A 63,798-nucleotide genomic window follows, 5' to 3' on the forward strand; every position below is an offset into this window, starting at 1 on the left:
CGTTGCCAGTAGTCATGTCTCAGTAGGGCTACAATTGCCATCTAGGGGGATTGTAATTGCATTTTTATTTATAAAATGAAAGACAGCCGATTATCAATAATATCATATACGGTAATGTGTATGAATTTAACTTGTGGGATGCATGACATCATATTATCAAATGCAAGGAAACTTTTGAAACATTTAAATTAGCATTATTTTTGGCATAATAAATAATGCTATATTTAATAATGCTGTAAAATAATTAAAATATAAAATAATGCAAATGTATATGATTCAAAAGTTTACTTGCATTTGATAAGAAGCTGCGTGGGCGAAAATGACATGTAAACAATTTTAAGGCTATTTTGGCAATGCTCATCGCTGGTCTGGTTACTGGTATAGGGCTATAGCCAAGCCGTTCAAATTAGACCACATATTGCCTCGATTTCTCCAGGTGGGCTAAAAGCAGACTACGCCCGTCCAATTTAGAGCTAAATCGTGGCTACATATAGACCATGTCATGAAGTGACACATTTATATTTGTAGATATTATTGACATTGCGAACATGATGGGATATCAACCATCTCATGCGCTGCCTGGCCAAAAACTACAGTGAGCCAGGTTTGACTAAGTGGGCTACAGATAGCCGCTCTGACTACGAGCTAAATCATGGCTATGCACAGGCTACGTATTGAACATGTCAAATAAATTAAACCAAACACCTGGTAAACGTGGTTGAGTTTGCTTACATGATGGAATATCATACATCTCACAAGTTATTTTGCCAAAAAACGACATGAAACCAAATTCAAGGTTATTTGGGCTAGACCAATTTAGAGCTAAATCGTGGCTACATATAGACCATGTCATGAAGTGACACATTTATATTTGTAGATATTATTGACATTGCGAACATGATGGGATATCAACCATCTCATGCGCTGCCTGGCCAAAAACTACAGTGAGCCAGGTTTGACTAAGTGGGCTACAGATAGCCGCTCTGACTACGAGCTAAATCATGGCTATGCACAGGCTACGTATTGAACATGTCAAATAAATTAAACCAAACACCTGGTAAACGTGGTTGAGTTTGCTTACATGATGGAATATCATACATCTCACAAGTTATTTTGCCAAAAAACGACATGAAACCAAATTCAAGGTTATTTGGGCTAGAGGTGGGTTACACATAGCCGGACTATATCGGGTCTATACTTAACCGAGACGGTGAAATGACGGCTATTGCTTGCTGGGCATTTACTTTGTTTTGGCTTTTTAAAGCCGTCTCTGGCATGTTAGTCGGAAAATAAGTAAGGAGTGGGTGAGAGAGCAAACGCACCATGCCAAGTTCATGTATAGCACACATTAGTAACAGTTACATCACAATTTCATCACCATCTCCTTCTGAATTCATTGTTGTCTTTTTTCTTTCCCCTGCACGAGCGATCAAATCGTTTCAAGTTTGATTACTTGCGATAACTTTTTTTTTTTTTTTAATATAATATCCAACAGGAGAAATCTCAGCAAAAATTACTCTTATTTCCCACTGGAGCGCCGTGTCGTGGGAATAGTGATAACCTTTCAACAGGGTTCAAGAGGTTTGACGACCCCCTCCCCCCAAAACATACCCTATTTAGAATAACAAACTTGCAAGATAAAGATAATGTGACTAATAACCCACGTTGCATGGCGTGAACTAACCGCAGTTATTTCACTGACTGTTCCTTCGGGAGCGCGAGGCAGCGTTAAGTTGTTTGATTTTGAGAAAGTGCATTTGTCTCGCGCTTCCCGCGGGACGCCGCTGTGTCTGGGGTGCGTCTCGCATCTCAATCTAAAACACTAACCACTCAAGGACAAACTCGAGGAGTTTTTCGCGTTGGTATTTCCCCCCTCCCCTCCACCCTTCGTGTATTCTTATTTTTTCTGAATGGATATTATTGACGTTTATGTGAATTTGCATTTGTAAACACCGAAAGCTCCAGTGTGTCTGAGCTTCTGTGTGAAGATGCTCGCGGTTCTCATGGCTGGATTAGGTCGGTTGATCATGGCTTCAAAGTGGAGGGCTCTCGATTCCCGAGTGGCTCGCCGCAAATGTCTCCGAGTTGATCTTCAGCACCGGCTCAACAGTTGATCATGTCAGCTCAGTCCCTAGTGATTTTAAGGCACAAACCTTCCCCTCTTGCTTTGATATGCGAGACTTCAACTGCTCTTTGAAACTCAAAGACCTTATAGGTTTAATTAGCGTCTTTGTTGTTTGTTTACACGTTACATTTTTGAATGAAATGTGTTGTTAAAAATTAGCGTGCCGTTCTTTGCATATATTATCTTTATTAGGTTGGTTCCTTTTGCTTTTATGTTGCTTAATTTTAAAATGAGATGAATTAGCATCAAGTGATAAATTAATTGGTGAGCCTCTGCTGTTGGAGACAGATGGCATCATTATAACGCTGATGACATTTGTAGTTGCATTTAACTGTTATGGTAATGAATGGGTGCGAGGCAGAGAAGAAAACAAGCTCAGGGCCCCGGGGCCTCAGCAGAACACAGAGCGCAAGGCAGATCCAGCCGTCGCATCTGGAGCATGAAAACACGCGCTGAAGCGGTGAAACGTGACGAGAATGCGCCCTCTACCGGACATACGAGGAAAAGCAACCGCTTGACGAGCGAGCGTTCAGTTCGTTCTCCAGACAGAATTCCTCAAACAGAAATACAAAGAGTTTTAAACTGGAATGGTTTCTTTGTCAAAGTTGAAAAAAATGCAAATTTTTCCATCTTTAAACTTTGTTTATACTGTGGGACTGTCTTGGGAAATTCCCTGTCCATTCACAGATACAGTTGTAACTGCTGCCTGGTTTACAGCGAAGATGACTATTAATAACTGAGCCCCTACATTACTGACAGTACATGCATGCGGAACTGACCTCCTGGTGTCATAAATTAGATTTGCCGGTTTTGTCTGTTAGGCAAATATGGCACTGGCTATGGCATAATGGTTTGTGCAATGTGAGTGATATCAACATTTTAGGTACAAGCTATAGTGAGAGGATCTTATTTTGTGGATAATTTAAATGCATGGATCAAGGTGGTTATACCAATATGATTATATATCGTTATATTTTCTATCTGTGAACCTTACATAGCCTACACGATTCGTTAAGGGAGACCAGAGCTTGTTATATCACAGGGAAGTTGTCACAAAGGTTATATCTCAAGAACTATAACATTTTGAGTTAAAAAAATGTTGAATTATCCAAACAATTTTTTAAAATGTAAAAAAACAACAACAACATATTGCTTGGTAAACAAATGAACAAAATAAAACCACACTGAGATACATTCAGATATGAGTCAACTATGTAATAATGCAGTTATATACACGTATACAATTTAATAATTACAATATTTGTTGTCCAAAACCAATATTTTTTATTTTTTTGTATGTTACCTTTTGCATGTTCATTAATTTTGTAACTAATGGAAATAATGGTGGAAATGGCCAAACATTTTGCAGTCATGACTTTAGCATTTGTGTCTATATGCAGAAATTAACTTTTAAAAATAATCAATACCTGAGAAATATTAATTGGAGTAAAAGGTGTGACAACGTGCTCTGCTCTCCCCTATATGAGCACAAGAAAACCAAACATTTTGTTAGACTTTTTTATTTGCTTCAGAGTATATGCTACTTGTTTCTGTCAAATGAAAAAAGTTAATATTTAGAGAAATACATTGTTAGTGTTATAACAGTGAATTATCAAAAGTTCACACTGTTCTTCTCATTAACTTAGAGGATGTTCAAGAGGACATCAATAATCTGAATGGCACAATACACAAAATATCTGATTATAAATCGTAAATGCACATTTTAAAACCCTGAAATAAAAGATGTGCAAGTCAGAGTACACATATCAACATGGGTGAAGCTTTGGCAAGACAAAACCTGTCGGTACAAAAGTACCAAGATCTTGAAGACAAAAATATTTACTGCAATGGTCCCCCACCAAATAATCTTGTATGATAAAGTTACAAATCAGGAAACAGGCATACCGTTTTTAGTTACATGTCTGAGCACCTGAGCCATTTGTTTAATAATCTATGCAGCAAAAAACATTATATATACGACACAGCCAACACTGAAATGCAGTATGTGATTTAACGATCTTTTATAGCAATTCAAAATGTGAATGCTGCCTTTCCACCTAAAATGAGATTATGAATGCTATCACATGCTATTGAGTTTAATCTCATTGTAACCATGTAACTGCACCTAAATAACTAAAAGTAAAGATTATTGTTGGTAATGCATTGATACATCTGAAGACTTGGCACCATAAAACTATAGAGATATATATTTTTAAAAAAAGTACTGAGCATATGATTGATTTGAAATGCCATAAAATACTGTAAGCTCTGTAACTGTCTCCTGTCTCTGTATTACAATAATACAGAGACAAACATTCTCGCGTCCACTCTTTCCATCTATATATAATATGTGACCCTGGACCACAAAACCAGTCATAAGGGACCATTTTTTGAAATTGAGATTTATACATCAACTAAAAGCTGAATAAATAAGCTTTCCATTGATGTATGGTTTGTTAGGATTGGACAATATTTGGCCGAGATACAACTATTTGAAAATCTGGAATCTGAGGGTGCAAAAAAATAAAAATATTGAGAAAATCACACTTAAAGTTGTCCAAATGAAGTTCTTAGCAATGCATATTATTAATAAAAAATTAAGTTTTAATATATTTACAGTAGGAAATTTACAAAATATCTTTATGGAACATGATCTTTACTTAATGTCCTAATGATTTTTGGCATAAAAGAAAAATCTATAATTTTGACCCATACCATGTATTTTTTGATATTGCTACAAATATACCCCAGCGACTGGTTTTGTGCTCCAGGGTCACATATATATTTTTTTTTCAACTTCTCTTTTTAGTGACATAAAATCGGACCAACAGTTGCACAATAATACATCGTCATCAGGCCAGCCTGCATCCAGTTCTTCTCTAGTCACAATGACAAAGAAATCAGTGCTGGCTGAAGATTTTTAAACATAATTTTGCATATGTTGCACGACCTGTCTGCTCTCAGATCACAGCAGGCAGAATTGCATCCACTCTCCGTCAGGTCATAAACTGCGTGTAGCCCTCGGCACCTGTTACTATGACGTCCATCCAAATACGCATGGCCTCTGGGGATGGTGCCACCATGAAATAAAGTCGATCATGAGTCTTCACACAGAAGGTTAGCGAAGGATTCGGACTCTGTAAGAACAGGAAAAAAAAGACAAAGTGCGTTAAAGTGCAAGAAGACGGAGAACAGCAGGGCAGGGAGAAAAAAAAAAAGGAATGTTGCTGAAGTGAAAAAAAAGAAAGCATGATGAAATGTACATGAACATGAAGCCGCCTTTGATCTCTTTTGCCAACTACGGTAAGAAATTCTCTTTAGAAAAAGACGCCTGTCTGTTTAAACTTTCACTGTGTGCTCACCAAAGTTGGTGCTGTAGTGTGAGTGGTATGGAGCTTGATTTGTTGATGCTGACAGTAAACAGGAGGTGTTGAAAAAGCACGACATCAGTTCACTCATTACCTTAGTTGCGCTGCGCAGGTGATCGTAATACACCTCTTCTATGGCTTGGAAGTAGATGACACCCTTCAGTTTGGTCTCATGTTTATCTGAGGAGTAAAAACCATGAGGAAAATTAAGGAAAAGGAAAATTCTGTTAATAGAATTAAAAAAATAATAATTATTGTTCAGATCAGCTTTATTAAGAAGAGATTACATTTGCCATTTCCCATTTGGAGTTTATTTGCATTACACAATACATCTGTTGTCATTTGTTTTACATTTCAGTAATATCTTTTTTAAATATCTTTTATTCCAAGATATTGGAATAAAAAAATAAAAAAAAAAGGAAAAACCGCAGGGATTGAACAAGCACATAGTTGAAGTGAATTTAACACCGTCTGCCACCCACTGCAGCTTCTCTGACAGACTTCCCTTTTTGATACTTAGTGCAAATTAACACCTCTCTTCATGATTCTATCTCGCAGATGATTTGAAACCACTGTTTTAGGCTTGTCAGCCTCCAGTAAGCCCCCTCGCAACTGTCGACACATAAGATTTATTACTTTCCCTTTTGAACGGTTCCATTTTTTTTTGGCTCGCCTCTACTTGTTACACAAATCTGCTTAGTAATGGGATAAATTGTGTTTGTTTCATGTTTTTGAAGAGTTGTAAGTGCAGTATTGTTACTCAGAACTGAGCCAGGGGTAAATCTACACCCCCCCATCCCTCACAAACGCTGGGCTAGAGAAAGTATTGCAATTTATTTCATCATCATCATCATCATCATCATCACTACTAACATGGGGAGTGAGGGGGTGAAAAGGCTACACACATGAGCAAAGCGTATGTGTGAGAAAGAGAACATCTAAAAGAAAGACAGGATCATCGGAAATCGAGCGAACCAAGATGAAACATTTCACCAGAACTTGCCACTTGGTCAATGCCGTAGGATTGTTTAATTTGTTTAACCTTCTTATTTCTTCTCTTTTTCTTTTTTCACCTTACATATTTTGAATTATACTAAGCAAAAACCGAAAAAGTATGTGCTTTCTTTCAGACTTATATCCAATACACTATCAATTTGTCAGAAAAAAATTGTTTTAGAATTACACAGTTAAAAAAAAAGCTGCATTGAATTTAAAAAATGCATTACAAACTTAAAAAAAAACATTACTATTTGCTGACCATTTAATCAGGAATAAATACAAAATTACCTTACTTACCTACGTAATAAGAGAAGGTCCTTTTAAGTCGATCAAAGACAAACCAGCGTTTCTTCCAGGATTTGATCTTGCCGCCCATCTTCACAAGATGGCCCTTGCACATTTTCTCTGTAACAATGACATATGCACATGTGTCCACGCAGTGGCCTGATGACTCCACATGAGAACGCAGGTCAAACTCCTCTTTTCGAATAGGCAGGTAGCGCGTCATTGGCCGAGCCTGAGGAGGGCAGCGCTCAGATTAGCTACTGTCTCAAATATTTCCATAAAATTTACTTGTTCAGGTACACATAATAACAATATATTTGATGGAAATATTACATGATAATTTTGATGCTGTGATTACATTTAAGAAGAGAAAATGTGTTAGATAAATGTCAATTCATACAGCAGTGAAAAATCACAGGTTGATTCCATTGTTTTGGTTATGCCATTTATCGGTGTTTTTCAAAACATTGGTGTCCTACTGCCCTGCCCTTCCTTACACCCCTCCTCTTCCTCCCATCTTATCTTCTTTCTGCTGTCTCCCTCTCACCATCTGTCTGCGTGTCTCCTCTCATCCACCTGCTGTGCGGAGCTGCTCTCTGTGCATTCATGCCTCCCGTCTGGTCCAGTCAAGCTGAGCCAGGGACCTCATAAAGACTTTTAAAGAGCAACTCAAAACATTCGCTGACCTCGGAGCAGCACCAGCGAAGCACACTACTGTGTTCAGAGCTGTATGCAGACAGGGAGACTGTGTGTTTCAAACACTTCTATTTTTAACACTAACATGGTGTTACATTTTATATACACATTATATTATGCTAAACATTTTAGTTAATGTTTATTCAACTAGTTAGAAATGTAATAAACTAAAGGGGTCCTCTCTATTTTCTGGGTTTCTTCATGTTGTTTATACCACACTGATTTTGATTTGACAAAGTTCTTTAAATACTACTGAATCAAAATCCAAAACTGCGTCACTGCTTATTTTTAAAAATAATAATAAAATGTCACACTACTTATGCCAACATTTCTTTTCATGAAGCCTTTTAATGAATTTTTTTTATTTTACAATTGCTGGACAGTTAGACGTAGACTCATTTTTGTAAAGATTATATGAAATAATAGCATAAAAATAAATTATAAAATGTCAAAATCATTTATAAGAGGTGTATTCAAGTAATTTCTTAGTTTTAATTATATTTTTGATGTATTTTTGAATAACCTTATCACCACATCACTGACCCAAATATACATTCATTCATATGAATGTACATGAACTACTGCTCAATAAAGCATTATGATTATTAATATTTATTAATGCAAGCCTTATGTACTGTCCCTTTTATCTCACTGGAAAATGTGAGGATTTTATGTCTACCTAATAAAAGACTGGGCGACTATCTGTATTGCTGATTTGAGAGCAGTTCATTGAGGTGTTCACCAGAGGTACTGACCTGGGAACACTGTTTCTCTCTCAGCTTGACCTCTTCCTCCACAAGTCTCTGCCTGTGCTCAGTCTCATCTTGCAGCCTCCTCTCCACCTCCTCTCGCCGCCTTCTCTCAGCCTCCAGCAGCTGCTTTCGTGCCTGGACTTCCCTCTCCTGACACAAAAAATAACAGACAGACAGATTAAGACACAGAGGGGCTTCAAATCTACTGAGAGAAGATTATAGGGGGAAAAATGCATACAAATACATCAAATACACAGTGCAGATGCATGAAAAATAATTCAGGAAGAGATTGTCTGAGTATTACTGTCGGAGAGCTTGTTAAGATCCAGTCTTTCATGTCTATCACTCTTTGCAGGTAAGAAACAATCTTTAATGCAGTAATGCCAAAGGGACCAGCGGCTTGAATGGGTAATGCCATGGCATGAAAAATATCTCTTTTATATGAGAGACAGGGAGAGGGATAGATTATATTTAACAGACAATTAAAGATTAATGGTACTCACTCGACTCTCCACCAGTCTGGCTTTTTCCTGCTGGGCCTCCTTCAACATCTTTTCCATCTCCTCCAGCCTCAGTCCTGCCAGCCCGTTGCTGCTAAGGGAGAAACAGATACTGATACTGTTGCTGTGGTGCATCCATTGGCTGAAGACGACATTGGGCAGATTATTTCTGCCTTCAATTATCTAATACATACACTGAAAAATGATAATGAAATTATCATAATTTAAAAAATATATAATTGTTAAGCATTATATACACTACCATTTAGAAGTTAGGGGTTATTAAGATTTTTTATGTTTTTAAAAATTCTCTTATGCTCACCAAGATTGCTTTTATTTTATTAAATATACACTAAAACAGTACATTTGTGTAATAGTATAATAATTGAAAATAACTTTTCTATTTATATTTTATATATATTTTCAAATGTAATTTGTTCCTGTGATGACAGCTGAATTTTCAGGAGTCATTTCTCCAATATTCAGTGTCACATAATCCTCCTTTCTAATATGATGATTTAGTGTTCAAGTAAGATATCTTATTATTATCAATGTTGAAAAAAGTGCCGCTTAAAGGGGTCATATGATGCGATTTAAATTTTTCCTTTCTCTTTGGAGTGTTACAAGCTCTTGGTGCAGATCTGTAAAGAAGATCTGTAAAGTTGCAAAGACTAAAGTCTCAAATCCAAAGAGTCAGCCACGCCTACCTAAAACGGCTCGTTCTAACACGCCCCCACATATCTACGTCACTATCTGGGAAGATTTGCATAACGTCGCCCAAATGTTCACGCAAAGAAAGAAGGTGTAACTTTTATTCTCGCTGTAGTATTGTTGCCGCTGCCGCCATGTCGTGAAGGCGCTGTGTGCTTCGTTGTGAAAGGGAAACTACTGTTTGGTCTTCCAAAAGAGGACGATATCGCTTCTTCATGCCTAGAGCTGATCTGTGCTGGTCGCTGAGGACTAGAAATACCAAGGGTTCACACAAAACAAGGGGAGTTCGCTTTTAGTTATTATGCCGCCCGCAGTTGGAATCAGCTTCCAGAAGAGATCAGATGTGCTAAAACATTAGTCACATTCAAATCTAGACTGTATAACCTATATAACCTGAAGTCTGCAAGTATCCAGTTGTAATATTTTTTATCTTTTTTGTGTGTTAAAGACACTTTGCATGAAGTGTAGATAGAAATTTTTAAAAATTCTCAACCTTCTGGAGCATCTGTAGGGCCAGAGTTCGATCTTTGGCCATCTTTTCACAATCCTGAGCTGCCTGAAGTCCAAGTTGGTTAGCCTGGATCTCCAGAGCTGCCATTTTCTCCTACATAACCAAGAGAAATGTTTCAAAGGAGGCCGTGGTTGTATGTCATTCCAGTCTAATACAGGATCAGCCGCTCAACACTGACTTTGAGTACTTTAATAGACCTGACCTGAGATCAGTGTCATTACCTTCCTTTTGGCCACATTCCGGTGATACTCTGCCTTCTCTTGCAACAGCTGCCTGCTGACCGTCTCCTTCTCCTCCTCCATGCCACTCTCTCGCTCCAACTGGCGGAACTCCAAATCCTCAAAGCGCTTAGTGGCCGACTCCAGTGCCTCCACCTTCTACAGACACACACATGCACAGATGGACAGAGACGGAGAGGGAGAGGGAAAGACAGAGGCAGACGAACAGATGGGAGAAACAAACAAGCAGACAGACAAATGTTCCTCAATGACATGCCAAAGAAGATCACTCTGTCTGCCAAACAATGTTTGCTGTATGGATCACTTTTTTTTTTCAATGCATCTCCTGAAAAAATATTTTATAAACGTCCTCTATTTGGTGCTTATTGGTTAAAGTGTACAAAGATACAGAAGACAGAGGCGATTCGCTCAGTTCATTACCATATCAGTGAATTAGTGAGATTTAGTAAAAAAAAGCACTTAAGCAAGAGTGGAAAGCAAAAGACAGACATACAAGTAAATGAATTTCATGCATTTTCATTGCCTAAAAGAGCAGAGGTGCATCATAATGATCATGGTTGTTCAGTCAGCGTGTAAACCCTTTACTGACATGAGCATATTGTGGCTCAAGAGGGAGCACAGACACACAGCCAACACACGGCCATAGGATATTTGTGCAGTTTGTACAGATCCAGATTGCAATAAGCTGTCCAGCTAAGGTTGTTATATCATGTCATGTGTTTTGCCCATTAATTTCTGGTGATACTGGAAGGTGATATACACCAATGGTTATTTTTCATAGTGTGTCTTGTGTACAAATGTTATTACATACGAGTAGATACATCAATCTACTCTGCTAATCTCTGATTATTTGCCTTTTTTTTGCTATTTGTTTTGCTTTTATTTAGAGGTGCACAATAAATTGTTTTTGCATAACATCAGAGATTATTTTATACATGGATATTGTTATTCAATTTTGCATGTTCATTTCCTTTATATTTAGATTACCCTTGCTGTCATTTACCCTTGCTAAATGTCAATCATTTAATAATTTAGTACATGTAAATTTAAATATCCATTTGTCATACTGTGCATTATATTTAAATACAAGTTTAAATATATAAATACACTTAGTATTTAAACCAACTGATATCATGTTTTACTCTTTTATTTTTAATTTATTTAGAGAACTGTAATGGCAGCTTGTTGTATGAGCCAGAATTATAATATTGGTGCATCCTTATTTATTTATTAATTTGACTATCAATTAGAAATTATAACTGTTCTATGGTGTTCTGGCTTATTTTTAAATACTGGCTGCAATAAGAGAACCACTACAAGCATCTCTGTTTAATACACACACACACACACACACACACAAAACAATTCTGTAGTAGAGCTCTCATCTATGCTACTGTAAACAATGGAGAAAAGATTACTTAATAGCCAATATTTTGACAAATTACATCCACATAGGATAATTAAGAGTAAAGTAATTTGCAGTTATGTATTTAATTTAATTGCCATGCCACTGGAGGACTGTTGTGAGAGACGAACAGCAAAACAGCTTTGTTATATATTATTTTGTTTTCTCCCCCCCCTCCCTCCCTCCCAAAAAGGAATGAAGCACTGGATGAAATATATTCAAATAAATTTTTTTTTTTTTAATTAGACGCAAATTGAAAATTCAACACTAATTACGTGAACTAATAAAAAAAAATCATGAGATCAATCACTAATAATTATTTTAATCTACTAACAATCCTACTTTTTTTCTTTTCTCCTGCTTCTCTTTGAAGTGAAGTGGTTGTATATGTTCGATAATCATAGTGACTCTCTCGGGCAGTATCAAAGCACACACTGACCCTGGTCAGTTGTTCCTGTAAGTGCTCCCTCAGTGATTCGGGGCATTTATGAAGCTGGCCCTTCAGCTCACTGTACGAATCCCTCAGCCTGGCCAGGACATCCTGCTCAGCTGAGACTTTTGCTCTTTCCTACAAAAATATTACACACACGTAATATACACACTGGTAAAATACACACGCAGCGAGTCAGTGATGGCGGAGAGGGGTGAAAACAAAGAGGAAACTGCTTAGATAAAGACACCATGCTGTGTTAAAACAGAGGTTTAGGTATGGGGTTGCCATGACGATCAGAGCCCATATTGCAGCAGACTAAATCTGAGAAGAATAAATATTTATACAGCAGTCAGTTCTACTCAATACATCTATTCATATATAATATCGTATTACTATTAAATATCTCAATTTAGCCTTAGAATTGACTGTTCGGTGATATCTGTTGCCTTTATGACATTTGCAGATGTGTGAATTTACTTATATTATTTTTTTGTTTTTTAAATACAGTACATTGACTTTATATTGCAGTCTAGAACAAGGTGGCTGTAACATTATCTACCTTGTTTTGCAACCCAGATTTCTCTGCTGTTTACTGTGAATGTAAAAGATTTACAATTTATTAGCCACTGTAGGTAAATAATCAGAAGAATAACAAAGTGCAGTAAATGGTAAAACTATTTGCGCTACAAACCAGCATGTTTATGATTACGATAATACATTAAAATTATATGATAACAAATACAAGTTTGCAATATCAGCAGCATAATGGGCTGTTTTTGCACAGGTAAAATAACTGAAAGTGGATAACACTGGAAGCCTTGCACATTCAATTTACAAATGGCCGCACCATTCTTTCGTTAAAAATAAGGTGGATATTGTAGATTTCATGCCAAATAAACTTTTATCAAAAGACTGATATGAAAGTGCCCACTCAAACATGCAGTGTAATCAGTGTCATTTAGATTAATGAAGAGTTAGACATCAGGCTGTTAGAAATTAGCACGATAGTAAAGATGCATCCACAAAGTTTTTCAGGAAAAACAAACAGGAAACAGGGAAGCATGCTTCATAGAGTGTGTTTGTTGTCAGTACCTTCTCTTTCTCCCTCCGAGTCGAATTTTCCACTTCATTCAGTTTCAGCTGAAGTTGATTGATGATCTCCAACGCTGCCTCCACTTGATCAAGCTCCGCCTTCCGTTCACCCTGCAGTAATGCCCTCTCCATTTCTGCCTGCCAATAAAACGACACATTCAACAGTCTGTTCACTTCCATATGTTTCTGTTCATATGAATAGCGCAGCTCTGCTGATCAGGCAAAATCCTGTATTCACATTGATTTTAATATGCAACACCAAAGATGTTTCTATGCATGACAGATGGTGATGCACTGATGTAGATGAAGACGACCAGTGACTGAACAGATTTTACAAGTTTTGATGTAATCTACATCTCTCGCTCTCATTCATGCAGTTATGACAGAACTGAGGGAAGTTCAGTGCACTGTGTAGGCACATCACACAGGCAATGGTCTGTAGGTTTATGATTCAGTCTAACCTCTTGTCTGGACTCCTGTATCTGCTGTTCCAGGTCAGTGACACGAGTCTTCAGCTCGTCCACCCGAGCCATAACCCTGAGCCGCTCTTCCTCCAGATACGCTCTCTCCTGCTGCCCCAGCATTGAAGAATCTTCATGCTGAGAAAGCATTTGTCAATTACAGCAAATTGTGTTTGTGCATGTGTGTGTGTGTGTGTGTGAGAGAGAGAGAGTGTGTTGAGACCTCTCAGACAATGGTTGCAACAAATAAACTCTACCTGGCATTCTAACAGTGACCTAAATGAATGAATACCATTTTTCTCTAATGAAAGGGAGAGAGAAAGGCTGAGAAAGGCGTGTTTACGAGCAGAAGAAATGTGGAAAAACTAGGTGAATTCAAATGGGACTACCAACAGACCTCAAGAGGTAAATGTATGTTTACTTTTCCACATGCAGTACATACGAACCTCTACAAGTACACCGTTGAGTGTTTTAGCCAAATCTTGCATATTTTAAATTATGGATACATATGCATAATAATGTGTGAGTGCAAATATGTCAGTGTACTCATTCAAGCAGTTTTGGTTTTGCATATAATGAAGTCTAAAATTCTGAGACCACTAACTCTTCTATTTTGCATTTTGATACACACTGTAATGGTAAATTGTATTATTAGTGTTACAATTTGAGTGAAAATCTGAATTGAAGAATTAGCATTTTTTTAGTATTTGGTATGCACTATATATTTTAATTTCAGTAACAATATTTAACATTTATTTTATTTGAATGACAGATGCACTCAAGTTGCATGAACTCCACAAGTTCGAGTGAAACCTGATAATCATGTTCTCCCATGTTTTGAGATGATTCAAAGAGCATCTTGAGCTTCAATGGAAGCAGGAACATCTGGCCATCTTTATAAAGAGTCACATAATCAATGTCACAAATTTACTTATTTGACTAGTGACCTAGAAATGGTGCACAATCTTTAATATTTCTTAATAATTTTGTTTCACAGTGCTTCTTTGTTTAAAAATGATCCAAATCCAAATCCTGTGTATTTAAATTAGGTTTTGAAGCTCAATGTGATCTCAGATCTTTGGACCTTACTATATTTCTCTCTCTGTGTATGTGCATCAGTCTAATAGTGGGAGCATCTCCAATAGTTTGTGTGCATGAGTATGTGTGTGTTGTACCTCCTGGTGCTGGCTCTCAGTGCTGCTACATTCCTCTTTCAGGTTCTCCTCCTCACTCTCTCTCTGTCTGTGAGAGCTCTCGGCCAGCACACTCGCAGGGTCAGGGGCGGGTCGCCAAACAGAGACCTCCTCCATCCCTGGAAACTGACATGCCCTCCCTCTGTCCACACCAACTGGAGGGTCGCTCTTATTATACTCAGCACACAAATTCAGGATGGTCTCAAGCCTCTGCCTCTCCTAGAAACAAGCACACAAAAAAAAGGTTTCAGCTGTGCATAGAGCACAAAAACTAACACAAAAGTCTGAAATGATATTTCAGACTATTCTCTATATAACCATGTATGTGATAAATAAAAATCTTGAATCTTGATGTAAACACATGTAGTTAATACTCTCACTCGCTCTTTTGGCACATTAAACTCTGGATGTAAAAAAAGGATGTAAAAATCCCGAACATCTGCAACAGTGCTTGTGGTGTCATACAAATACACTACAGCTCAGTTACTGACCCCCAAACTTCTGAGCACACTCAAGCAACCTCTCACCTGGTTGTGATAGTCAGCTGCTGCCATCACTCTACCTAGATTGAGTATGTGTGTGTGTGTGTGTACATTATCTACTTACAGGCTGCCAGAGACCCGGTGTTCTCTCGTAGCTCTAGCCAGACTAACTAGCGCTCTAGGCATTGGGGCTCATTATATTTTACATGGACAATACCCAGCTCAGCTTGGCTAGATGACACAAGTGAAGTGGCATTACTAAAATAGCATGGCAGGGGACGGTGCTCTCACAAGCCATCCATTTCAGCCAATCAAATTCAATTTTGATGGAGTAGGGAATTATTTACAGACATAATTAACAATAAGACAGACCCGAGACTCAGACCTCTGAAAATGAACACAGTACGAGACAAATACAGTATTTGTTAAATATAAAAGACTGAAATTAGCACACTTGGTGTTCAGTGCTCTAAAAGTCTATATCACTGAGCCATTATCTCACCAGACCGGCCAATAAAACGACTTGAAACACATGCTCTTCCCTTTTAACGAGGTCTCCCCTGTCAGGAGAGTGCAGACAGAGCACTGGAACAAGTAAACGCTAGCTGATGGGTAACATAGCAACAGCATTCTTCTCCAACAAAAGGGTGTCAGCACAGCTGGTATGCATGCTGAAGATGCCACGACACAGACCAACACAAAGCACAGCGCACTAAACCTTTGTGTGCAGAAGCCACTTTATGACACGACTGATGTCTATTTGGGCCCTAACCCTAATCCTAAGAGGGAGAGAAGTTGAATTTCCTTACCTAACAAAAAAACTATATATCTGTATTTAAAGTATTCATTAATTGCAGTGGAAAACGTTAAATGTTTAATGTTAAAACTGATTTTTAGATGCTTTAAATCTGGTAAACAAATAAAAAAAGAAAATAAAAAAAAAATGTATTCAAAATTTGGTGCCATATTGCCCTCATGTGGTTTAAAGTATGAAATGCTTAAATTCTCTGTAGCTTCCACAAACACACTGATAGGAACAAAAGGCAAAATGACCTCCAAAACTAAAGTGAGCCAGAGAGACACATCTTCACAGACTTTGAAGACAAAGAGTATGTGTTTGTGTGTGGTGCAAAGCAAGTTCTCTACTCGTGTGTCATGACCCAAAAATAATAAATGCAATTAGACCTATCACTTTGCACAGTTAGGGTAATAAAATGAACAGAGTTTTAAAAGGGAGGAGAAAATACTCCCTAATACTTATTGACATCAAAGTCTATGCATCCAATTAAACTTATTTGGCACAAATAATTTTAGCAATATTATGCCAAAAATTCACCTGTCACTTAGTAATATGGTTCATAAATTATTTGCCCAAATAATTTGTTCCGTGTGTTCTGGAAATTGTTTTTGAGCAGTATTAGAGTTATTTCTGAAAGATTATGTGAACCTGAAAACTGGAATAAAGCTGAAAAGTCAGTATTGCCATCAAAGGAATAAATCACATTTTAAAATAAATTACAATAGAAAATGGTTATTGTAAATTGTTTTTTTTTTTACTATATTTTTATCAAATAAATGCAGCCTTGGTGAGCATAAGAGACTTTCAAACCCTAAACTTTTGAATGGTAGTATACATTTCAATACCTTTGCTCTGTAAACAAATTTGTTTCAGTGCTGGGCTAATACTTGATGTTAGATGTAACATCTGGTTCCTAAAGGAAAACCGCTTGTTTTCACTGTTTGTTTCAAACATTTGAGAACCACTGTTGTTAAGAATACGGCTGTCTGTCTGTGTGTGTGTGTGTGTGTGTTTGTTTGTGTGTATGTGTGTGTGAGAGAGAGAGAGAGAGAGAGAGAGAGAGAGAGAGAGAGAAAAGGTAGGCGGAGCACAGAAATACTACAGTAGAACAGAGAAGAAACCTTTTCAAGCCAATTGGGCCATGACCTAGAACTGAGTAAACACAGACTCATGAAGGGATTTAAGAGTAAATATGACATTAGCCCACAAGCAATATTATCTCATGTCAGGATTAGAAGAAAAGATGAGATTCCAAATGCTTTTTCTCTTGTTTATAATTCACTTCTTGCTTTCATTTTTTTTTCTTATCTCCCAAATACTTTTCTGGTCAAGAACCAGTTGAAATCTCAGGGTATTCTCAGCGTTTATCACTTCTGCCCCATCTTTAACCCCACACACATCTTAACACTGAAACGCTACGAGGTCACACCTCTGAAATGTCATTTTTTAAACTAGCAATCAATGTCTGTGTATTCTATGGCTTTAGGATGGAGATTAGTGCTAAATAGCCTACAGCTCAGCTGTGCTTTAATGTGGCAAAAGTCCTTTAAAAAGGTGATACCAACCTGAGAGCAGCTTTAAAAAGGGGCATTCAGCTCCTTTTGGACAAAAACTAGCACTACCTTTCAAATTGCCACACTATTGGACAGAGCTGTGCTGTAACCATGACAACAGTGCCAGACAGACCAGAGACCACAGGACAAAGTTTAACCAAAACAGAGTTAACCATCACTTAATGTTCCTGCCATTGTCTTGAAACGCTGACCGGAGACTTATTATGGAAAACAACTTCCTATTCTTTATTAATTCAGTTCTGTCTCATAGTAAATATCCTAAAATAGTTTTTCTCAAGGGAATCACAAGAATTTTCTGTGGCTGCCGCATATAATTAGGCTTGTCTGTGTATTGAATTTTTAAGAAAGGTTAGAGTATTTCATCATAAAAATGCCATTAAGGAGTTGGTTAGAGGCACAGAAGATGCATATCATTTCAGGGATAAATAAGGTGGCGACTGAGTAAGAAAGATGAATGGCAATTCCATATGGGAATTTGACATGCACCCAAGGAGCATCTGGTGTTTTTAATAGGTTTAAATGAGAGAGATGATGTCTATGTGTGGTTAATTTAGGGGCTAGGGTGGAGACGCATGTTTAGACTGCCAGAGGACAGTATATGTGTGCATATGAGGAGGAGGGTAGCTCAAAGCACTGAGATTGTGTCGGGCAAATATAGTCTTCGGGCAGCCACTCGTTCTGCACATGAGCTTTTAAAAAGGCCTCAGGAATTTACATCTGTGTGTTATTTCCAACTTCTCTATGTCTTTACCAGAAAACTCTCACCATTTAAACTCCACCCGCTCAACCTCCAGCACTTAAATCTAAGTCCACTCCAAAAGCCAGTGACGCTCAAAGCCTCATCACTCAAATACTCAGTCCTCTACAGGAATCTATAGCCTCTCTACTGCATTCACTTAGACAAACGATCACTTTATTAGTACCAGAAATCATATTAAGATTTCATTCGAAAAGTGAAAAAAAAAATAAAACCTAAGCATATCCCACAACAGCATTGGAGCATCTTGATCAATTTTTATCCCATTGAAAACATTTAAATGTGTGAGTTTTAACAGATAAAATAGGCAAAAACTTCATAATAAAATGACAAAATATTATTTTGATTTAACATTAAATAACCTGCATTTATTTTATCAAAATAAAGTAAAACAGGGTTATTGTGAAGTGTTGTTACAATATAAAATAACTTTTCTATTTTTATATAATTTTAAAATGTAATTAATTCCTATGATGGCAATTTATGTCTCGTGATCTTAAAAACTTTTGATCTAAAGCATTTTGCTTAAATGATTGAAATTAGTTTTGAAGAGAAATTATTTACAAAACTAAAATTTAAATGTGTGAGTTTTAACAGATAAAATAGGCAAAAACTTCATAATTAAATTACAAAATATTATTTTTATTTAACATTAAATAACCTGCATTTATTTTATCAAAATAAAGTAAAACAGGGTTATTGTGAAGTGTTATTACAATTTAAAATAACTTTTCTATTTTAATATAATTTTAAAATGTAATTAATTCCTATGATGGCAAAGCAGAATTTTCAGCAGCCATTACTCCAGTATAAATATATTTTTGTGTAAACCACGATACATTTTTTTCAGGATTCTTTGATGAATGGAAAGTTTTTATTTCATTTATTTGAAATAGAAATCTTTTGTTATATTATAAATGTCTTTACCGACACATTTGATCAATTTAATGCATCCTTGCTAATTAAAAGTATTAATTTAAGTATTAATTTTAAAAAAATCTTTTAACTTTTAAAACCCTTTTAAAAGGTAGGGTACCCTCCATCTTATTTCAGAGTTTGATGATAAAACTAGTACTTAATGAGTAAGTGTGTCCAAACTTTTGACAGATACTGAAAATACACAATAGCTCAAGACATACCAGCCTCTCCATTTCCTGCTCACGCATCCTTTCCTCTCTTTGCCAGCGATGGTACTCAAGTAGGTCTTCCTCTTTGTCGCTGACCTCTGAAATGCTGTTCTTGCGTTCCCGTGTGCGCGGCTGAACCTGCCGAGGCTCCCTGGGGTTCTTTCTCTGGTTACGGGGACTAGTGAGAGGAGACACACCTGTCTGAGAGCCTAGAGCTGGGGTGATACCCGTCTTCTGCTTACAGCAAGGCTGGTCCTTCAAAAGAACAGATACAGGAGATGGACTTCTGGCATGCAATTTTGTATTTCCTACTTCTTCCTCAGCTGTGGGTCGTCGTTGGAGACGAGGACTCTCTGGTACAGTCCGGCCACGAGAGGTCAAAGGAACACCGGGTAGAGCTCCAGGAAGAACTGGCACCCCAAGGACACCTCTGCGTGCTGTGGAGGGGCTGAGAGGAAGTTCACGCATGCTGGATTGTTCTACACTACGGCGGGATGACTGGGGACTGTCTGGAGGAAGGAATGCACGTGAATGGGACTGAAGACTGGAAGAAGTTTCTTGGACTGATGAGCCAACACTGGATCTGGGGCTAGAAGATGCTGGTGAGGACAAGGAGGTGAGCCTAGCATTGATCTGTCTGCCTAAATCTCCAGATGCATTTGAGACAGACCCAGAAGAGGAACCATGGGCCAGGTGTGGACTCTCGCCTCTACAGTTTGTAGAAGGGCTTGAGGGAGTTTCAGTCAAGGCTTTTTGAAGCCTGGGACTTTCTTGATCCTTTAGCCCTCCGTTTGAACTACTGGCTTTGGATGCAAAAGTGCGTGGCTGTGGCACCGGGGCCTGGACGGTGTGGGTGTAGCTGGTGGAACGGGTATTAGCGGAGTCCAAACAAGCCCCTGGACTACAAACCACAGAGGGGGTGGAGAGGTGGGAGAAAGAAGAACTGGTATTTTCATAGCTGGAGCTTACAGACAAAGTACCAGGACTGGTTGGAGGGGAGACAAGACCGTGGCCGCTCCTGTTGAGCATGGCAGACTGTGGAATGGGGTGGCGTTTTTTTTTACATTGCTCAGATGAGGAAGTCTGGCCTTCATCCATAGTCAGAGAATTCATAATGTCCTGAATATCCTTCTCAATAGAGCGCACAAGAGTGCCGTGTCCAGGACGAGGTCGCTCGTGCAAAGGAACGTGGTTGCCATTGACTTCCCCATAGGTTTCTGTGGAGAATAAACAACATTACTTGACAATCCTAAATATGAACTTACAGTGGGGCAAAAAAGTATTTAGTCAGCCACCAATTGTGCAAGTTCTCCCACTTAAAAAGATGAGAGAGGCCTGTAATTTTCATCATATGTATACCTCAACTATGAGAGACAAAATGAGAAAAAAAAATCCCATAGCAAATTCATACAAGATACGTACCAGGTTAACAAAATATGTGATTTTTTAAAAAATATATACACTAACATTTAAAAGTTTGGGGTTAGCAATAATTTTTTTTTAAGATCAATACTTTTACTCAGCAAGAATGCATTAGTTTGATCCAAAGTAACAGCAAAGACATTAAAGACCATTACATAAATGTCACAAAAGACAAAGAATACTGAAAAAAGAAATATATCACAGTTTCCATAATTAAGAAACTCAACTGTTTTCATCATTGATAATAATAAGAAATGTTACATATTAGCACCAAATCAGCATATATAAATGATATCTGAAGGACCATGTGACACTGAAGACTGGAGTAATAGCTACTAAAAAAATGCAGCTTTGCTATTTCAGTTCTTAATATATTTTGATATAATAAATTAAAACATATTAAGAATACTTTGCATTAAAACTGTTTTAACTGAATAATCAAATGAATGCAGTCTTGGTGAAAATAAGAGACTACTTTAAACCCCAAACATTTTTTAAAAATCAGACCCCAAACATACACGTGGTCTTCTTCAAATAAAAATTTACTTTACTTTACCCAGAACCATACTTTTAACATTAAACTGACAATCCATTATATAAAAAATTATTTACAACATTATTAAAGCTATTTTGATCTGATCAACAACAAAAATAAAACCTAAATCAGACATCTAACTCTCAAATCTGGCAATCACATGGATTTGAAAATGCTATATTTAAAACTGTCAGGACCATGTTTCACTCATACCACATGTGCTCTAAACCCATACAGGACAGGGCTAGGTATAATGCCTACAAACACACACCTCCCCCTCTCTTACACATACACTCTGGGTGTGTCTCTCAGCCTACAGACTGCGTGGCAGGAATCCCACCCTCTGCCCAAAGGTCAGAGCAGACAGAGGAGAATGGAGCCTGAATTATGGCATGACTCATTCTGCACACTCAAGACCAGCTGAATGCACTCAGTTCTGTTCACTCTCTGCAGCCAGGGCCACCGGTGCACTAAACACGTTATTTTAGTCAGAGCCATGGCACAGTGGGGAGAACACATGCTCACAACACATAAGCGAAGCTTTCGTATAAGCTACCCTTTTAAGCACAAATGTAATTTTATTTGGAAATATACAGTATATATATGTAACTGTCATTTTACCAATTAAACAAGTTGTTCTTAAAATTTTTGTAATATTATGCTTCTACTGTCCAGCAGTTAACCATCTAAATATGCTATTTTGCTACTTGAATCCATTGATAAAAGTGGCTAAGAATTTACAAGAATTCAAACATTTTAGAATTTAAACATTTTAGAATTTAAAGATTAAGTCAAATGAAGAATTATGCGACTGAAATGACGGGACACTGCCTGAAAGATGGATACATAGATAGATATGGTAGGACAAAAAAAATAACTTTTAATAAACAAAATGAAAAAAACATTTGGTATGCTTATTGAACAGAAAAAAAGTACCTTTCTGTAATTATAACACAAAAAACCTTTTTGTCACACTGCTTCATAAGGAACAGCTCTTTTGCTGTTTGCTCAGCTTGTAAGGTGAGAAATAATTTGATTTGTTCAACAAGTAATTGCAAATATGTTTCATATATAATGCATTTTAATTATTATCAAAATGAAGAGCAAGTTGAGGTTTATTTTCCAAGTATAGACAAGTATCTATTAAATAAGACCAAATAACCATTTCAATGTTTGTTTGTTTTTTAACTAATGACTGAAAGACCTATAGGGTCAGACAGAAAAACAATGATGCACACAACAGTTAACACCCACACTGGCATCACAACAACGTGATATTCATCACTGTCATGGTGTCATGTTTCTTTAAAATTTCCAATATGGTGTTCAAGAATTCTAAACTAACAGGGTCAAAGCCAAAGTCACCCAGCAGGGGCTTTCCAGCAGTTGACAGAGTGCCTGTGGCCATTCAAATTCCCATTCTTTTCAAAGCGATTTCTCCTCCAAAGACATCACTTCCTGGATTCTAGACTATTTGAAATGAGTCAATGCTGAATGAGTGAGAGCAGTGTTTAAAATGGGCAAAGATACAGCTGGAGTTTCCTCCAGTAACATGGATATTGAAGAGGGAGGATTAGGCAGTTATTTTAGGCAGATTTGTGTCACCTGAGCAGTGTCTGGAACTTGTTATAATGATCTAGGGTACAATGCCTCTCTGTGCCCCGTTTGCTGTAATGTTTAGTAATTAAATAGATGGAATGTGCACCATTATTCACAAATTTAGCTCTCTCTCTTGCCTTCAGCAATTTTAGCTCCCCATTGCATCCAGAGCAGTCACCTTACACTACCAGATTCCAGGCCAGTGCAATTTTGCTTCTGTATATATACCTGAGTGGTTCTTGTAGGTACTGGTAAATCCAGGGCTTCCACCAGACATCAAACTCTTCATCCTGATGGCCTCCTCTGGGTGGTTAAAGCGGAAAAAGGATGACTGACCAAAACACAGCATACACCCTGAGCAAAGAAGCATATGTAAGCAAAAACAGAATTACCATACCAATAGAAATTAACTGAAGAAGTTAAGATTAAGAAGTTCACTGTATAATAAAAAGTGCTTTATGAGGGACATTCTAAACCAAATGTTTTTATTCAAGTGAACAATATTATTTTAAAAAAGACTGAATTAAAGACTGCACCTGACTACACTGAGTTACACTAAAGACATTAAAGACAAGGAATAAAGGGCAAAAAATGAAAACTGCCATAGGATTTGTGAAATACACAGTGTTTATAAGTTAGCTGACATTTTCTGTGACCTTTTTTAATAATTTTATCGGGTGGAGTTGCCAGCCCCATACCCAACAACTCTGAATGTGGCAGAAGTTTACCTCAAGAAAGGTCATCTTATGCTTCCATCTGCTGAAAGTGTAATTATATCTTCATAAATATTACTTTATTCTTTCAAGGTAATCTAGAGCATCTGAATGAAACAAAACAGGGGTGTGGATGAAACATAATAAAGCCAAACAAAAAGCAATCAGTACAAGTGACACAGTGTTTGTCTGGCCTGAATCTGTCCTTATTTACATGCTTTATTGCAACTCATATCACAGCTTATCTTGCCATATCATAGAGTTCAAACAAAAAGATTAAACTGAGTTTGTCTATTAGCAGGAAATGCACACATATAGCTCCTATACATTCATATCACTTTGTCCCTCTGCCCTTATGAAAGTGGTGTGATTAATGGGGAAGAGGGATCAATGCAGTGTCTGTCAAAATGCCAGTGGATTATGAGCCAGACTTCCATTTCATAATGAACATGGGCACAGAAAGCACAGAGAGTATAAGATCAGTATGACTCATTGCTGACTTACAGTACAGTAGAGGACAGGATATGACATGCAACACTAACATGAGTTCCACTTAATGCCATTCCGTTATTCAACAGAAAATCCCTCTTTTCAACACTTGCTCACCACTGTACATAAATCACTGTGTCTTTGTTGCTGAATTGTCAGTCTTTTTAAAATTAAACCGCTTTCTCTATTATGACCATGTCAATGCTGAACCTCATACAGTGTCCATACTCTGTAGTTTTGCCACATATATGTACAATACAAACACAACCGAGAATGGACATAGCCACATATTTGAGATTCAAGAAGGAACAGACTGTAATATTTAAATAAATCAAACAAATTCAATTCAGTAATAATCTAAAAACTGGGGTACAATCTCAATATCTATAATGGTTACAGGCCAGTCTGAGAATTCACTCAGAAAAACAAGTGAAAGAAAATATTCCGTTTGTATACTTCCTAAAAATGTGGTACAGACAGAACAAATAAGGTCAAATCACTGATGACAGAATATAATCTCGATTTACACAACTAAAGACTAAACAATCAAACAGGCATTTGGCACAAGTGGGCATCAGAGGGCTCAGGCTGGGTCAAAAAATAAATCAGAGAAAATATACTGCAGTGCTGTTTTATTCTATTAAGCCCCATAAAACAACTGACGTAGGCTAGTTGTGTTCTGAGAGCGTTCCCAAAAAGTGCATGAGAGCGTTAAATAGCAGTCTATAATTTGTAAAGCAGAAGTGTGTGAAGACCATTAAAAGGCACAATATGTAAGATTTATTTTATTAAAATGTCCAAAAACCACTAAAACAGTGTTAGATATTTTGCTGACTTGTGTACTTACATTATCCCAAATGTTTCGAAGAATGTTTAAATCCAGAGAAATAAGCAATTTTAACTAGTGATGCAGACCGTGTCTATAGTGTCATTGTGTCGCCTGTCAATGACGTCATAACCCCTCGATTTCCAGTTTTGTTTTGTAGAAAACATGGAAACACCAAAGACAATTTAATATGTTGAGCGTTTTAATAGACCGGTGACGACCGCACAGAGTAGCATTATAATATATATATTCAAATGTATCTAGTATGATAAAACAGCGCTGCTTTTTCCCCCCACATACGCACGACCGGAAGGAGTGGAAGCGGTCGACTGTGGCATAATAAAAGCTCTGCTGCTTTCGAGCCGTGTGTCACTCTCGTTCAGCGGCCTCGTTTCGCTTCAACGGCTTTTAGCCTCACCCTGCTTCATTCTACTACGTTTTTTTTTATTCAATTTATTTGTACAGGGACAACGCACAACAACAGTGTTGTGCCAGAGTTAGCTATAAAGCTAATTTGCATCTGCAGTCCCTGGGCAGGATGTTGTTACAAAACTACAATATTAAGTCACACATAATACAGTACACACAACACATACAATATACAATACAATATCACATCATACTCCATTAAATTACAAAACCAAGTCAATGATCACATATTTGATTTTCCTTAAGCCATACTTTAAGCGTAGTTTTAAAAATACTAAATGTTGTACACTCTCTAATATTAACAGGTATTAAATTCCATCTTTCTGCTGCTCTAACTGAAAAAGCTGATTGTCCAAAAACAGTTTTCTTAAATTTAGTTGAACAATCACCTCTAACTGATGACCTAGTCTGCCTGATATTATCCTTACAGAAAGTCACACATTGTTTAAGAGGTGGTGGTGCAAGATCATGAAATAGTTTGTACATCAAGCACACATCAGCAAATAATAAAAAATTGTCAAACGTCAATAATTTATAATTCTTAATAATATTGCAGTGATGATAACTCCTTGGCTTTTTAGCTAAGATTTTCACAGTTTGTTTATAAATAGTATATAATGGTTTTAACGTGGTTATACTTGTATGAGACCAACTTGTAGCACAATAAGATAAATGAGGAAGAATCATTGAATGCATAAAGAGTTTAGCAGCAGCCACAGGTAATTGGTGCCTAATATTCCTAAAGATCATCAAGCTTGCTCTAGTACTTTTAGAGACCTTTTTAATATGTTTTTTAAAATTTAAGTTAGAATCCATAATCATACCTAAATATTTAAAATGCTCAACAATATTTATTACCTCTCCTTTAACTAAAATATCTGGACAACGCTCAACGTTAATAAATCATTAGCTCATCCATGAACATGATTTCTGCCCGAGTCCCGTCAGATTGCATCGGCTGTGGGGATGAAGACCACAACTCCCATGATTCCACACTCAGTCACAGCTACGCCTTTGTCTCTGTTTATTTTGAATACGCGCCCTCTAGCGGCGAAAATTACATACTGTGCCTTTAAATAATATTTAAGTTATTTGTATAATAAATCTATTTACTACACACATTACTGAAATAAATCTTACCATACTAACTTACAAACATTTGCAACAGAACTAACTATATTAGTTTGGCTATTCTATATTTATTATAGTCCGCTATGGTTTAGATTTTTGAGCTGAACAAAATAACTTGGTTCTAATATACATGATATTAACCATTTGTGATAGGACACATAAGTAAACGGCGTTCAATGGTTAATCAATATATGGTGTATATGGAGTACAAAAGCGCAACTCTACAGCGTAACAGGCGAATAATTGGCAAAATATTGAAGATAAGATAAAGCAGTTTCACCTACCAGGTTTGGAAAATAGAACTCTTTAAACTTATATCCAATCGATTGGAAATACTGGGAAACGCTGAGAAGGAAAGAGCGTCGCGTGGAGGAAAGAGCGCTAAGCGCGTGTCTGTCCGCTGCTTTTGTGATGTAAATGTCAAGCGCTACAACTGCGCGTCCACTCACTGACTTCTGCTACAACACAAAACAGCACAGCTGTCACCTGCCCGACTGTCATCGCCAGACCAAAGAAAACGGACAAGACCCAAAAGAAGCGGTTAAAACGACAAAGTGTCCGACATCCGGGGAATTTAAGATAGAACTATAGTTTTATCCTGAGGCGAAACTCCGGACTTCGCGGATGTTCAGACGCCAGAAGATGTTTTTATTTGAATGCAACCCCAAATTGTTAGTTATTCTGGGTTTTAAAAAGACACTCTTAACGGGCATTCAATCTGTTGAGGACTATTACGCCTCATTAAGACAAATGTAGCTATTGGGTGGCACGTTGGACAGCTGTCCTCTGCTGAGAAGGAAAGAGCGTCGCGTGGAGGAAAGAGCGCTAAGCGCGTGTCTGTCCGCTGCTTTTGTGATGTAAATGTCAAGCGCTACAACTGCGCGTCCACTCACTGACTTCTGCTACAACACAAAACAGCACAGCTGTCACCTGCCCGACTGTCATAGCCAGACCAAAGAAAACGGACAAGACCCAAAAGAAGCAGTTAAAACGACAAAGTGTCCGACATCCGGGGAATTTAAGACAGAACTATAGTTTTATCCTGAGGCGAAACTCCGGACTTCGCGGATGTTCAGACGCCAGAAGATGTTTTTATTTGAATGCAACCCCAAATTGTTAGTTATTCTGGGTTTTAAAAAGACACTCTTAACGGGCATTCAATCTGTTGAGGACTATTACGCCTCATTAAGACAAATGTAGCTATTGGGTGGCACGTTGGACAGCTGTCCTCTCGCCGGCTGTCTCATGTTATTGTCATGCACAGATTGCGAACGGGGGCAGACTGCAAATCAGCTCATCTGGATCAACATGATCACTATAGCCCTTATACTCGAATTGGTATTAAACACATTTCTCTTAGCTAAATGTCAAAAATATATGATTAGGTGCCCCATTAAAAACTTGACATTTGCTATAGCTTAACACATATTTGTTAAATAGATACAGCTGCTGTTAATGAGATAAAACACATATTCTGAGAAACCAAATAAAACATCGCATTTCTGTAGCATTACACTTTCCCAATGTATAGAACTAATAAAGAGCAATGTGATTCAAGAGTGCCTGAAATAGCCCAACAGAGCAGGGCAAGGTCAAGTTCTTCAAATGGAAGGTCAAACTAGCTCTCATCATTATCATAGTGCAATGGCCCCATGTATAACACAAACACACACTGATGCGATTCCAAACTGGACAGCCAGAAATAGCTCAAGAGTAGTATAAGTTCAAGGGATGTCCAAAAAACCCTTATCATTATTAACACTAAATGGGTAGGCTACATACAGTTATTCTAGCTTTAGAAATGCAATCTTGTGAAATGGTAAATATCTGATGCCAAGTCAGCTGCTGCATGCAGAAGATTCACAGTGTTCTGAATTTAAGCAAAGGCCTTAACTCTTATTTCCTTATATGCCGCCTTCTAACTTTAGAACTAAGCAGACCATCCAGTATGATAATAGCTGAAAAATTTGTCCACTGGATCCACTCGATAACTAAGTCTCTTGATAAGTAGAATGGTATTTGGAAATGTATTTTACTGATGTGGAGGCTGAATCCATTTACTGTCAAAAGAGTTCAAGGCAACCAGTTGAATATGAAACTGAAAATCCAAAAGAAGCACTAACATTAATAAACCATCAGCAAGACACAATGTGCTTTTATTTCACATAAATAAATAAATACAAATGTATCCTCAGATGCAGGTCTCCTTAAAAAAAACTAAGACTCCAATGTTTCCATTATAAATGCCACATTAAAAATAAAGCTCCTTTTGTAACCTATTCTACATATATGGAAGTAAAATCAGGTGAATAAGCTTCAGAGCAACCTTAACCTAGAGCAACTGTAAATGAGGCATTGCTTACCTTGTGTGAGTCTGACAGGTTTGGTAACTGCTAAGCCATCCAATGAGCACAAATTTCCACAGGGGTATAGGTTGATGGCTCCCCCCACATTTTCAATGTAGCAATGTTGAGCAGTCACACCCGGACCCTGAATATTAATGTCTGTGTTCCCATGACCGAGTGTAGTCTTCCCTGCAACATGTGACAGAGATTCAGTTGATTAAAACTACACTGCTGCATAAAACTACACTGATTAAACATAAGGATGGACAATATAAGGTTTAAAAAAGGATGTATTGAAAGATGACACTTAATTAATTACTTGTTTTAAATTGTTACAATACTTAGAAATTTTTTTAATAATAATATATGAAATACTTCAGCACAAGGCTTGCACGAGGGTTGCAGCAAAAGGACAGGTTAATGTCTGCTTCTTTAACAAAGACAAGACAGACAAACTCCCACGCCCCTCCCTCCAGTGAATGGACCCGTCTTAGTTATTTCATTCTATGAAGCAGATGTGTGTAAAAGAGCCATTACCCAAGCCTATTGTGAAAGCAGACGTGACAGAGACAGTGGTAGGAAGCAAGTGACAGGGGTGGGTATATGCTGCACTTTAGATTGAAGATGAACATAATCCATTCTTTAAAAGAAGACATTTTTAGGCAGTCATACACATTCCCTTAGACAAACGTGCTCTCACTCAAGCAAGCTCAGCCACACAGTGTGGAGCAACAGGGGGTTGTGTCAAAGTCAGGTCATAGCCTCATAATTCTGTCTCTTGTTCTAAAGCCACTGCCATTGTGAATGCAATTTACAAGAAACAGCTAAAACCTCAAGACTCAGTCCTAAATAGAAACCTCAATCAATACTAGATCCATCATATGGGTGAATCTCACCAATATATTAATATAATTTATGAATTATAATGAACTATCTATCTATCTATCTATCTATCTATCTATCTATCTATCTATCTATCTATTATCTGTCTGTCTGTCTGTCCATATCTATCTAACCATCCATCCATCCATCCGTAAACATGAGCACAGGAAATTATATATTCAATCCATTATAAAATGATTCACTGATGAATAGTGCACTAAATCCACTTCCTCTGGGATTTATACTTGCTCTCATTCTTCCTCAATGTCAGAGAAGTCCTCTATTTGTCATTCTTCATGAGATGAAGTATAGTCAAGCTACGAGGACAGTACAATGAGGTTTGTCCTCTCTCATGAACTTCCTGCACATCACTACACAAAAACAAGCAAATACTAATCTTAATTCGTAGTCCCCAGTTTTTCAGTTGGCATCCCTTCTGTTTGCACGATCATATAATTACCTTCTGGCAGGGGCAGCAGGGTTATAGCCGTACTCAGACGGCCACTTCCTAAGCTGACAAGATGGGGTCGTTCTGCCTGGACTTTGAGAGTCTTGCCTGTTTCAATCAGGTCCAGTGGTGTGCTCTGTGAACATATGAGGACAATACAACAGTAAACCTTTTAATAATGGATCATATTTTACAGCCTTTGATCACCATTAAAGTGACCTATACTTTTTTTTGGATGATTGCTCAGGGTTTCTAAAACAGGATTAGTGTAATTCAGTTAGGGCCATTGAGTACGGCAATGACAGGGTTAGGTAACTAGACTAAACGGGTTTAGCTCCATCAGGTACCACCATGCAGGCTAAGAGGCTAACAGGATTTAGCTGTTAGATGAGGGACCAGACCAATAAATGACCAAAGGAGGAAGATATTTGGCCTCAGCATGTCACAGATGGAGGTTCTCAAGGGCAGCATGGGTATTATTTGTTTGATAAATCACAATTTGATGTTTGAGAGAGTGCTGTTCTATCGAAACAAATAGTATAATTCATGTTTTTAATAAGGAAATGGCATATTTCATTTATTTTGTGTCTTTAGATGATGTTAGAATTCACACAGGTTTCGATGCACTAGAAAGCATTTTGGAAACTGAAGAGCAACCAGTGGAAATTTCACATCAGTCCTTCTGGGATGTAAAACTCTGACTTTACTAGAAATGGACAGACCATTCGGATTGTCCAGTAGGCCGGTCGAAAAAAAAACGTATATACAAAATAAACATACAAAAAATTCTAAGAAGTTTATTTTCCTTTTAGAATATTCTGACATCATTAGGATGGCCCAGGATAAGTTACAGTGGCCACAATGTGAAAACGGCTATTTCATGAAGTAAAATACAGTAAACCCCATTTAAATCAGGCAACATTTGCATTGAATGCATATGTTATACATATAGTGGGTACTCATCCATTACATGGGTTGTGATTGTGATAGACAGGTACAGGATCCTGGGCTGTTTTTAGTCCCATATCTGTGGTATGAATGGACTTTACCCCTCTAACTTTCACACCATTCACCAGTTAAATTAAGATTTCACACATCTTTAAAGTGTCTTCATATGTCATCTTTTTTTCTTTCTTTTTTTTTACGAGTCTAGCAACAGCGTCCTTAGAAATAACCTTTAAAACTGAACAGCAATAAGGCTTAGTAACAATGTATGAATTCATTCTAAAGTGATTAAATGTCACTGTAGTTTGTTTTAGCTTTCATATCTTATCCTGTCATCTCCTCATAATAGAGCTGCATATAAAGCTGCTCCACAGTTTTCATTGTCTTCTGACATTTTTTCCATATACAGCTCAGTTTGTTTCTGTGTGTATTTGCGTGGGTTTTTGTGTACTCAACTTTACTAGTGAAGTTTTAACAGGTGCATTGAACTAACGGCTTGATGTTTATGAGACCCTGCAATGTTTGATTGGATGAATACAGTGCAATGTTTGAGCAACATTAAATGCAGACAGAAAGGCTGAACTCAGCCTCTCGAATCAACGGTGATGAAGATTAAGCTTATAATTAGGAAACAGTTTGCCTCTTAATTTCCACTTCCTGTGGGGATCTGCAGACTCCACATTTAGGTGACAAAACCTAGGAATTTTGCAGAATTCTTTGTTGATGCTGATGTAGACATTTTAACACCTTATATTATATTCAGTTTTTATGATTTTAATGACGAATAAGCAGAAAACCAACAGTAAAACACACTGTATGCATCTATTATACACACTAACGTTCAAACGTAACTTTTGAATGGTATGTGTGGGTGGGTGTGGGCGGTCCTGTTGTTTCCTACGTTGTGAGGACCAAATGTCCCCACAAGTATAGTAATACAAGTAAATTCTGACCCTGTGGGAATATTTTTTGGTCCCCATGAGGAGAACAGCTCATAAATCATACAGATTGAAGTTTCTTGAAAATCTAAAAATGCAGAAAGTTTTGTGTGAGGGGTCGGGTTAGGTTAAGGGGATAGAAAATACAGTTTGTACGGTATAAAAACCATCACACCAATGGAATGTTCCCATAAAACATGGAAAGCCAACATATGTGTGTGTGTGTGTGTGTGTGTGTGAGAGAGAAAAATGTTAAAATGTGCTCACACACTCACCTGTAAGACCTGATGAGTCTGACGGCCGTGTTCTGGAACATTCTGATTCAGCCTGTCCATGTCTATGGATTTATTGGTCACTTCATGGTATTCGTTAAGATCCTGGAATTACAGAAAGATAAACAGCAAGATGTTTTTAAAAGTCCAAATATGACCAAAAATTCTTAGTCGAAGAGGTGATTAGGTTCAGTCTCATAAAATGCGAGTGAACTTTCATATAAAGAGTCATAATCACAACATATATTTGTTTTATTTATACAACATAAACAGACTATTAGAATAAACATGTAGAGCTGGCAAAGTTACAACATTTCAAGCTTGTGTCTTTGATCCTATCAGTGAACAATAAAACACATCAGATGTTTCCTATTGTAGACTAAATACAGTGATGCAATGAACTAACAAATGCATTCTGTGATTAACCAACTGTCGTCTGCATCTTAGTTGAAATACACAGCATGAGTCAGTGTGACTCATCTCACACACAAACACACACACACACACACAACCAGACTCACAGTGAACAGATGCAGCCAATTATCTATGGTACAGACACAGGCACATTAGTGTGAACAAACCAGAGTAGACCTCAGGTCAGTACACACATCACAGCAGATCAGTCATTTTGGAACATCCTTAACCTGAAATCCCCCTCTCCCTCCTTCCCTTACCCCTCCTCCGTCTCTATCACATACCACTGTCTCTCAGAAAAGCCACACTGGAAATCAAGCAGAAACAGATCCGCAAGACAAACTGAGCATCAGGGTCTATGTGTGTATGTATCTGTGTACATAACAGCCATTGTGAGTCAGTGAAGGGCAGTAACGTCACTATAAGTAGCAAAGCATTTTGTTGAACTACATTTCTCGAGGTGGTACTGTAACTTAAAATTATGTAACTTTGCAATGTGATTTTATTAATTAGCAGTTTAGCTGTTTACAATCAGAACAACTGACACAGATTCAAAAGAGCATTTTATTTTGAATCAGAATAATTCGTTCTGATTCTAAACAACCAACAGAACACACTGTAAAAATCCCAAGGGATTCAGAACTACTTCTTCGAATAGGTTCTTTTTAACCAGTCTAAGTATTCAAAATCACAAGTTGTCAGTTATACCGAAAGCTTTTAGCTTAGTTTAGCTAATTTCATCTTAGCATAGCTATAGATAGTTTGTAGCTTAGCTACACAACTCAGCTACATTCATAATTTGCAGAACATCGAAACGTTAAAAACATTTTCCATCTATATATAATGGTCATTGAGAATCAGTGAAGCAGTTTGGCTGTTTACAATCAGAACATGTGATTCTGATTCAAAAGAGTAATTTATTCCAAAATCACCCGTTCTGATCAGGGCCGTCCTTAGGGGGCTGCAACTGGTGCGGTCGCACCGGGTCCCCGTGGCGAACGGCCCAAGGAACGCGATCGCGAATGGACCGAGGGGGGCCACGCTCCCTACCTCGCACCAGGCCAGCGTCAGCTAAGGACAGCCCTGGTTCTGATTCTAAACAGCTAAAAGAAACTAATGTAAACACACCTTTACTGCTGAAATAGCCTATTGTCCAGAAAAATTTAACACTGTAGCATTTCACCACGCAACATTTTCTTGACAATTTATTATCAATAAAGACAGTATCAGCTGTCTATAATCAGAACAAGTGATTCTGATGTAAAATAAACGAATCTTCTGAATCAGAATCTCTTGTTTTAATTGTAAACACCCAAACTCAGTATTCCTAATTGATCTGATCTGTTTTGGATCACTTCTTTTCAACCAGTCTTTTCACATTTTTCTATAGCAGGGGTGTCCAATCCTGCTCCTGGAGGTACACTGTCCTGCAGAGTTTAGCTCCAAACCCAATTAAACACACCTGAACCAGTTAATCAAGGTCTTACTACCAGGCCTACTAGAAACGTCATGGCAGCAGGTGTGCTGAGGCAAACCTGTAGGACAGTGGCCTCCAGGAACGAGTCTGGACACCCCTGTTCTATAGCTTAGCTAGCTACATAGCTACATTCAACATTTAAAGTAAAGTACACCAAAACATCAAAAACAGACCCAATATTTAATATTAATTCCAATATGGAAACTAATATAACATTATATAACAGATTACCTTAGTCTGCCAGTTGTCCAAAGAATCAACTCTTTCCATAAGGAGCATCTAAAAGGACATCTGAATTTGTAGAGGAGTGTGAAAGGCAAAGCTATGTAAGATTAATTCAACTCTTTCCTCTGCTGGCATGTCCAGTCAGGGAAACGACTGGAATGAGACGCTTTGCTTCTCGAAACAAGCGAAGACAGGTTTGGTACAGTGAATGCATATTCATTAAGATGATGATGGACATTTACGGTTTTTAACTCAACAGCTGGTATAAAATTAAACTTCCTCTTCTTTTGCTCCTTCCTCTAGCTAGCCTCTCTATCCTTTCATTTCTAATGTCATGTTTGCAAGTGCAGCTGGCAAGTGCTCCAATCCGCATTTCACAATCACGTCAAGTGTATGACACAGAGGGAAGAGAGAACAGAAAGCCTCTGTCACTATACTGAATATGGTCACTGCTCTCACCATCACTCACACACACACACACACACACACACACACACACACACCTGGACAATACAGAGTCACTGACATTAAGCGTACACAGACAGATACTGACGCCTTGAGTCAAATACCTTTACAAACAAAAATACACCTAATAGCAGTTCATCTGGAGTTTTTTATGCTGGTAAGTGGCTTGCCTCTGAAACATGTCATTAAGTCTGCAGTTATGCCACTGTGTCCTGCCCTCTGCAGCAGAAAATAGACTCAACCAGCACAAACCACAAAGCTCCTCTTACAGGGGTTATAATCATACAGGGTACACGTATATAGACACATACACACACACACACACACACACACACACATAGACACATGGCAGTATGTAAGAGTTACAGGGAGAAGTGAGGAAACCACAGCAGGAACATAGCTAAGCTAATATAACAGTACAGCTATATATAGCACGGACAGTAGGTGAATCTGGGAAATAGAAACCAAAGACTGGAAACATGAAGGCCTGATGGCTTTTCTACCCATATTAATACCACAAAAATGTTAAATCAAACTGAGATTTAAAATGTCTTTTATGAAAAAAATCATAACCAAGACAGGCAGCAGTTAAATATATACAACAAACAGCACATTAAAAACGTAAATAAATAAAAATAAATCTATGCTTAAAATGGATACATAAATATATACTAATAATGACTATTTAAATATATTCTAATATTAAACTATAAAATTGTAATTTATTTATTAAAATTTATACAAAAAATAAAACTCAAAATGTATATTCTAAGTATTTTGATCCCATGGAATGTCTAATATATTTAAATTAATTTGAGTTATTTTAGCACTCATGTTCTCTGCATAAATCTGATAAATATTATGCAATATACATTGATTTAGTGCAGCATTATACATTTCTTCAGTCTCTTATATAGCTGCCCAAATCAACGAAGTACTAAAATTAACCAAAATTCTTAGAGTGTTTAGAAATACCAAATACCAAACTCTTAAAAACCCATAAGCAATACCAAGCCCACTCACCATCTTTTTTAGCCCAAGAAAGATCTGCTCTGTTGCTGCATGGCCTTGTTTACTCACAATCTCAATGCTATGTCCTGAGTTTACGCCTTTGAGCCTTTGGCTGACTGTCTACAGTCCAGCTCTCGCTGTTTGTTTGTCTCTGCTGCTCACTCATGTCTCTTACTCAATGCTCTGAAGTTCTGGAGGACAGAATTACATAGTACCACCACAGCTGGGAGGAGAGAGAGTGCGAGAGAGATAGAAAGCACTAGTAGAGGAATCCACATGAAAAAAAGTCTGTCAGAATCCAAGTGTCCGGTCCGTCTTTCCAAGCAACCATGAATAAATCATCAAGTTTATGTTTAAATTTAGAAAGCTAAATCACGGGGGACATATATCTACACCGTCACACACAACTCATCGTCTATAAACTTGACTCATCTGTTTACTACTTGTATGCTCAGCTTACGGCTCAAAAACATGCTAAACATATTATTACAATTAATTTAATTATTAAAGAGATAGTTAATCCAAAAATTTTTATTCTATTATCTTTTTCTAATCATCATGTCGTTCCAAACTTTCATCTTCTGTGGGATATAAAAAAAGATATTTTTTGAGAAATGTCTCAGTTTTTTTTTTTTTGTCCATGCAATGGAAGTCAATAATAACCAAAACTGTTTGGTCCCCAACATTCATCAAAATATCTTCTTTTCTTTTGTCCACAGAAGTCATGCAGGTTTGGAATGACATAAGGGCGAATAAATGATGACAGAATTTACATTTTTGGGTGAACTATCCCTTTAAGAAATATATTAAGATGTTACTGTCATGCCTTAGAAGATGATTGTTAAGGAATTGCTGGAATAGTATTAAAATGGTCAGATCCCCATCAGTGCAGCAGATGGACTTATTTTGAAAAACAGATTTGAGTTTACACGCTGTTGTGGAGGACGGAAAAGACCTTGATATTCCAGATGGAGTCCCCCTACTCACTTTCTGTTCTTCAAAACAAAAATGGTGTTTTCCATTTGATGTTTAACAGCTGCAAAACTGCTGATGTGAGTCACTTTAAGAGTATTTGTTACATAATTAGATTAATTTATGGAAACAAGATGCGGGGAACAAAAAATATTCAATAAAGTTCTCTTGGAACTCTTAAAGGGGTCATATGATACTATTTAAAAATCATTATTTTGTGTATTTGGTGTAACAGAATATGTTGACATGCTTTAATGTTCAAAAAACACATTATTTTTCAAATACTGTACATTATTGTAGGTCCTCTATGCCCCGCCTCTCTCAAACGTTCGTTTTCTAAAAAGCCCCCTCCTTTGACAAGCACAGTCTGCTCTGATTGGCCAGCTGACCCAGTGCATTGTGACTGGCCGAACACCACAAGCACGCGTCGAAAATGTAACGCCCCTTATCATAATCGCAGCTTCAGCTTTCAAAGTAAATATCAAGACAGTTAATAATGTTGTTAGTTTTACCATCAGTTCAAGCCCGAAAGGGCAACAGAGTCGCGTGACAGACACAGTGATGAAGCTGGTGTCGCTGATTCATAAGTGCCATATTGTCATAGCAAAGTCGGAATTTACCCTTTTGGATTTTTTTTTAGAAATAGCCTTTGTGCACAGCCAGCCTTGTACTCTTCTAGGTTCATAAAATGCATTGCACAAATTCGAACATCTGGGTTGTGCTGTTCTGTTGTAAATAAATCTTAATCAATGATTCCTAATTGCATCTACTTCCGGAAGGCCAAATAAAGTGCTTTTGCTTTTGCACTGAAACACACAGCGTCTCCCTGACATGGCTGCATCAACACTACTGCTGTTCCTGAAACCACGCCTTCTTTCTTTGCGTGCACATTTGGGCGGCATTATGCTAATATTTCCACATAGTGACGTAGATATGTGGGGGCGTGTTAGAACGAGCCGTTTTAGGTAGGCGTGGCTGACTCTTAACTTTTATAAAGAATATCTCTTTGGATTTGAGATTTTAGTCTTTACAACTTTACAGATCTTCTTTATGCACCAAGAGCTTGTAACACTCCAAAGAGAAAGGAAAACTTGAAATTGCATCATATGACACCTTTAAGCAAACATTTATGTTTTGTCTCTTAGTGAACATACACCCAAGCAATCAATCATACACCGAGCCAGACCGATTGGTAACAACCTTAAAAAACATGGGAAAGCCATGAATCAGAGTCCTAGAGAGGAAAATATCTGTCTGGCGGAGAAGGAGAAAGAAAGGCTTTTTCCACGGCCATTGCTAGTGAGTAAGACAGATGTCAAAAGAGTCCAAACACATAAAAAACTAACACAAACAAATCTGAACAGCAACTAGGCAACCACAGCTGGAAGAGGAGCAGACTCTTCTGGTGTGGGATCCTAAGTGGGGACTCTTCCTGTCGGTTGACCCTATGATCTAGCCACTCTCTGGGAATAAACATTCTCCAGCGGCCAATTAAAAAAAAAGAATTTCAATAGGCCTGATAATCTAAAGTAGTCCTATGTTTTGAGTCACCAGTGCTTTATTATAGAGCCATATTTAAGTTATTTATGTGTTTGTTGTCCTCTGGGAGTGAAAATTCCAATGACTTTATGTGAGGAAATGATTATTCCACCAAATAACTTTCAACATTTATATGTAAGGCATTTAGTTTAAAAGTCCAGAGTGACTCACATGTGAGGCTGCCATGGTCAACACATGGCAAGCACACAAGTTGGAAAGTTAGCTGCTGCATAACTTTCCATATTTACATGCTGGACTGCTATCTTGGAATAACAGATGTGATATCAAAGCTAAGCATTTTCTTCAATTCTTTTAATCTCTTGCAACATTTTGCAACAGTCTAGTCACTTATTATAGTATCAGAGTAAAGCAACAAGGCACAGATTTCACCCCAGAGAACAGTCACAGTGCTTGCGTGGCAGAAACGCTTGAGATCAGAACACTGTTTGTATGAGAGTGTGTTTGTGAGAAAACAAGAAGAACGACTGGGTTTGTTTCACTGGCACAGTAGTATGAAATTTTTTTTCTTCAGAGCTGTCCAAGAGGGAGTACAACGTTCTTGCATTATGCACTTTTTTGTTCCATTAGCGACATTAGACTTAAAATATTCACATTCTGGCATTTCCCTGCACGTCTTAGCCTGCCCATTTCTGTCAAATATTTCACACTTTCTTGCACACACACACACACGCACAAATATGTCCGAACAGAATGTGCCATCAACATTCTCCATTGCACCTGCACTCATACCACCATTAAAAAATGAAAAAGGACAAAATTTCATCACAATTTTAATAACAACAAAGGTGTAGTTCACCCAAAAATTTGAATTCTAATCATCATTTACAGTATTTCTGCTCATTTCATTCCATCTCATTCCATTCTTGAATTTTGCTAAATCCTTTAGTGTTTCACACCAAAGACAATCATTATGGTTTGGAACGACACGATACACATGACATGATAACAAATTGTTAATATTTGAATGAACACTGTTTAAGAATTTAAACCGCCAATGCAAATTGTTTGAAATTTTTTTAAATCTATTAAATTTGCAGTCCTGCATAGCATTCCGTCATGCAGTGTTTGTATTTCCTTAAAGGGGTGGTTCATTGCGATTTCACTCTTTTAAGGTTAGTTAGTGTAATGTTGCTGTTTGAGCATAAACAATATCTGCAAAGTTACGAAGCTGAAAGTTCAATGCAAACGGAGATATCGTCTTTTAAAATTCTGGCAGTTTAATGCCTACAAAAACGGCTGGTAGGGACTACAACGAGTTACTTCCCGGGTTTCGTGACATCACAAACCCAGATAAACCCCACCCCCGGGAAAAGGCAGCAAAGGGGGCGATGCCTTGCTGCGCTGCTTTAGAGAAGAGGAAGAGAAAACTAGAGGTGCACGTAAAAATCTATTCATATATGAGTGGGAAAATTATGCGTTTTTTTTAACTAAGCATTAACATGTTAGACTGCACACCATAAACACAATCAAGCCTAGAAAAAACCCAGTGAACCACCCCTTTAAAGGGATGGAGATATGAACTCATATGATGATCGAATGGACAAATTACTCCATGAAAAAAAGACTAGAATTATGGTTTAAGCAGATAGAGAGAGTTAAAAGATTGAAAAGATACGAATACTTGAACCTGAAGCTGGTTAAGTCTCACAGAGCCAGACTTAATTATCGACATAAATCGGTCAGTGAAGTGTGTGTTTGTGTGCTGTCTAGAGCTGGTGAGACCCAGACTGACTGAATGAAGGTTGTGGGCATTATAAGAAAAGCTTGAGCAATCATGGTTACTAAATCCTGTTTGGCACTGTTTCACTAAGTCTGTGCTGGTGTTCAGTTCCATCTTTTTGTTACTCCTTGATGTTCTTTTCATCCACTCCCTCTTTCTTTTTCTCCTTCCAACATTCTTGATGTTCAAGTTAACTTTTATACACTTCCTGCAATATTGACTAGATGAACATACATTATCAAACTCTCAACAACTCTCTAAGTAACTCATTTTTACTAATGTTTTTACTATCTCACTACATCTTTTACCATTGCAGCAAAGCAATGCATTAAACAAGGGGAAAGGCGGTGCACGTGTTCACGGTGTGGCCTAATCTCTCACGCTTGCATTTACTCAGACAGCTCTGCTATGCCTGGACTGTACAGAGTCATTTGGAAATTCAGACCAACAACACGACTGCAACAGTAAATGTAAGACAGTAAGAGGCCACATTTTTGCTTTCCCCTGCGCTGCTTTTCCATTGTTTTGTTTTTTTTTCTATGTAAAGATGCGATTTTTCCTCTGGCGTCTTTTGAAGCGTCTTGTGCACGACAAAGTAGTTGGTCATCTTGGTACTTTTTGCCTACTGTTTTATGAATACTGTGAATTCTGACATACTAATAATTTTTCAAGTACTGTTTTTGCCTGCTGTATAGGTAAGTATGCATATTCAGATACAGTCACTTACTCGTGGCCATCTGTTGATGTAATTATGTATCCTGAAGAAAGAGTCCATGAAAAATCCCTGCAAATTATGCACAGACTGACATGTCTGGAATGTCACAACTAACTGTTGTAGCCTATAAAGTATGTCACATATGATTCCTTAGCTGAATCATGTAAATGTTCAATCTATGACTGCAGCATTGCAGATGTCATACATAACACAGGTGTAGAAGAAGTATTGAATGTGTTTCACAATTATTCAAACCACCTGTTAGTCGGCCTCTTTTAGTGGAAGTAGCATTGCTGGTGCAAAAAATGTGTCGGGCTACTCATACACTGGTGTGCACAGTGCTATCTCCGCTGGGACAATAGTTTCATTGTCCATGCTTTAGGTCAGGGCCATTATTTCCGTGCTGGTCCAGTGCAGCCCATTTTTTATTCTCAATCATATTTAACATAGTAAGACTAGAGTTCTCCATTGCTCACACGTACTGTAACTAAAATAAAGAAATGCATTCATGTATGAGATCATTCATAACTCATAATATAACGTCATAGTGTCCATAGTGACATTTGCACTGTTACTTTTTAAAGACAGGATCCCCATTATGTTTTGGCAAGAGTCATTTACTAAAGTTTCCATTTTCTTCAGAAATCTCTCTGTTCCTCTCAGTTCCTTTTTCAGTGATTCATAAACTGATTCTAATGAAGACTGCAAAAATGTTTATGTTTTAAATGGGTTGACAGACACAAACATGTGGTACAATTTATATATTTTAAAAAAAATTAATTGGTGCTTTGAATAAATACAATTACAATTTTACAAATTGAAAATACTTTAAAAGGTCCAAAAATCCAACTCTGAATCTGTGTAGCCTTTTTACCCCTAAAGGGTGCATTTTAGTACCTTAAAGGTACATATAAAGTACATATTAGTACCTAAATAGTACATGATATTACCAAGTGTTTTACCATTTTTTCTGAGAGTGTAGCATCACTCTAAATGTATTCAGAAAACTTAATCACACAAACCCAGCTGTCAATAAAAGCCTTACCTATGAGTTCAGATCCAACTGTGGCTCTGCCAGTCCCATGTGTAATCCTGAGAGCTGGAAACAGGTGTCTTTCTAACTCATGCTCACTTTCATACACCTTAAACTCTGTTGAGCACCAGAGCAGGATGGACAAATCACATTCAGAACTAGAAATATCTTCCCTCGCCCTCTCTGTCCTGCACTATTCCCCCACCTACATGTTCTCTCTCTCTCTCCACCCCTTTCTCTTTTTCCAGCCCTCATAGTCTCTCACACACTTCACACACTGCCACAAGGCAGTCTTTTATTCTACCAGCTGATGAGCTCCTCACTTGTTCAGCCTCTGGAACGAGACACCCGGGCCCAGATCAGGAGACAGATGAGAGAGAGATGTCCCTGGTGCATTTAATTATCTGTATAAAGAAATCTAATTCCCACAGCATAGTTGAACTCTGGCCAAGCCAGATAGGCAAAATGTGAAATTAAATTCAATTACAATAAGCCAATAAAGCTGCCCTCTAAATACGTTAATTGACCTCTTTAAAATGTCTTATGACAACAAACAGAAGAGACAACACAAATGCAAATACTCTAAGAATAGATACTGGAAGGGTTGTGGATATTGTGAGATTACATTTCCTCTTTTAAAACAGAGAAATGGCTGTTTTAATACTCTGAATAATGTCTTATTTTAGTGTCCAAATGTTAAACACCCCAAATACACACATATACGCAACAGTGGCTCCCCCTCAACCTAATCTAACCCAACCCAACCCATGAGACATTCCACCAACGCATGTCTGGAAAGGACACTGAATGTAAGAGGGTAACTTTACAAGTCTGTGAAGTTGCAAAGAACGGCTTGTTAATTCAAAATGCCAGCTGACAAATCTGTCTAAAAAATATTGAGTGGGATGGGATGGGATGTGATGTGATTAGACAAGTCATGAAACAACTGTAAATACAAGGCTGCTGCCTGAAGTAGCCTATCAGGGTCACTGGGATAACTTGAAAATACTACAGGCAAGTGTATGAAGGCAGGGTAGGAATATTCATTGGGGGTTCTCAAACATTTGCCCATTCAAGTTTAAATATCGCTAAAATATCGCTTATTTTCTATTAGTTATGATCCATGTTGTCTGAGTTATCAGTATTTGTCTAGAACAGCCACTGTATGTAATTCTGTGGTTAAAAGCCCATTTGCCTCGTTTATTTTCATCTTTCTTTCTCCCCTCTTATTTATCTGAACTCCATAACCAAATTCATAGACATTAAATCAAATCAAACACTAAATCATATGGCCTGAGATAAAGTAAATAGGATAGAAATCATCGCAGCAAAACATTTTACTTTCAAAGGACGCACGGTGTCAGTCCAGGTGGTTTCCCTTCACAAGACACAAACCATCACGCAGAGAAGAGAAAATGAAATGAGGCAAAGGATGACCTCTGGTGGTCGTGCAAATCTCTTTCATGTAAATCTAAATACAGTATTCGTTTTCAGCCGTTAGCCTTGAAACTTCTAGCCAAGCTCTGGTAATAGGACAACGTGGCTTGTTTTCTCCAGTGATTAGAAAATATTTAATTGAACATGCATTTGAACACATTATGGAGTAAGTTGTCTCAATGCCAACCTGTAACTTACTAGTCTTTTCATATATATATATTTTCAGCAAAATTTACATTTATATGCCAACATACATAATATTTGTAACGAATTTCCCTCAATTAAATATCAAAAGGTGCAAAAGGAAACTTACTTGAAAGCGAACCCTTTTAGGGGCCATTGTGGTCCTTGGTTTGTAAATAACAGGAAAATTCTTGGAAATGGTCCTAAGGAGTGGGATCAGTACAGACTGAACAAGATGAATAGCTCTGTAGCTCCTTCAGAAACTCAGCTGGATTTGGTGGAGGAGGTAGAAAGGGTTTCCATCAGAACAAGTCACTTTAACTGCTAAGACTATTTTATGCATATTGTCTCTCAAACTAACATTGGTAAATGTTTTCTCTTGCTCCATGGTTCTTTAAAAAAGAAAAGAAAAAAAAATAAATACAAAACTGTATAGTATTTAATCCCAAAAAATGAGGGATGAAAAAATAACTCTCCTTATTCCTTATCGCTTGATCATATACAGGCCATCAGTCCACTTTCAGTCCTTCTAACTCTTGCATTCAGACGGATACGAAAAGAGCACAGCCAGTAAATCTGTTTACTGAAGAGAAGTAAAAAAAAAAAAAAAAAAAAAAAACTCTCCACCCCTGGTTTTAAGGTGGGGAAAACAAAACAAAAACCTCAGAAAAAACATGAATCATTCAGTGTGGTAATTGAAATACTGACTAGTACGTGTGACTGGGTGAAGACAGTAGTACTGTCATATGGGCTTCATTGAAATAGGGGTGGACTGACAATCAGGTGAACAAACATATTCCACAACATTTATGATTTTCAACTAACCACTGGTTTCATGGTGATAACCATTCAAACAAGACACATTTACTGGAGAAAAGAACAGATAACAAAAGATCCTTTCCTTTTTAAACACTTTAATGATTTTTTAAAATAAGTTTACACTGGAATGTTCTTCATCATGAATCCCTAATTCGTTATTTTACAAGATTACAAAAAAATCTCTGATGTCTTTATACCATTCCCCAATCCTCATTATGATTCCATGAAAACCGAAAAGAAAAAGAAAAACAATGAAAAAAGATAAACAAAAACATTTTATACGCCCTTCCCCTCATCAAAATGTGCAGAGACATTCAAGCCATTACTGGAAACCAAGACAGCAAGGGAGACCTCTTTTCTTTAGCGGGGGCCATGTGGGGTTGAGACTAAAGTTTGGGAGGATGGCTCGGCAGGCTGGGAACCACTCATAATGCTGATAGGAGACCAGAAGTCCCTCCCTGAAAACCTACTCACAATCACGGACAGTCAAGAGACAGACATGATCCTGATCCTCCACTGAAGGGCTCTATCTACAAACAACACATTTCAGATGGGGAGCAGGTTGCCTTCTAGTAGTATGAAAGTCCAAGCCTGAAGTTTTTGCTTTCGATAGAAAACATGATTTAAAGCAGACTGAGCTCTCATTTTTAAAGCAATACATTTTTCTGACTGCAATGTTGTCATCTTGAATGAAAACAATTATCTTTAATACAAGTTAATGGCTTTAAATTATTTAATTTGAATTAGTTTTTCAAATTGCCCTCAAATGTCCATGATACACTAAAAACAAACTTCTGAAAATGTACTACAGGCTCCATTTCCTTAAAGGTTGGCAATACTACACCAAAACAATGTAAAACAGGAGAACAGAGAGCCAGTCAAGAGTTAGACAAAGATCCAAGCACAGACATCTTAAACATGTCAGATGTTTAACAGCAGACAGAAACAGGAGATAAAATATATATTTTAGACAAAACAAAGAGTCTGAATGACAAAGAAAGAGACAAAACAATGACTATGAAATGGACGAAAGGGCCTTTACAAGCAAGGTACAACGATCTTCTAGTGTTTAAAAAAAAAAGTCAGTTTGCAGCACATTGAAAATAAATCTTTAGAAAACCACAAACTGAGAGAAAAGACAAGCAACATGACTTGACCCTTACAGTGGAGGTATGAATCATCAATTCAAAAATATACTGCCATGATTGCTTCAAATGAATAAATTTCCACCAGCCCACTCCCTCCTTTCAATGCAGTCTCCATTTAGCCCCAACCCTTGCTGACTGGTTGCTTTGTGAACCATATTGGGTACAAGTAGAGCCAATATTGCCAGCAAAGATGAAACTGAGAACAAGAATAATCCTGTTAAAAGTACTGCTGAAGATGATAAAGATTGCATCGTCCCTCCATTTGTATGTCTCTCCCTTCTTTTATTTATATGAATGTTTTCAGTCCATTTATCTGCTCCTCTGTCAAGTGGGGTGGAATTTTGTTAGTGATGTTTCCTTTCACAGTATTTCGTACTTGTCGACCACAAATGACGTTTCTGTGGAGAACCGAACCGGGCTGTCCCCATCCACCTGAGACACCTTAATGACCTGGCAGGAGAGAACATGAACAGAGAAAAGAGGAAAAGATGAGAGAATTTCAATGTTTGCTTTTGAACTGTGATTTATGATAATTAATCTAATCTATTAACTAACATCAGTACTCTGTATCGAACAATACCTTAAAGGCACAATATGTAAGATTTTTTTATTAAAATATCCAAAAACCACTAGAACAGTGTTATATATTTTGCTGACTTGTGTACTTACATTATCCCAAATGTTTCGAAGAATGTTTAAATCCAGAGAAATAAGCAATTTTAACTAGTGATGCAGACCGTGTCTATAGTGTCATTGTGTCGCCTGCCAATGACGTCATACATCCTCGATTTCTAGTTTTGTTTTGTAGAAAACATGGAAACACCAAAGACGCTTTAATATGTTGTGCATTTGATAGACCGGTGACGACCGCACAGAGTAGCATTATAATATATATATTCAAATGTATCTAGTATGATAAAACAGCGCTGCTTTTTTCCCCCGCATACGCACGACCGGAAGGAGTGGAAGCGGTCGACTGTGGCATAATAAAAGCTCTGCTGCTTTCGAGCCGTGTGTCGCGCTCGTTCAGTGGCCTCGTTTCGCTTCGACGGCTTTTAGCCTCACCCTGCTTCATTCTACTACGTTAATAAATCATTAGCTCATCCATGAACATGATTTCTGCCCGAGTCCTGTCAGATTGCATCGGCTGTGGGGATGAAGACGATAACTCACATGATTCCACACTCAGTCACAGCGTCATCAAACTACGCCTTTGTCTCTGTTTATTTTGAATACGCGCCCTCTAGCAGCGAAAATTACATATTGTGTCTTTAACCCAGGGATTCACAAACTTTTTTGACATCAAATATTTACTTGAAGTACCCCCCTAGGATTTAAAGGTAATATTTCAATTAGTTAACAATACATTCACATGTTCAAGGTTCTCTGATGTCAGTCAATGAACATGCATGCAGTGTTTTTTTGTTTGATTATTATTTTAATTTTTTTTATTTAAATAATTATTAGCTTCTCATAAACTCCTGAACTCCCTGCAGTTCCTTCAAAAACCCCAGTTTGGGAAACCCTGCCCTAATCTATAATTAACCTCTTTTCTTACCTGAATGTCACAGTAGCTGCCCTTGGAGACAAAGGAGACATTGACAGGGAAAAAATCATTGGGCTGGCCAGGTATGCTGAATTCCAGGCTACCAGTCTTATTTTTCACATCAATCACAGGCAGACACCACTCCAGGACATTCCGTCTGCTGTCATGGCGATATTCTCCATCTAGATCACCAATCACAGGAGCTCCCACCCCTGACCTGTGATGAAATTGTTACAATAGACAAATGTAAATAACAAGCCAAACGATTCCAAAATGCTTCATTATACACAAGGAAACAAGGTTTTATTATGCCAGTAAAGGTGTATAATGTGTATGAATTAGGGCCTGAACTAAATCAAATGAACTCACGGTACAGGGATAGAGATGACTACATCATTGAGTTCCAGACATTCATCCTGTAGCTCATACTCAATGTTTACATCACAGCCAGTACCACTCTCAGAGGGCCAACAGTTTACTACACAAACAGAAATTAAATGAGCGCAAGTCATGTGACACTACTGGGGAGATGTAAGCTGTTAACTTTATTGGTAATACTAAACCACATGTTTAGGACTGACTTGTTAGTGGAATGAAAGATTCATCTGTCGTCTGTAGCCTCCACTTCAGCACACCCACGTCACTTTTCAGGGGGAAGGATTTGTCTGGGTTTTTCAGACCAATCACAGACTCTGCTGTGAAAAGTTTTTTGTCCACATTTGGATGGGTCTACAAGGAAGTCGTTAGAAGTGCGTTACAAACATAGAACACATTTTCTAAAGGTTTATTAAAAAACACCTTACCTGCAACTGCACGCCTCTCTTGTCATTATTGCTGAATTTCAGTCTAATTCGCCCATTCTTTTCATCAGACACTCTGAGGGTAATCATGCCAAGCACTTCCATGTTCTGAAGGCCACCGTCACGGCCACACGTGAGAGTGATCTTTTCCTCAACTCGCATATGCACACTGAAAATTAAAATTGGTGAAAGATTTACCTAAGTGTTGTAAAATTGTGGATCTAAAATTGAGTGATTTCTGGGTTATTGCACTGACAATGCCCTATAATAAAGGGAAAAGATCAAGAGTGGTTCATTGAGAACTATTTGATTGTTAAACTTGCAATCTAATTTACAAGAGGAGGGAACTGCTGTTTAAATCCCCATTTAGTTAAAACTTAGAAAGTGGTGATAATGTGTCTTCACTGTGTTGATGAATAAGTGCAGTTCCACCATATGTTCTGCTGAGTTCAGCGTTCAAGATGCAGCAAAAATAGGCTCAGCGCTGAAACTCTACCTGACATGCTGCTCACGCGTAAAGCATGAATGCTGCAACTGTTAACATGGGCACTGAAAAGAATATGTACGGCTTACATGCTAAGTGAGATGTGTGAGGTCATACTCTGAAACTTAAGTAGTAAAGATTTTAAATCCATGTCTAACTTATATTTGCAAACCTCGCAAAGAGACATAATATTTACAAACACAAAAATTGACTTTTATCGCATTAATGAACAGCACTGCAAAATATTTTAATTGAATAAGATCACAGACTCCACTAATACCTATACTCAATATGATTTCTGCATTTCAAACATTGACACATCATTACCTCTCTGTGTGGGTTGGAGGCGGCAGAGATTTGGATGCCTCTGATGGTCTTTTGCCTGTGCTGGACAAGATGATATTCTCTCCCTCTGACTTTAGTTTGTCCACAAATTCATCCACCTCCTTACCTTTGCCAACCAGTTTAAGTGCTTTACTTGGACCACTGGACCTAAAACAAAAGGGCATTAAATTGCAGCCTGCTGTTGTTTTTATACAGATAAAGGATTGCTGTAGTCTATTAAGAGTATGGCAGTACCTGACAGGTGCAGGTGTGGGTTTGGGTTTCTCGACCTCGATTAGTGTGTCTGTGATGGCTGTGTTGCTGCTGCTCATGCCCGAGCTGCCAAAACCACCAAAGCCCGGCCCCTTCTTTCCACGCTCGGCATCACGCCGTACCTGCTGAAGCTCTTTAGCCTTCCGTCTCATCTCTGCCTTAGCCTCGCGCTCTTGAGTCTGATGAACGATTAATTGAGTGGTTTAGAGTGAAGAAAAGATGATCGACAGTAAATTATATTGCAATTAAATCATTTATCAAGTGTCCTCTGAGAACCATTGCCAGCATGTTATTTATAAACTCCAAACACATGGCAGGTATCAGGGATGTTTAATTATGAAGTCCACAATAGGGATGCACAATATTGGATTTTTGTCGATATCCAATATGCCGATATTTTTCAACTAATTTTGGCCAATTGCTGATACCAATATATTTAATTCTGTTCAACACCTCCTGTCTCTCCTGTGCAGAGATTATAAACAAATTATTTTTAATTTAGGACATTTTTAACAAAAACTTACTTGTTAGAAATAAATAAACAACAAATTTCTTTTATAATGAGAGTGCACAGAAAGTTTTGAAAATAACTGTAAATTAACTAGAAATTAACTGCTGCATTTGTCGCAACATTTGTAGATGGTCTGAAGCAAAAGAGTTGGAAAAATTCTGAAAATCTTTTAGAGCACCTTGTATTTAAGTTTTAATAATACGTGTGACTAGAGACTGTTGACTCTATTGCACGAAGGATGCATCATTCTGAACTTGCATTCTCAGATTAAATGTGGCAAAAAAAAAACAGTGAATCTTATCATCATTCAGGAAAAAGTTAGATTCAAGAATGACCACTCTGCTGACATCTGAGCACCCTAGGCACATGCGAGTTATTCATCTTATCAACAAGGCATATCGGCATAATTTTTCATATCACGGCCAATGCCGATATTTATATTTTAAACCATTATCGGCCATTTCCGATAACATTCCGATAATATCGTGCATCCCTAGTCCACACACAGCACTTTGTTTCACTCACTAGGACCTTATTGATCCTCCTCCTTTGCATCAGTGCATGCACCTGAGCTAAACAAGTCTATAGCAGACTGGAGAATTTTCTAGAATGTCATTATATACTGTAGACTCTTGGGGAATTGCCAGATTTGTTCATTAGAAAAGATGCCAGCATACTTTTAGCCACTGAGTGCACAATAACAGTCAATGCAGTGTGCATTGCTATTCCTACCTCTCTGACAGCACGGAACACCTTTTCCTCATGAGAGTCCATCTCTGTAAATGTCCGGATCTGGGCCAAGTTAACATTCTCTCTATAACCGAGGGCAACAATCTCATCGAAGGCGAAGATGAGGTCAAAGCAGTGCTCAGAAATTTCACTCTCCTCCAGGACACGACAATATTCAGGAATCTACCAAAATAAAAGAAAAATGAACACACCAGTCAGCTTCCTTTCAGAACTCTGATATTAACAGAACAACCCACGATAAACACGTACAAGTTTCTGTTATACAAACAAATAATAATTTAAAAAATTGACAGGGCAAGGACCCCTTTGGCGATAGAGACATGAAGCAAGGATTCCCTGATACAAAATGTGTCAAGCAAAGCTAAATATTAAGTATATATCCTTCGATATTAATAGAAAGTAACCAAATTATGATTAAGAATAAATTATGTTTTATGTATATTATGTTAAGACTGTAGATCAGAACTATGCCCATTATTGTTGTTGCACATGCATCAATGCCTGTATATTAGTTTTTGTTAAAATTGAGATTTACGCATCATAAACAACATGTTGAGATAAAAATCACAATTCATTAGTTGTTTGCAGTTGTTGTAAATTATTTTAATGGATTTGCAGTGTCATACATTTTAATTGTACTAGTCAGCTGGACATTTACCTGAACTTTAGCTACAAGTTTATTAAAAATTCACATTTTAAATTTTACTGTCAGATGAATAAATAAACATTACTTGAACTTTAGCTTCAAGTTTACTAAGACTTAACATTTTAATTTTCTGTGAGATAGACAATTAAGAATCAAATAATTGAGCATCTGAAATTAGTGTTTTTTTTTTTATAAAGTGCAGATGTAATGTGTAAGCAAAGGCTCCACCATAACAAGAATAGCAATGTACAGTGAGACATAAGATTATTTACAAGGCATTACTTTCACAAATAATTGGAATGGAATTTAAAAATGTTTATACAAATATTTTTCTAGTAATCTATTAGTCTGCATTTAAATTGCATATATATTTTGACATGCCATATTTGTGTCAATTGCACCTTCAGAGTGAATCACGTATATATAAATACACGTAATAAATATAAATATGTGTGTAGATGTCACTTCCAAAACTTTTCAACGTGTAATTGGCCATCGGTCCTCTTACCAGCATGAAAAACAACACTTTTATTTGACGTATTATAGCTATATTGCCTGGAAAGTGTGACATACTGCTCACTTTACAATCACTAAAAAGCTGTCACTCAACCCAGTTTGCAATCTCACAACATTTCATTAAAATAAATAAAGTTGTCTACACTGCATAATAAATCTCTAACACACATTGTGTCATTGTTTGTTAATGAGAGATTATTCGCAAAAGAGTGAGCATATAACTCTGCACCGAAAAGAGTGGTGAGTGGACTCAAACTTAAACACCTCTGATTGCCCATTGCATTCAAGAGATCAGCAAACATGTCTGTGATTGGCTTAATTTCTCACCGCTGCAAAAACACACTGTAAAGAGGAACATTTCACGTTCTCCATAGCTCAAACTCAAAAACCCAATGGAGCATTTGCTAAATCAGTTTCACCAATAATATTATATAATTACAGTATCAACTGAGTGTGCTTTTGCTTTGGTTTCAGGGTGCTTGTATTTAAATTTGACTCTGTGATGTTTTTTTTACCCGTTTTATTTATTTAGTAATTATTTGAGATTAAACATTAATTGGCGTACCTCTGGTTGAAGACCCTTGCTTAGGGTTGGGTATCGTTTGAATTTGATCAATTCCGATTCCGCTTATCGATTCCGATTCTTTTCGATTCCCAGTTTCGATTTTAATGTGATTAAATAATGATATCAAACATTTATTCTGTCTCTCTTTTTTGCAAACCATTTATTGGAGCTGAATACCATGAATAAAAAAACAACAGGATACAACAGGCATGTAATTCATGAATTAATGATAACTTACTCACTCAAGATGTACTTGTTTCATTACTGGATGAATCAGCGTTCTTGAATGAATCTCTTGTATGATTCAAAGACAAATACATTTTAACAGCCCCTTTTCGCCACCTACTGGCATAACAATGTAATCGATAAATCTTAATTTGGAAGTGTCAAATTACTTTCAAAAGGTGATTTACTCTATTTTAACTGCTACCGTACACATCGCGCACACAGTTTATATCTGAACTATAAACTTTTATCCCAGTACTTCTGTGATTTGAATGTTTGTAAGACAGAAATAATGATACTGTGTGGCTGAAGAGACTGTGAAGCGGTTTCATTCATGACAGACAGCTGCTCTCTTTAGGTCAGCGGCAGCGCGAACGCAGATTTAAATGTTCAAATCACACTGATGTGATCGTACTCTGCACGGACGAACCAAGTGATCACAACATTGATTGCACAGGTCAAAGTTTGAGGAATGAAACAGACGAATCATTGTAATTTAGGAATAGAATCACATTGGTGTTTGAATCGCAATCTTTAACGATCTATTAAATTAAAGTGCTTTGTCATGTTGGTGGTGACACCTCTCTTGCAACATGTTTAGCTATCACAGATATTATACTTAGCTTTTATGGCTTCTGACCGCAAATGTAGCCAAACTTTGGAGCGCTTAGGTTAGCGAGCAAGGTCCTGGCAGATCGCATTCGCTAGGTTTGGTCCTCAGATGAAGAAAAAAAAAGTGCATAGGAATCGATGGGCGGAATCGAAATTTAAATTTGACAACAAGTACCCGATTCCTGACCTTAAGTATCCGATTCTGGAATCGGAATCGATTTTAGATTCCCAACCCTACCCTTGCTATATACAGTTATAAGATGTAAAATATACAGGCACCGTGCTCCTATAATGCCTGAAACATTCATTTTACAATGAATTTCTCACAAAGAAACATGAACACTGAGATATATCAAGAAGACATAATTAAGTTATCCATAAAAAGTATTTTATTCCATCGTGCATGCTGTTACTATCATACCACGCGTGAGAAGAGACGCAGTGTCTCCAGGTCCTCCAGTATGTTACTGTTCTTGGTGGTGACCAGCACCATGTAGAGCTTCTCCAGAGGCTGGTAGACGTAGCGCACACTCTCAGTCTCCACAAACGTGTGCTGTTTGCCGGTGTTCATCAGTTTGGGGAAAGCAGCCAGCAGACCCTCCACTCTTGTCCGTGTCATCTCCACAAACTGCCGTGACACCAGGGCTTTACCCGCCTTGGTGCAGACTGCTGCTGCCAACAGCACCTGGAGAAGAGTTATTCAACAATAATCTTAAGGAGCCATTTCAAAAATGCAAAGAGGTTTTTAACGGGATGGAGGTCAGAAGTGGGAGTAAAATAACAGATGCCCCCAGCCACGTTTAGGTCCAAAGTCTGGACTCACCTCTGCTTTTTTACGATTGATGGGACAAACAAAATCGACAAAGAGTACAGTATGCAATATGCAAGAACTGCATTATTTGCATGTGCTTTAAAGCCTTGCCGGTTAAACATTTCATTCGCGTGCTGTTCTGACGTGTGCTTTTTCTGAGAAATCAAGAAATCGATGGGATGAAGAGTTTTGTGGTCTGTTTAGCAAGATATTAAAATTACACGGTCTTCAGGATGCATTCACTGACTGCATTTATGAAAAGACAGCTGCTACAAAATACTGCAAAGCAACGCTCAATGAGACAAGCTAGCACCCATTACAAAACAATGAGCAAAGACTTTGTATAGAATTAATATCAACCTTTCCATAAAACATTTCCAACTGTACAAAATCTATCAGATAATAAATGAAAGTATGACTCACAAAATGCAGCTTCTATCCATCTACTCTTATTTTCTGAATGAAAACCTGTGTGGTTTCTTTCTTTCTGATGCTCTCAATTCTTGGGAAAATAAAATTAAATTTACAGAAAAGCTTTGAAACAATTCGTCCAGTTTCAACTGATCTGATCTGACAGAAAAGTCAATTTGCATGAATACAAATACTAGTTGTAACTTGACCAAATTAGACAAAAATAAGACAAAAACGTTTGAATTGATCTGAATGGTTGTTATTTTCATGATAACTTATTGCAGTATTTCTAAACATGAATTATGCCAGCAGTGAATTCAAGGCTAACACAATGTGACCACGTCAACAGATGTTACAAATGAGCTAACGTTTGATATTTCGGTCAAAAAGTCATTTAGCCCCACTGTTATTTATCACAGACTTACATATCTGATTCGTTATCACAGACACGTTTAATGAGAAGCTGATAGACTAAGTTACAGGCCTGCTGAACTGTTGAACACTGTTCATTCCTCATATTGACAACATACCTTTCTTGCCAGTTTAACAGCTCAAGAAGCGACATTATACACAGACATGATCACTGAGCTCATTTTCAATTTGACAATACGCTAAATTTTTATGATGAATTATTCATATTTCCCCATGAGCTGATTCGCTACACTATCTATCTGTCTGTCTATCTAGTCTGTCTATCTATCTGTCTGTCTATCTAGTCTGTCTATCTATCTATCTATCTGTCTGTCTGTCTGTCTGTCTGCCTGCCTATCTAGTCTGTCTATCTATCTGTCTGTCTATCTAGTCTGTCCATCTATCTGTCTGTCTGTCTGCCTATCTAGTCTGTCTATCTAGTCTGTCCATCCATCTATCTATCTGTCTATCTAGTCTGTCCATCTATCTATCTGTCTGTCTATCTAGTCTGTCTATCTATCTGTCTGTCTGTCTGTCTGTCTGTCTATCTATCTGTCTGTCTGTCTGTCTTTCTTATCTAGTCTGTGTTTTTGTCTGTCTGTCTGTCTGTCTATCTATCTGTCTGTCTGTCTGTCTGCCTGCCTGCCTATCTAGTCTGTCTATCTATCTGTCTAGTCTGTCTGTCTATCTATCTGTCTGTCTGTCTATCTAGTCTGTCTGTCTATCTGTCTGTCTGTCTGTCTGTCTGTCTATCTATCTGTCTGTCTGTCTGTCTGTCTATCTGTCTGTCTGTCTGTCTGTCTGTCTATCTATCTGTCTGTCTGTCTGTCTGTCTATCTGTCTGTCTGTCTGTCTGTCTGTCTATCTATCTGTCTGTCTGTCTGTCTGTCTATCTGTCTGTCTGTCTGTCTGTCTGTCTATCTATCTGTCTGTCTGTCTGTCTGTCTATCTGTCTGTCTATCTATCTGTCTGTCTATCTATCTGTCTATCTATCTATCTATCTATCTGTCAGTCTGTCTGTCTAGTCAAGTCAAGTCAAGTCAAGTCAAGTCAAGTCACCTTTATTTATATAACGAAGCAGCTTTACAGCATCAAAATAGGAAAATAGTGTGTCAATGCAAAAGGACAATAGTAAACACTCACTTTTCAGTTAAAGGCAGTTCATCATTGAATTCAGTAATGTCATCATCCAGCTCAGTTCAGTTTAAATAGCCTCCTGACCAAGAAAAAACAGTTTTGTGAATTTAGTATTTTGTCGTGTCATTACATTGTTTAGAGCATAAGAAAAAATTATATTTTATTAATATATTATGCCATGTCCTCTGTAGAGGACATCTGGACTTTAAAGTCCTGTTTTTTTGTTTTTTTTTAAAGACATGAATAGACATGAAAAGGCAAAAATAGAGGGATTTTTGTTTTAATCACAATTTTAATCACATATTTTAAAAAAACATTTTCTTTATGCAATTTGGGTGTAAAATGACCATAAGAGCCTTTTCCCATTATATACAATAAACTGTATCTAATTTGCATATTAATGTGTTTTTTGGGGCAACATAGAATGAACAAATAAGTGCAATAATGGGAGTAATAATTAGCAAGATTTTCATAATATCTAATATTTCATAGGAATATTGATATATAATTTTTTCTCTATTAATTTGTTGTGTCTCCCAAAATGTGTAATAAACATGCTTTAAGTCCTGGTGTCCTCTTCAGTGGACATCGATGTCTTGTTTCATAACAGAAGGTCATATTTTGATTTGAAGTATTTGTTTTGATGTGAGTATTTATTGTGCACTGTGTGAATAGTTGAATGTTATTGTATAAAATATTAAGCTCAAAGTGACAGTTGAGTTAAATGGACAATGTTTGAAGTAACACTTTTTGACTTTCTCAGTTTGTGTAAATCCACATGGGGCTCAGAATATATATATTTTTTATCCACAGTAATTTTACACTTGTCTAGTACAAATATCTCGCTTTGTTTCATAATTGCAGTGTATACGTTTTTCTTTATTTACCCTAAAAAAATGGAAGTGAAATGTGACAACATGCCCCGTAGGTGTGGTACATTGTAACATCTGAGGGGCACGTTGTAACATGACCATGTGACATCTTAAAATGTTATCTGATCGAATGAAAAAAAACATACAAAACAAACTAAAATATTTTGTTAATAAAATAATTATTTTTTTCTAATAAAATAATGGCATTTTTTAAGAATTAAAAATAATCTGATTTTGGAGTTTGACAATGGACACATTGCAACCATGCTTGGGACGGCCCACATAAACGAGCAAAAATGCTTTACATGTCTTGAAATAATAATTTCTCATAATATGTTTTAAACTGCAATGATCCTTTCAACACTTCCTGTTACAGTATAAGTTACAAAACAGTGAATGTGTATGTTATGTAATGGCGTGCAATATCGGTCTTTAGAGGAATATTCCACCCCAAAAAATGAAAATTTTCTAATTTACTCACCTTCATGACATTCCAGATGTAAATGACTTTCTTTCTTGACATAAACACAAAGATTTTTAAGAAAATAATCCATCTCTTAGAATCCACATAACACAAGTGAATTGTAACCCATGCACATATGACAGTTGATCGGAGGTGATTGTTAATAGACAAATGTTTAAATTATTAGTGTTTTTCTTATCTGTTGTTTCACTTCAAAAGATACTGATTCAACCATTAAGGTCAGATGGATTACTGTCACGGTAGCTGTGAGTGGTTTTTAAAGCATCTTTAGGACTCACAGAGATGGATTATTTGCCTAAAAATCTTAATTTGTGTTTACCTGTCCAGTCGAAAAGAAAGTAATATGCATTTGGGACAGCATGAGGGTGAGTAAAAGATGAGAGAATTTTTATTTTTGAGTGAACTATCCCCTTAACAATCATATGCTGTTGGTATGCTAATCCAAGATCAGCATAGACTAATACGAATAAAGTGCAACCTCTTGTGTACTTGTGAACTGTATTAATCTAGAGCTCCAAAGAAATTAAAATATTTGCATAATATCAGGTGTCTGAAGATCAAGATCCCAGTCATTCAAATGTAAGGTGTCTGAACAAAGTGAGAATCTTTTCTGATGGGGGCAATGGATCTCTGGTACTACCACTACATCCTCTGGGTCAGCATCAAAAGTTTGTTTATGGAAAAGTTGCTCCGCTCCCTGGAAATTGAGAAAGGACATGTATTATAGTCTAACAATACAAACTGCTTTGAACTCCCGTTTAACATTTCAAACTTAAAATATTTCAAATAAACAGAATATAATTATTTTATATATATATATTGTTGATTACACAACCATTTGAACTGAACTGCATTACATTACTAAACAGAACTGAATTCAACTGCCAGTGCCATACACATTTTTATTGTATTTTGTTTAATTTTCATGCCAATGTCACGATGTAACATTATCGTTACGGAAGGAGACTCACACAGAGGGTTAGAGAGAAACAATGTTTATTTCCAGCAAGTGAAGCAGAGGATACGGGCAGGTGAATATTATGCTAGTTCGGAAGTCCTTTGGGAAGATGAGGAGGAGAGATAACTCTAGTATGGGGATTCCCAGGAGATCGTGGAAGGAAGACAGTGGATAGCACACACCTCAGACGACGAGGGACGGGGTATCCACGGAGCAAGGGACTGGAACGAACACTGGAGGAAAGTATAACTTGGTAGGTAAGTTTTTCAATGACTCTTACGGATATCAGCGAGAGAGCCTACTTTGCTGGAACGAGATCGGACACTGGAGTGATGTGAGGTGTGTGCTTATGAATGGGAGCTGAGAGTGATTGTTGATCCGTGACAGGTGCGTGTGATTAGAACTCAGGTGATGGTGTTCGCTGTGATTGTGAGGTGGTTGAGCCTGGCCGATCTGTGACAATTATTGCTTTACTCTGCCTGTTTTGAATTTGATTGTTCTTATACCTGTGAGGAGGAAAAAAGAGTTAATTCAGAAAAATAGCAAATCGTTAATCTTTATTACTACTAACTAACTTTAATAGATTATCAAACTCAAGTGGATCCACTGCATTAAATTAACTTATTTCTAAACCAATTTCTAAAAAGAAATGGGAAAGAAGAGATTACTTTTACATTTTATAATCTGTGAGATTATCCTTCAATTGAATCATTGTTCTGTGTTTTGTTTGTCTTATAGTAAGTGGCAGTTTTTGTTTCTTAAATCTGGTCTCCAGTCTAATTTTATGTTTATTTCTCCCACTACTTGAGAACCTAGAGCTGGTCCAGTAGCTTAAGTGTTGCGTTGGCGTATGCAGGTGCTACACTAGAAACGTGACTTTCGAAAGATATAGCATTCGTTCCGATAACCGATGAAGAATTGACAGATCTCTGCTCTGTCTGTCTGCTGGTTGTTTGTCTGGGTAATCATTGTTTTTCTTTTCACCTTTTTCATACAAATAATCTCCTGTGTCTTTCAGTTGGCTGTTATAGTTTAAATATAGGCTATATTTAAACATGCATTTATAATATATGTTTTACTATAGTTAAACGTACATTTTACACGATTTTCCACTTGATTACATTTCAGCAGTTTGCTGAAGTGTGTACTTACTTTATCTGAGCACTGCAATTCCGCAAGGCTCATTTATCAGACAAAGATTAGTTTATTGTAAGATTCATTCAAGGACCTCTGCTGGTGAAAGTGCGGGAAAGCGCTGTTGCAAAATGTTTCACAACCGATCAACGCATTATTCCTAGAGGCAAAAATGAACAAATGGATAGAATTATCGTTCATTAATGAATGTTAACACACACAGGAAGTCGTGGCCTAATGTCTAAAGTCGAGTCTCGTACCGGCAGGGATTTGTAGGTGGGGGGAGTGAATGTCCAGCGCTTTCTCCCACCTTCAATACCACGACTGAGGTGTCCTTGAGCAAGGCACCGAATCACCAACTGCTCCTTGGGTACCGCAGCAAAAATGTATGGGTCACCATACTTGGCCACATCTCACTTTCACTTTCACACACTTTCACATGATGATGATTATAAATCTGTAGCCTGCAGACCAACATTGTACTGTTGCCCATGGGCAAGGCTTACACGAACAATGTAAGAAGTGTTCATGAGAATTAATATCTGGGAATATCTGATACTGCTAGTGCTTGTGGAAAGGCCAGGGGGAAATTTATTGTTGTGATTGATGCTGTTTATGGGTAACTTGAGGTTTGATTTTTATTTAGGAACAGGATTTTCTCCACAGTGCTGGGGCTGAGCCTATTTCTCTTCTTGCTGACCATTTCGCCAGCCATAGAAAATACCCGTTAACAGGGCACAGGAGAGGCAGGGGTACACAAATAGCTCAGGGCCAGCATGTGTAAATGTGTCTGTGCTGTGACCAAAACTGAAGTGGATTTTCGCGAGGGATGTTGGGTTCACTCAGGTAGCGCTGAACTTCAATGGTGGCATTGGCAGTGGCATTCTTCACCTTTCATGTTTCCAACACCCATTGGTCAAGAAGATCCCATAGGCCTGTCCCTGAAATAGTTAGAAAATACACAAGATTTCATATGTAAAATACAACATGACCATGATGAACTCAGAGCCATACCAGAGTTATCTGCAGCTGTAGAGGTTTCATGCAGGCTCTGCTATTGGGTCAGATGCTGTTGTTTCCCGAACTCTAGCTGCACATTCAGCTGTCAGCCTTTTGACAACATTCTGGCCATTGGATGGGTTGCAAAAGCCCATAGTTTTAAAACGGTGATCCAGGATGGTGGCATGGGTCATTCGGCTTGATGTCTCATATGAGTCAACCTTTCAGACATAAGTCTGAGGAGGTTGCAGAGCTGTGCTGCCTTCTCATCAGTCACTCCTTGCTGCTTTGTTGTTATAGCATGCCTCAACATTCGGATAAAGGGAATGACCTTGGAGCCAGAGACAGTTTTTTCTGCTGAAAGTTCAACAGTTGCCTCTTTCAGTGGAGACAGTACACCAAGGAACTCTAACATTGTGTGTTACTCAGCTGAGGACAGAGCAGGCAAATCTGTCCTCAGTGACACCAGTGCAGCACCAACTGGTTCACACTGTTCATATAGTCTAGACAGCATGTCTTCACCGCAGCAATGTTTGCTACTGTATGCGAAGCAGCTAATTTTCCTACTCCTAGCAATACTGTAGCAAGCTGTTCTCTTCTGTCTATAAATTGGCATGTGACGGCTAAATAAGAATCCATATGGATCGATGTCCACATGTCTGATGTTAAGATCACAGCTGTAGCTCTTAGCACCTCTTCTTTAGCCTTCTCTTTCACCTCTGTAAACTTTGTCTCCACCATTGTCTTCAATGTTTGCCTTGATGGGTGAATGTATGTAGGATCTAAAAGGCTGACAAAATTTCTTAAACCAACATCCTCCACAATGATGAAAGGTTGTGAATCTTGGATAATCATGTTCACAAGAGCCTCATCAATCTTGTCCTCTTTGCTTCCCGCAACACACACACACATATATATATATATATATATATATATATATAGAGAGAGAGAGAGAGAGAGAGAGACTGAGTTCACATAATTGGCAATAACAGCATTTTTAACCACTTAATTTTTCTAATAACTAAAAATGAACAACTGAATAAAAGAAAAAGTAAGCTTTCACCTTGGCTGTGTCACGGTTTATTGGCTCACTGACTCATTCTAGCTCTCTACGTGTGATTGTGGGTGTGGGTGTGGTTTGTGTTGCCGGTGATCAGTGCCATCAGCTGATTAGCGCCAGCTGTGGCTGATCAGCGGGCCTATTTAATGTCTGTGTTTTCTGTCCTGTGTTCCATTTGTGTCTTTGACCGTGCGGTGACGGGTCGTGAGGCTGGACGCATGTTGGCCGATCTACGGCAGGAGAACAGGACCGTCTCGGACTACTCCATCGGGTTCTGGACCCTGGTGGCGGAATGCAAGTGGAACGAAGAGGCGCAGTGGGACATGTTCCTGCATGGGTTGGCTGACTGTATCCAGAGAGAGATCTTCGCCATGGAGCTACCCTCTGGTCTCAATGGACTTATCAAGTTGGCTCTTCGCGTCTTCAGCATCATGATCAACAAAGCCACCACGCGCTGAGGTCGGAACTTCCGGGGCTATCCACAGCCACCTCCGGTAATACGGTCAGCCCCACGTCCGATCATGAACCCGTGCAGGTGGGTAGAGCTCGGCCTCCCCGGGAGGAGAGGGACCGTCGTAGGGCCAAGGGACTCTGTCGGTATTGTGGCGCCGAGGGCCACATCCTGGTTCACTGTCCTGTATGGGGCCAAGGCCGACACCTAGAACGAAGTTACTGTCGGGTGGGGTATCCTTGGACAGGTCCTCGTCTATTACTCTCCTCCCGGTAAGACTACAATGGGTGGCCGGATTCCACAATTGCCAAGCCCTGTTGGATTCCGGGGCAGAGGGTAATCTCATGGATTACAGCCTGGCATCACGCCTTCAGATTCCCATAGTTCCCCTCAGTAAGGAAATCTCAGTCAGCGCACTCAGTGGACATACCCTTCCCAGTATCACACACACACTACTGGACCGATCACCCTCATCACGTCCGGGAATCATTCTGAAAGAATCACCCTTCTGCTCACGGAATCCCCACTGGCACCCATTATCCTCGGCCATCCCTGGCTAGTGCGTCACAATCCGAGGGTGGATTGGCGCCATAGTTCTGTCTCGGCATGGAGTGACACGTGTTATGCTTCCTGTCTTATGTCTGCTTGTTCGTCTGTTTCTTCTTCTGTGTTGCAGAATGAGCCGGTAAACCTGTCTAACGTGCCCGAGGAGTACCTCGACCTGAAGGAAGTGTTCAGTAAGTCCCGGGCTGCTTCTCTTCCTCTGCATCGTCCCTATGACTGTGCCATAGATCTAGTGCCAGGTATGTCTCCGCCTAAGGGCAAGTTATATTCGCTTTCTGTTCCAGAAAGGGAGGCCATGGAGAAATACATTTCTGATTCTCTGGCAGCCGGACTCATCCGCTCTTCCTCTTCTCCCACTGGGGCAGGGTTTTTTTTAGTGGCCAAGAAGGACTGTTCCCTGCGACCGTGCATTGACTACCGAGGGCTGAACAACATCACGGTAAAGAATACTTATCCTTTGCCGTTGATGTCTTCAGCTTTCGAACGGTTGCAGGGAGCGTCCATCTTTTCCAAGCTGGATTTGCGTAATGCATATAATTTGGTCCACATAAGGGAGGGGGATGAGTGAAAAACCGCGTTTAACACCCCCAGGGGGCACTTTGAATATCTTGTTATGCCCTTCGGGTTATCCAACTCCCCCCGCGGTTTTCCAAGCACTCGTTAATGACATGCTGAGAGACATGGTCGATCAGTTCATATGTCTACCTGGATGACATATTGATATTTTCCTCTTCTGGTTGCAGGGAGCGTCCATCTTTTCCAAGCTGGATTTGCGTAATGCATATAATTTGGTCCACATAAGGGAGGGGGATGAGTGGAAAACCGCGTTTAACACCCCCAGGGGGCACTTTGAATATCTTGTTATGCCCTTCGGGTTATCCAACTCCCCCCGCGGTTTTCCAAGCACTCGTTAATGACATGCTGAGAGACATGGTCGATCAGTTCATATATGTCTACCTGGATGACATATTGATATTTTCCTCTTCTCTCCAGGAGCACGTTCAGCACGTCAGACAAGTGTTCCAGAGGCTGTTCGAGAATGGGCTTTTTGTCAAACCATTTTTGGGGTACATCATCTCGCCCGAGGGAATACGCATGGATCCCGATAAGGTTAAGGCTGTGGTGGCTTGGCCAACCCCAGATTCCCGTAAGGCCCTACAGAGGTTCCTGGGGTTCGCCATTTCTACCGGCGTTTTATTCACAATTTCAGCCAACTAGCCACTCCTCTGACCGCCTTGACCTCCACCAAGACAACGTTCAGGTGGTCTAGTGCAGCCGAAGCTGCATTTACCAACCTCAAGAGCCGCTTCGTTTCGGCTTCCATTCTCGGAACCCCTGACTCTACACGTCAGTTCGTGGTGGAGGTCGATGCGTCAGAGGTGGGAGTAGGTGCGGTGCTGTCCAAACGCTCTTCCTCGGACGACAAGATGCATCCTTGCGCGTTTTTCTCCCATCGCTTGTCGCCTGCCGAACGTAACTATGACATTGGTAACCGAGAGTTGTTGGCAGTCAAGTTAGTGCTGGAAGAGTGGCGTCATTGGTTAGAGGGTTCAGGGGTTCCCTTTATTGTCTGGACCGATCATAAGAACCTC

The 63,798-nt window shown here is 38.2% G+C and overlaps 2 protein-coding genes across 2 annotated transcripts; both read right to left on the reverse strand.

Moving 5' to 3' along the window:
- Positions 1 to 4,876: 4,876 nt before the first annotated feature.
- Positions 4,877 to 36,234, reverse strand: LOC107587438 (pleckstrin homology-like domain family B member 1). The gene is made up of 17 exons (XM_016275233.1): positions 36,088 to 36,234; positions 32,487 to 32,588; positions 30,341 to 30,464; positions 29,017 to 29,187; positions 23,294 to 23,419; positions 19,522 to 20,726; positions 14,753 to 14,989; positions 13,578 to 13,715; positions 13,117 to 13,254; positions 12,031 to 12,159; positions 10,169 to 10,324; positions 9,930 to 10,040; positions 8,729 to 8,908; positions 8,229 to 8,375; positions 6,790 to 7,009; positions 5,588 to 5,673; positions 4,877 to 5,262 (listed from the first exon to the last, which is right to left on the reverse strand). Exons 1-17 carry the CDS (start codon positions 36,088 to 36,090, stop codon positions 5,122 to 5,124), a joined length of 3,414 nt encoding a protein of 1,137 aa, XP_016130719.1. The 5' UTR covers positions 36,091 to 36,234; the 3' UTR covers positions 4,877 to 5,121.
- Positions 36,235 to 44,592: 8,358 nt separating this feature from the next.
- On the reverse strand, positions 44,593 to 53,599 carry LOC107587342 (coatomer subunit delta-like). The gene is made up of 9 exons (XM_016275086.1): positions 53,336 to 53,599; positions 50,333 to 50,512; positions 49,072 to 49,268; positions 48,820 to 48,984; positions 48,012 to 48,177; positions 47,790 to 47,937; positions 47,578 to 47,686; positions 47,221 to 47,425; positions 44,593 to 46,112 (listed from the first exon to the last, which is right to left on the reverse strand). The coding sequence occupies exons 1-9, from the start codon at positions 53,531 to 53,533 to the stop codon at positions 46,023 to 46,025; spliced, it is 1,458 nt and encodes a 485-aa protein (XP_016130572.1). The 5' UTR covers positions 53,534 to 53,599; the 3' UTR covers positions 44,593 to 46,022.
- Between the last annotated feature and the right edge of the window lie 10,199 nt (positions 53,600 to 63,798).

Source organism: Sinocyclocheilus grahami, unplaced genomic scaffold, assembly GCF_001515645.1.
Source record: "Sinocyclocheilus grahami isolate Dianchi unplaced genomic scaffold, SAMN03320097.WGS_v1.1 scaffold92.1, whole genome shotgun sequence".
NCBI classification, from domain to species: domain Eukaryota; kingdom Metazoa; phylum Chordata; class Actinopteri; order Cypriniformes; family Cyprinidae; genus Sinocyclocheilus; species Sinocyclocheilus grahami.

What these genes read in the sequence shown, in the direction of transcription:
- LOC107587438 (XM_016275233.1), bottom strand. An exon ending in AGACTCATCAGGTCTTACAG is followed by an intron (nt 30,465 to 32,486) that starts GTGAGTGTGTGA and finishes ATATGTTCACAG; the next exon opens with AGCACACCACTGGACCTGAT. An exon ending in CTGAGAGCCAGCACCAGGAG is followed by an intron (nt 13,716 to 14,752) that starts GTACAACACACA and finishes ATGCTTTCTCAG; the next exon opens with CATGAAGATTCTTCAATGCT.
- LOC107587342 (XM_016275086.1), bottom strand. Translation starts at nt 53,533, where the DNA reads ATGACACGGACAAGAGTGGAGGGTCTGCTGGCTGCTTTCCCCAAACTG. An exon ending in TGTTCCGTGCTGTCAGAGAG is followed by an intron (nt 49,269 to 50,332) that starts GTAGGAATAGCA and finishes ATCGTTCATCAG; the next exon opens with ACTCAAGAGCGCGAGGCTAA. An exon ending in GCAGCTACTGTGACATTCAG is followed by an intron (nt 46,113 to 47,220) that starts GTAAGAAAAGAG and finishes CTCTCCTGCCAG; the next exon opens with GTCATTAAGGTGTCTCAGGT.